This window comes from Nicotiana tabacum, chromosome 3 (genome assembly GCF_000715075.1).
Source record: "Nicotiana tabacum cultivar K326 chromosome 3, ASM71507v2, whole genome shotgun sequence".
NCBI lineage: Eukaryota > Viridiplantae > Streptophyta > Magnoliopsida > Solanales > Solanaceae > Nicotiana > Nicotiana tabacum.
In genome coordinates, this window is record NC_134082.1 from 60693501 (window position 1) to 60765589 (window position 72089).

Sequence of the window (72089 nt, forward strand, 5' to 3'; positions counted from 1 at the left end):
TAGATTTTCGAATTAATACAAAGGTTGGTATTTTCTAGTATTTGATTGTGTTCTTTTCAATTTGCTGCCAAAATCCGTTTAAGGCCAAACTTACTGAAAATTTGGCTAAGTGTTGGGAAAGGCTGAGTCAAGTGCGCAACTTGACTGCCACGCGGGTGTGACTTTGGACTGACCAAAAATGCCCCCGTGACAACTGGTATCAGAGCAGAGAAAGATTCGTGGCGGTGGCAAGACGACCAATAGCAGATTTCGTGTTACTATTTGAGAATATGGCTGGTGGCACAAATGCTGAACTGCGCCAAAGGGTGGAAAAGTTGGAAGCACTCATTCGGAAGGCTCTTGAAGTAGGTGTTGATTCTTCTGTTCTTGCGACAATGACACGTTTGGAGGGAGATTATGCAACGAGGCATGAAACTACGCTGGCATAAATGGTCTTGGTACGCAAGAAAAAGAAAGAACTGCACGAGGAGGTGATTCAACTTTTAAGGGCATTACAAACTACTACCCCTAGAAGTGATGATCACACCAAAGTGAAAATTCCGGAGCCAGAGGCTTATAGTGGTGCAAGAAGTGTCAAAGGACTAGAAAATTTCTTGTAGGATATGGAGCAGTATTTCCAGGCTTCTCGTGTGCCGGATGACGAAAAGGTGATCATCACACCTATGTATTTGACTGATAATGCGAAAGTGTGGTGGCGTACACGAGTTGTGGAAGTGGAAAGTGCTGGATTGCCCAGGATTAAAACTTGGGTGATGCTGAAGAAGGAATTAAAATCTTAGTTCCTTCCAACCAACTCTTCATTGGTTGCAAGAGATGGACTGCGTCGCTTGAAGCAAAGTGGCACGGTGAGGGAGTTTGTCAAGGAATTCTCATCCTTGATGGTGAATGTAAGTAATATGGCAGAGGAAGTCAAGATGCATTACTTCATGAGCGGTTGAAGGGCTGAGCGCTATTGGAGTTGAGAAGGCAGAATGTTTAGGGATGGTAATGGGGCGGGTGCGGGGCAGGTTTAGCAAAACCCACAAAAATTTCAACCTGTCCCGCCCCGCCCCGCATAGTTATTTTTTCAGTTTTCAACCTGCCCCGCCCTGTCCCGCCCGCTTGGACCCACCCCACCCTGCTTAATTTTTTTTTCCTCTAGCTTTTCCCCCCATAGAGATACATAATGATATTAGATTTAGACGTTATATAACAGAAATAAATAGACAATATACTAAAATTGGATAATAGACAAGCTGTTTTTCTATTATTACTGATTTACTTCACCTTAAATCCTTTAAAACTCTTTTAACAAGATCCAATATTACTCTATCCCACCATAAACAACAGAAAACTTTTTAACAAAAACATAGGATCAAAATATTTAAACATGAAGCAATGTCACCTAATTTAAGCTCCAGTAGCTCCCACCAATGCCTTCTTCTTCTTCAGCTCCTCATTAGCAGTATCTTCAGTTCCTTTCCCATTCGATTCATTAGTAGAAAAATTAAATTTTCTTGAAGATATTTCAGATCTTAAATCATTCAAAGCATTTCTTAATAATCCATTTTCAACCTGTAGTGTCTCCAGTTGCTGCTTCACATCCAAACACACCTTTGCCAAATGAGCATTCTCTAGCACATTCTTCCCTTTCTTGGAATCGTCTTTCGCCACATGTTCGATGTCAATCTTATTAAAATAGGAATTTATAATTACTATTTTAATTATAAATCAAAATAGTATTCGTGCTAGTGAAGAAGAATGTGAAATTGCAGTTGAAATGATTGCTTTGTTTCAAAAAAATATAAAATTCAAAGTTGCCCCGCATTGACCCGCAACCCACCCTGCCCCGCTTTAAAAATTTTAAAAATTGTTTTAACTTGCCCCACCCCGCCCCGTTTCGCACCCGCATAAGATTAAACCTACCCCGCCCCGCATCAAACAAAACTCGCCCCTCCCCATTGTCATCCCTAAGAATGTTCAAAGCCTCTCTACTGCTATTGCGGTGGCAGATGTGGCGACTGACTTCAATATAGGTGATGACCCTGCTGAATCTTAGCATTCAATGTCCGACGGAAGGAAAGACAGAGCAAAGGAATGGAAGAAAAGTGGGAAAGGCCAAGCTACCGAAGATGAAGGATTTGCCAAGAATGGGACACAGGCGGAGACTTTCAATGGCAAGGAAAGAAGCGGCAAGTTCAAAGGCTGTTTTACTTGTGGTGGACCGTACTTGAAGAAGGACTGTCCGGTGCATGCTAGGGTGAATGCTATGCTGGCTACGGGAAAATAGGAACAAGTGGCTGAGGCAAATGCTATTGTGGCATATATGAATGGAGCAACATAGGCGTTGTATGTCAACAACCCCTTGGGGCTGATTAGTTGAGTTGGCTCGACAAGAACGCCGATTTCAAAGGGTACGAGTGGTTTGTTAGGGGCCTGACTCTTTGAAATCGGGCGTAGCGTGGCTGTGGCAAGGGTTGGGCACGATGGCCTTGCCATTGGCCTATGTGCGGGCATAACGATCATGCGGTCAATCAACAAGATAATGTCATGTGGACTGTTGCGGGCAAGTATTGGCAGAGGTCTTAAGGTAGGCAAGACATGCTTGGAAAAGGTTTGACAAGGCAGTGTGGGTAAAGTTAGGGCGGCATGGCACGACATGCGCGCCAAAGTCAGTGGCACGGGCACTTCGGGTTGTGGCAGCGCCAAGTGTGGGCTAAGCTAAAGCACGGCAGTGCGGGATGATGGCAAAGGTTTTCAATAGCTAAGGCAAGTCTATGTGAAGGAAAATACAAGCAATGGCACGGGTGAAACAAGGGTTGACATGGGCAAGGCAGAAGCTCGGCCAAGGCATGTGCGGGGGCAGTGGCGTCGGGCGTGTGCGGCAAAATCATGGGCAACAGATTGCGGGCAAGGCATTGGTGTGGAGCAATGTCAAAATGAGCCAAGGCTGGGCACAATGCCAGCCTTGGGCATGCAGCAGCTGACCAGGTTAAAGGGCACATGCAGTGCACATGCCAAAGTGGGTGGTTACCTTTTTATAACCAATTGTACCCATATCTAATTTATACTTGTATCCACTATCATTTCGTGTAGAACATGACCTATACAGTTGGGGATGTCAACTACAATATAGAAACAGACTTAGTCTTAACCCGACAACTGACAAAAGCTGTAGACAACAAGTGTCCATATGTTGTCAAGTCCCAAAGGCTGCCTATGTGCTATAAATTGGTGCGTTTAGATTTACTCAGATTTAGGGTGGGAATTTCATGTGAAATTAAATAAGGGAAACAAGAGAGAAACGTAAGTCTTCCTAAGTGTTTCAAAAAGGGACTAAGACTAGGCATTGGGCAGGTCTTAGTGGGCAAGATCTGTTGGACTTTAAGACACTGGGCTTTAAAGTAGAAGAAGTGTGAATTGGAAATGGAGGGAAATAAAATGGAGGGAAAATGAAAATTTGAAGAAGTGAACTTTTGTCTTGCACTTTGTCCCTCATTGGTGAGGGACAATCACATTTGTGTGCTTATATATAGATTCACTTCTTAAAGCTCTTAAAAGGAGTTGAAGAGAATGAACTCTCGCGCTGTCGTCGCTCGCTCGGCTTCGGCTTCGATCGATAAGATTATTTTTATATTCACTTCTTAAAGCTCTTAAAAGGAGTTGAAGAGAATGAACCCTCGCGCCGTCGTCGTCGCTCGCTCGGCTCGGCTTCGGATTTGGATTTGGATTTGTCAAATGATCGATCGATAAGATTATTTTTTGGACAAAATTTATTTAATTATTTAATAATTAATTAAATGTCAAATCACTGCTGAAACTACGCTAGAACCCTGCTGAAAGTTCAGAGGGCCTCACTGGCCGCGGTTCTGCCGCGACCGCGGTAAAATCACGGCAGTCAGATTCAGAGAGCCTCTCTGGCCGCGTATTTTCTGAAAAGGCACCTTTCCAGACACCTCTTCTGATATTTGCCTATAAATTCTGAGGCAAGGCTGCATCTTCCATATACGAAAAACACTCTAGAACTTCTTTCTTTCTGAATATACTGCATCCTAATTCGCAGTCTCTCTCTCTCAAATTCGTAAGTGTGATTTTGCTCCGTACTTTGAGTTCGTTGGTATCCTGCAGTTTGTATTGCCACTGTTGCAGGAAGGTTTATTCCGTTTTATCCTGGGAGGATTTAATCCATTAACTTGGCAACATGTGAGGGGGTTAAAATTCCTTAAGGACGCACAAGAAAATTGTGGACTCGGAATATTTCTGATTCTTTACTATTTTATACATTTCTTTATTCTTCTAACAGTTTTCAGATTTTTGATTTAACACAGTAACGCTCACAAGCTTAAGGAGTTTTAATATTTACTAACGTTTCTGTGTTGATTATTAAACTGTTTTCTATATACTTTGTTGGAGACTAAAGCCTTGTTGCTTTCTACTCCTATAATTGTTTCTGTCCGGTTTAAAGTACATAAAAACTTTGCCGGAATAATAAACGTACGGATTTGAAGTATATAAAAATTTCACCATTATTATGTGTTCTATGTTTGGTTTGGTATTCAGTTTGAAGATATCAAAACTTCACTGATTTAACAAGTTCTGTATTGTTTTCAACTTTACAGAAATATGACGAATGAAAACCAAACTAATGGAAGTGTTGCGGGAATGGGTGCTACTGTTACGAGTGTTGCTGCCTCGTCAAGCCGTTCTACTCCTGCTCATGCTATGGCACCGGCAGAAAAATCCGGAAAGTTTTCCGGTATTGACTTCAAGCGCTGGCAAATGAAGATGCTCTTCTATCTTACTACGTTGAGTTTGCAATGTTTCATCAAGGAGGATCCTCCGGTCATGGCTGAAAATACTCAGGATGATGAACGACTTGTTGTAACTGAAGCATGGAAACATTCTGATTTCTTGTGCAAAAACTACATATTGAGTTGTTTGGAAGATGGCTTGTACAATGTCTATAGTGTCATGGAAACTTCAAAAGCGTTATGGAATGCGCTTGAGAAGAAGTACAAGACTGAGGATGCCGGACTTAAGAAGTTCGTGGCTGCAAGGTTTTTGGATTTCAAGATGATTGACACTAGGTCAGTCATAACTCAAGTCCAAGAATTACAAGTCATTGTGCATGACCTCCTTGCTGAAGGTATGACCCGAATCAATAATTTTATTAATAAGATTTATCTTATTATTAATTATGAATTTGTTATTGAAGGTATGGTCATAAATGAGGCCTTTCAAGTCGCTGCTTTCATTGAAAAGTTACCTCCATTGTGGAAGGATTTTAAGAACTATCTTAAACACAAGCGGAAGAAGATGACACTAGAAGACTTGATTGTTCGTTTGAGGATAGAAGAAGACAACAAAAATGTTGAAAAGAAGTCACGTGGAAACTCGACAATAATGGGGGCAAACGTTGTTGAGGAGGCGCCACAAAATAAGAAGAGGAAGAAGGCTTCTGGACCAAAGAATTACCCAAGCAAGAAAAGTTCAAGGGTAATTGCCACAACTGTGGAAGATCTGGGCATAAGGCCGTGGATTGTCGTGCGCCCAAGAATGATAAGAAGAAAAGAATCAAGCTAACATGGTTGAAGATGAAATGGAGGACTTATGTGTCATTTTGTCTGAATGCAATTTGGTAGGAAATCCAAAAGAATGGTGGATAGATTCTGGAGCCACCCGCCATGTTTGTGCTAACAAGGAGTTATTTTCTTCTTATGCCCCCGCAGGACCCAACGAGACAATATTCATGGGAAATTCATCTACGGCCAAAATTGAAGGAGTTGGCAAGATTGCGTTGAAGATGACGTCGGGAAAAATAGTGACGCTAAATCAAGTCCTCCATGTTCTAGAAATTCGCAAGAATCTTGTGTCTACCTCACTTCTTGTCAAGAATAGATTCAAATGTATTTTTGTTTCTAATAGTGTTGTACTTAGTAAGAACGATGTATATGTAGGAAAAGGTTACCTAAATGACGGCCTTTTTAAGCTAAATGTAATAGCAGTTCCTATCAATAAAGTGAATGTTTCTTCTTACTTACTTGAGTCAAACACTTTATGGCATTCGCGTTTAGGTCACGTAAACTTTAAAACATTGCGGAAGATGATAAATCTAGAAGTATTGCCAAAATTTGATTGCATTAATTCCAAATGTCAAATATGTGTGGAATCAAAGTATGCTAAGCATCGTTATAAGTCCGTTGAAAGGAATTCAAGTCCTTTAGACTTAATTCACACAGATATTTGCGACATGAAGTCAACACCATCTCGCGGTGGGAAAAAGTATTTTATTACTTTTATTGACGATAGCACGAGATACTGCTATATTTATTTACTTAATAGTAAAGATGAGGCAATTGATGCTTTCAAGCAATACAAGAGTGGAGTTGAAACGCAATTAAACAAAAAGATCAAAATGATAAGAAGTTATAGGGGTGGCGAATATAAATCTCCTTTTGAAGAAATTTGTTTGGAAAATGGCATTATTTACCAAACAACTGCCCCTTACTCTCCACAATCTAATGGAATTGTGGAGAGGAAGAATCGAACATTGAAGGAGATGATGAATGCATTGCTAATAAGTTCTGGCTTACCACAGAACTTGTGGGGGAAGCTATACTTACAGCTAACCGGATAATCAACCGTGTACCTCATAGTAAAACACAGTCCATTCCTTATGAAAAATGGAAAGGAAGGAAGCCTAGCTTGAAATACTTCAAAGTGTGGGGGTGTTTAGCTAAGGTACAAGTTCCTAAACCTAAAAGGGTTAAGATAGGTCCAAAAACGGTTGATTGTGTGTTTATTGGATATGTAACCAATAGCAAGGCATATTGTTTTCTGGTTCATAAATCAGAAAATCTTGAGATTCACATTAATACGATAATAGAATCAGATAATGCTGAATTCTTTGAAACTATTTATCCGTATAAAAAGGAAAGTGAAGTGACCTGCCAAAAGTCAAAACGACCTCGGGAGGAAACAACAGATGGTATGCCTAATGAGGAAAATCCGAGAAGAAGTAAATGTCAAAGGACATCTACTTCATTCGGTCCAGATTTTCTGACTTTCTTGTTAGAAAATGAGCCTCGTACCTTCAAGGAAGCAATGTCTTCCTCAGAGGCACAATATTGGAAAGAAGCTGTCAATAGTGAAATAGAATCCATATTGAGCAACCATATTTGGGAATTGGTTGATCTTCCTCCGGGTAACAAAACGTTGGGTTCTAAATGGATTTTCAAGAAGAAAATGAAAGACGATGGTACTATTGACAAATACAAGGCAAGACTTATTGTCAAAGGATTTAGACAACGAGAAGGTCTTGACTATTTTGATACATACTCGCCGGTAACAAGAATTACATCTATTCGGATGCTAATAGCGTTAGCCGCCTTGTATGGTCTTCAAATCCATCAAATGGATATAAAAACAGCCTTCTTAAATGGTGATCTTGAGGAAGAAATTTACATGAACCAACCTGAAGGTTTTGTGGTTCCGGGAAAAGAAAAGAAGGTGTGTAGACTTGTTAAGTCTCTTTATGGACTAAAACTAGCACTCAAACAATGGCATGCGAAATTTGACCAAACAATATTGTCAAATGGTTTTAAGATTAATGAATGTGATAAATGTGTTTACATTAAGAACGTTCAAAATCATGTAGTCATTGTTTGCTTATATGTTGATGATATGCTAATAATGAGCAAAGACATTGCCGACATTCAAACTACTAAGCGTATGCTTGCTAGTAAGTTTGATATGAAAGACTTAGGAGTTGCCGATATAATTCTAGGAATTAAAATCCAGAGGACTCCTCAAGGTCTAGCTTTGTCTCAATCACATTACGTGAAAATGGTACTTGAAAAATTCAAACACTTGGAATTTAGAAGTGCAAGGACTCCAATTGACTTAAACCATCATCTTATGAAGAATAAAGGCGAAAGTACGTCTCAATTGGAGTATGCTCGTGTGTTGGGAAGCTTAATGTACATCATGAACTGTACACGACCTGATATAGCTTGTGCAATAAGTAAACTTAGTCGATTCACAAGTAATCCCAACAAACATCACTGGGTGGCAATGAAACGAGTTATGGGATATTTGGAGTATACCCAAGACTACACTTTGCACTACAATAAATATCCTGCAGTTATCGAAGGATATAGTGATGCAAATTGGATAACCGGCTCAACAGAAACAAAGTCCACAAGTGGATATGTTTTTACTATTGGTGGAGGAGCAGTATCTTGGAAATCTTCCAAACAGACGTGTATCGCTCGTTCTACAATGGAATCAGAGTTTATAGCTTTAGATAAAGCCGGTGAAGAAGCTGAATGACTTCAAAATTTCTTAGAAGACATTCCGTTCTGGCCAAAGCCTTTGGCTCCTATTTGCATACATTGTGATAGTGAGGCTGCCATAGGATGGGCAGGGAGCGTTATGTACAACGGAAAGTCTCGTCATATACGACGAAGACATAACACCGTTAGACAACTACTTTCTAGTGGAATTATCACCATTGATTATGTAAGATCAAAGGATAATGTGGCGGATCCGCTTACAAAAGGCTTATCTAGAGAGGGAGTTGAGATATCATCTAAGGGAATGGGACTATGGCCGAGGACAAGTCAACATGGCGGTAACTCTACCTAGATTTTTGGATGTTCCGAGATCTAGGTTCAAGAAGCTCAAACAAAGTTGTGATTGACCGGTTCAACATTGTCAAAAATAAAATCTTTGGTCCATTCTCGTGATGAAGACAATGTTCAGTAACAAGGATAGAACTTTACACGTTCTTTAATGATTACCAAAGTTTGATGAGGTATCTATCAAATAGTGTCAATCTAAAGGATTACACATTTAGGAATCACCTACGTAAGTGTGAAGTGTAAGCCGCTTCAAGGAGAATTCTGTAAGGCCAATTCTCTACGCACTTATAAGACCAGGCGATGTTCATGGCTAAAAAGAACACAACAATGAGAACCAAAAGACGGTTAAGGGTTGGTTGTGTGACATATGGTTGTCTAGGTATACACTAAAGTTCGACGGTTCAAAGATATCAAATCTACCGATTGACCGAGTATATCCGACATATGTTCACTGCAGAAAGTTCAAAGGGAAACCTACTTATCCAGATGCAATTAATCCTTACTTGCAAAATCACATAGCTTTCATCTATGATCTTTCTTGATACAGCCATTCCCATTCATGTGGGGGATTGTTAGACTTTAAGACATTGGGCTTTAAAGTAGAAGAAGTGTGAATTGGAAATGGAGGGAAATAAAATGGAGGGAAAATGAAAATTTGAAGAAGCAAACTTTTGTCTTGCACTTTGTCCCTCATTGGTGAGGGACAATCACATTTGTGTGCTTATATATAGATTCACTTCTTAAAGCTCTTAAAAGGAGTGAAAATTTGAAGAAGTGAACTTTTATCTTGCACTTTGTCCCTCATTGGTGAGGGACAATCACATTTGTGTGCTTATATATATATTCACTTCTTAAAGCTCTTAAAAGGAGTTGAAGAGAATGAATCCTTGCGCCGTCGTCGTCACTCGCTCGGCTCGGCTTCGGCTTCAGATTCAGATTTGGATTTGGATTTGGATTTGGATTTGTCAAATGATCGATAAGATTATTTTTTGGACAAAATTTATTTAATTATTTAATAATTAATTAAATGTCAAATCACTGCTGAAACTACGCCAGAACCCTGCTGAAAGTTCAGAGGGCCTCGCTGGCCGCGGTTCTGCCGCGACCGCGGTAGAATCGCGGCAGTCAGATTCAGAGAGCCTCTCTGGCCGCGGTTCTGCCGCGATCGCGGTAAAATCGCGGCAGTCCGCGTATTTTCTGAAAAGGCACCTTTCCAGACACCTCTTCTGATATTTGCCTATAAATTCTGAGGCAAGGCTGCATCTTCCATATACGAAAAACACTCTAGAACTTCTTTCTTTATGAATATACTGCATCCTAATTCGCAGTCTCTCTCTCTCAAATTCGTAAGTGTGATTTTGCTCCGTACTTTGAGTTCGTTGGTATCCTGCAGTTTGTATTGCCACTGTTGCAGGAAGGTTTATTCCGTTTTATCCTGGGAGGATTTAATCCATTACCTTGGCAACATGTAAGGGGGTTAAAATTCCTTAAGGACGCACAAAAAAATTGTGGACTCGGAATATTTCTGATTCTTTACTATTTTATACATTTCTTTATTCTTTTAACAGTTTTCTGATTTTTGATTTAACACAGTAACGCTCACAAGATCGACTTGTGATCTTGGCTAGACGAAGTGGGTTGTAAATGACTTGTATTCATAGCAAAGTGAGGGTTTCCTTTATAGATTTTTGAATTAATACAAAGGTTGGAATTTTCCCGTATTTGATTATGTTCTTTTCAATTTGCCGCTAAAATTCGTTTAAGGTCAAACTTGCTGAAAATTTGGCTAAGTGTTGGAAAAGGCTGAGTCAAGTGCGCAACTTGACTGCCGCGCGGGTGTGACTTTGGACTGACCAAAAACGCCCCGTGACATAGGCGAGTCAACTATAAGAATGTTGACATCTCAAGAATGGTTCTCAATGTAGTCTTCAATCTGGTGTTTTGAGCTTGACTTGCCATATTTTTGGGCCAAGTCAAAGTCAGATCTGTCTCACGACTTCTCTTTATTGAATGAAGCCTAAGCTGTTGGATAATGTGACCAGTACAACTTGTTTGTGAAGACATATCTAAGTGATATACCATGGCAGTAGGTTTCTCACTAAGTTATATACCATGGCAGTAGTTATATACCATGGGGCAGGGACTTGTACACCTGGAACGAATAGCTGCTTTGAATGAACCAGAGGACCCAAATAGCAAGGATCATTACTGTGACGGATTAGTACTGATGTCAAGGTAAAGGTTTTCTTTTAATTCTTGATACGTGGTTTATGATCTCCAATTAGTTCCACCTAGAAAAGCAAGTTCTAAAAGAGCTCGTGTTTATTTCAATTCTTGAATTGATTAACCTGGTACATGATTTTACAGTGGGTTAGTCAATGTTGGTTGCAATAATGATGCAATTAAGCATCTGCAAATGGCTACTGCTTATGATAGAGTCTTACACAAGGCGGAGCCAGAATTTAAAGTTACTCGGTACAGGATTCTAGCTTTTTATGTTACTGGGTTCTAAAGTAAGAATTTATACTTATTTAATGAATTTCTTAAGGCTAGTCCATGTTGGTCGCAAGAATGATGCAATTAAGCATCTGCAAATGGCTACTGCTTATGATGAGTCTTACATGGAACTTCTGCAGCAATGCGAAAATGAAGAGGATGATATCACTGGTGATCCTATAACTAGTAGGAGAGGAGTTTTAATTCGAATCTCCTAAAAGGAGTATTTGTAGGGAAATAACATCGAAAAAATAACAATAATAATATTGCTTCAATATTATTTGTAAGAGGATATACGGATTAACTTGAGTCGTGCTGGGCACTGTCCTAAGAAACTAATTCAGCAATGTGAAATGTTTCCCCAGGATTAAACAAGTTCATCTCTAATTTATTTAGAGGATACAGGAATCAACAAAATATTAAATTACAAAGCCAGCTAGCTAGTAGGAAAAGTAAATAAGAAAGGAAACAACTAATAGTTAATATTGGACAACAAAAGAAGAAGTGGGGCGTGAAAGGAAAGGAGAGGAATGATGTTTTTGCTGATGATGATTTCCTTGTCAAGTGAGAGCCTATTTATAGTTGTAATTGAATGAAACTTGGCTTTTGCAGGGCAAAAACGTAGTTGAACATTTGCCACTTTTTAGACTTCTTTTGCCACTAATCATAACCTTCTAGAAGGGCTAAAACACTTGTCCAAAGGGCATTAAAATATTGTCACAGTCCCCCACTATTCTAAAAACCTTTTGGAATAAACTTGTTGGATTTGTATAGTCTAAATGTAATAGGTTTGGTGTCTTCTGAACTATGAACCAAACTTAGATCAATAAAATTTAACTCACAGAATTACTGGTGAGATATAATATTTCTATGAACCAATAACTCTTATTGTAAGTCAGAGATTTCATCAATCACATTTTGACCCTCGGTAATTTTGCTGTTCAACGTAGTTTTGCGTCCAATAGGCCATGCGCGTGCCTGGTTATTCATGAGAGCTCTAGAGACTAGGCCAAAATCTCATAGGAGCGGCCCACTCCACTCTCATATAGGTGAATTCATCAAGTGTATCCTGCTTTTAAATACACCATCCATAAGGACTATAAATTTCATTAAGAGTTATAACTCTGTCTCTCAATTAGTAGTAGTCAAGCACTCTCTTTTAGTGCATCAGTGCCAATATTGACTTGTTATTACCCATATGAACATATTTCATGGGATCTCCAATCACATAGGTTGGGTTATCATATATATATATATTGGCAACATGTCGGTCTTAACCCCATCTCTTTTGAGGTTTGAAGAATTAATTTTCTTCCCACGGGTCTAGTTATTCATGAGAGCTCTAGAGACTAGGCCAAAATCTCAAAGGAGCGGCCCACTCCACTCTCATATAGGTGAATTCATCAAGTGTATACTGCTTTTAAATACATCATCCATAAGGACAATAAATTTCATTAAGAGTTATAACTCAATCTCTCAATTAGTAACAGCCAAGCACTCTCTTTTAGTGCATAGGTGCCAATATTGACTTATTATTACCCATATGAACCTACTTCATGGGATCTCCAATCACATAGGTTGGGTTACCATCTCTATTGGCAACATGTCGGCCTTAACCCCATCTCTTTTGAGGTTTGAAGAATTAATTTTCTTCCCACGGGTTTAGTTAGAGGATCGACCAAATTTATCTCTGACTTCACATAGTCAATGAAAATTATTCCATCTCTCAACAGCTGTTTTATGACATCATGTCTCAGTTTCATGTGTCTACTTTTACAATTATAAGATTTATTCTTCGTTATAGCTATTGTCGCTTGGCAATCACAGTGTATAGACACAAAATGCAATACGTCCTTTGTTAAAGGGATATTAGATAAGAAGTTTCTTAGTCACTCAGCCTCAGAGCCTCTAGAGCTACAAACTCTGATTCTATAGTCGATCTAGCAATGATCGTCTGTTTAGCTGATTTTCACAATATTGCACCACCACCAAGGGTGAATACATAACCACTAATGAATTTTGTCTCATCTGAATCAGAGATCCAGTTTGCATCATTGTACCCTTCTAAACTAGAAAGAAATCCACTATATAGGATACCATAATTCATGGTTCCTCTCAAATATTTCATTAGTCTATCTAATGTAGACCAATGCTCTCTATTGGGATTATGAGTATATCTGCTCAGTCTACACACAGCATAAGCTATATCAGGCCTTGTAAAATTCATTAAATGCATCAGACTCCCAATAATCTAAGCATATTTAGACTGAGCAACTGTGTCACCATTATTCTTTTTTAATTGAGAGTTAACATCAAAGGGAGTGCTCACAGATGTGACATTAAAATATTCAAACTTCTTAAGAATTCTCTCAACATAATGTTCTTGAGACAACATTATTCCATCTTCACTCCTTATAACTTTAACTCCCAATATTATATTTATTTCACCCAGATCTTTCATATCAAAATTAGCAGATAAAAATAATTTAGTATTTTGCACAATATTTAAATTTGTACCAAATATAAGTATGTCATCAACATACAAATACAGTATCACATTATCATTGTCTACCACTTTAGTATAGACACATTTATCCACCTCAACTAATGAAAAACCGTCTCTTATTAAGACTTGTTCAAATTTCTCATACCACTGCTTAGAAGCTTATTTAAGGCCATAAAGAGATTTAATTAATTTACAAACTTTATTTTCTTGTCTAGGAATGACACAACCTTCAGGTTGAACCACATAAATTTCTTCTTTTAAATCACCATTTAGAAAAGCAGTTTTGACATCCATTTGGTGGATAAAAAGCTTATGAATTGAAGCTAAGGCAGTTAAACTCGAATAGAAGAAATTCTTGTCACTAGTGCAAATGTATCAAAATAATCTATATTTTGTTTTTCAGAAAATCCATTTGCTATTAATCGAGCTTTATATTTATCTAAAGATCCATCAGGATTAAATTTCTTTTTGAAAATTCATTTACAACCAATAGGTTTTGCACTAGGAGATAAGTCAGTTAAAATCCATGTATTATTTTTCATAATAGAATCAATTTCAACTTTTATTGCCTCTTTCTAATATTTAGTATCTGAAGAAGATATAGCTTCAAAATAATTTGATAGTTCATTATTGACAAGAAAAGTTTGAAAATCATTTTCATATGAAAAATATTCTTTCCTAGGTCTTTAGCTCCTTCTCAGTTCCTCATTAGAGGTAATTTTATTATTTGTTTCAACAGGTGTATGAGTAATTTTTGCAGACAGTGAATAAATATATTCAAAGAACTCAGCATTCTTTGTCTCAATTATAGTATTGCAATCAAGCACATCAATTTTTAAAATAAGAAATCTATATGCAGCACTATGTTCAGCATATTGAATTAGAATGCAATCAGTAGTTTTAGAACCTATTTTTCTCTTTTTAGGTTCAGGCAAAAGAACTTTAGCAAGACACCCCACACTTTTAAATATTTCAAGTTAGGTTTATAACCCTTCAGTAATTCATAAGAAGTTTTGTCAGTTCTTCTATGTGGTATTCTATTTTGTAAGTGACATGCAGATAATATAGTTTTACCCCACAAATTATCAGGAGCATTAGAACTAACTAACATAGAGTTCATTATTTCTTTTAGTGTTCTATTTTTCCTTTTAGCTACTCCATTTGACTCAAGTGAATAAGGCGGGGTTACTTCATGAATTATTTCTTCTTTTTCACAAAAATCATTCAAAGACAAATATTCTCCACCTCTATCAGATCTGATTCTCTTGATTTTTCTACTAAGTTGATTTTCAACCTCGATTTTATAAGAAATAAAAACATTAAAAGCATCATCTTTATTTCTAAGCAAATACAACTTAGTATATCTAGAAAATCATCAATAAAAGTCACATAATATCTTTTACCACCTCTAGTCATAGTCTGCTTCAAGTCGCCTAAATTAATATAAATTAAAGATAACAATTCAGTTCTCTATTTACGGAAAAATAGGTTTTTCTAGTACTTTTGGCTTCAGCACATATTTCACACTTGTCAATATTATTTGTGTCCAACTAGATATTAATCCTAGCGACTGCATTTTCTTTATATACGCTACATTAACATGTCTTAGTCTAGCATGCCACAAAGATATAGACTCAACCATATAAGCAGAAGAAGATACAATTTTATTGCTAGTATCAGAAATATTAAGCATAAATAAACCATGGTTATAATATCTATTGCCCACAAAATTATTATTTTTGGTCAATACGACCTCATCATTCTCGAAAGAAACCTTTACTCCAACTTTTCCTAATAATCTCACAGACACCAAATTGGTTTGGATATTAGAAACATACAATACACCACTCAATGCTAGAGTTTTACCAGATGTGAGTTTGAGAAGAATTTTTCCTTTCCCAAGAATGCGAGTTGTTCTTGAGTCACCAAGATAAATAGTTTCTTCTCCTTACTCAATTTGGGTGTAATTTTTTGTAACGACCCGGTCGGTCATTTTGAGAGTCTATCACTCAATTTCTCACATTGGCCACATTATTTATTTGGGAAATGACCGCAACAATTATATTATCCGCTTTAGTCAAATTTAATTTTGACTTAGCGAGATTGTCATTTATCCCAACTCTTCTCTTGCATTGAGGTGCATTTTTCTTGAAGGTTTTAATATTAGCATTGGATATGTAACCATGTTTATTCATATATCTGTGTTTTGATATTAGTGTCTGCCAAAGTTGTGGATGCAATAACATATTTGCAACACCATGGATATCTGGCAGGACAGACGGAACAGTAGCAGCGGAGATAACACCAAAATTGGTAGCACCATCAAAAATTTCTGTAGTAGTATTACTTGCCATAGTTTCTTAGATTATAAGGAAATAACACCGAAAAAATAACAATAATAATACTGCTTCAATATTATTTGTAAGAGGATACACGGATTGACTTGAGTCGTGCTGGAAACTGTCCTAAGAAACTATTTCAGCAATGTGAAATGTTTTCCCAGGATTACACAAGCCCATCTCTAATTTATTTAGAGGATACAGGAATCAACAAAATATTAAATTATAAACCGAGCTAGCTAGTAGGAAAAGTAAATAAGAAAGGAAACAACTAATATTTAATATTGGACAACAAAAGAAGAAGTGACGCGTGAAAGGAAAGGAGAGGAATGATGTTTTTGCTGATGATGATTTCCTTGTCAAATGAGAACCTATTTATAGTTGTAATTGCATGAAACTTGGCTTTTGCATGACAAAAATGTAGCTGAATATTTATCATTTTTTAGACTTCTTTTGCCACGAATCATAACCTTCTAGAAAGGCTAAAACACTTGTCCAAAGGGCATTAAAATATTGCCACAGTATTCATATATGTAAATTTCGAATGTGGGATTGGAGAAGTTGGTGAATCAGTGTTTTTAGCTTATCTCAGTAATTATTCAAGTGTTCATCGAGGACATCTTTGAACTACCTTACTCGAGTTTTTTAACTTACAGAGTTACTTTTTCTTTTAATGTTCTGTTTTAAAAAATGTTGGTTAAGTGCCATCTCATCAATAGATATGTATAATCATCGAAGTATAAAAAAATTGTGAGCACCTAAGTTTTTATTATATTTAATTTTTTATCACTTTTTAGTGTGTAAATAATTTTTAAGTTTAATCTGCATATTTTTAACTTTTATTTAACCTTTTTTTAAATTTATAGATTTTACGTAAGAAAATTGAAAATGATAAAAAGAGTCTCATTTTTAGTATAAGTTTTATTTTTTATTTACAAAGAAATATAAGTTTTTAAAAAATATTATTTTATTTAGCTTAGTGCAATTTTTATGTTAGAGGCTTTCAACAAATAAAAATTGAGTAATTAGTGCTTTTGTCTTGCTATTGCTGATTTAGGAGTAGTACTTATTTTATCTGTTTCTAAAAAGAAAACAAAAAGAAAGAAAAAGAGCAAATCAAATTCGTCACTTGCCAAATGATTTTTCTTTGTCCCTACAACCTTACATGATGGATCCGCTCTTCCACTCATTTGGGATTCTTTCTAATTCCTCCTAATTCTCACGTGAGATGCTAGGCATATAAATATTTTTCCTTTATTTTATTGTATTCATTTTCGCACAATTATAGCAAACCTTACGTTACAAATGCACATCCCACAGTAATCACTCAAAACACAAACACACAATGTAACCCTCATATGATAGCTAGCAAAGATTGACTTCCAAGAAACTTCCCTAATTCTGACCCCAACCCTCCCCCTCTCTCTATCTCACTCTATATATATGGCTCTGATGCCAAAGATGATAGCCATGATGGTAAAAACCATCTAAATTATCAAGATGCTCAAGATATACATGATGATTGAGAAATGAGTTTCGATTCAATAGCTCTACACAATCTTGACACGTAGGAGCAGACAAGCAGGACCCCAGTCAAAAATAATTAGGAAGAAAAAGACGAAGGAAGGGACATGAGAAAAGTAGTACTAGTACAATAGACACGTGAAAAAAGAAGAAAAAGACAAATAGAATGACATAAAGTAGTACTGAAAGGACTTTCTTTGAGTGGAAAAACTAATTACATAAAATGATAAACAAAAGAAGAAATTTCTGCTCAAGCCATGTGACGATGGGGTCCAGTGAAGTACCCGACAAAGCTCGAAAAAAAAAGTTTCTGGAGAGGTTTGAAATATATAGAGAGCGCTTTCATATTTATCTTTTTCTGGGTTTTTGCCTTTTTTCTCTTTTTCCACCATTTAAGATTTGCTTTCTTCAACTTAAATATCAATAAAGGAAAGCGACAACTAACTACAATTGTTTAACGTCCAAGAAGGAATGTAACGGTTTCCATAGTTAATGAAAATAATTCTGATAGTCAAATGAAAAAATAAATAGCTTTCTGAATAACAGTTAAAACTTATTATTTGTCTTATTAGATAGTCCAAAACTAATTTGATCATCAAATCAAATCAAAGGAGAAATTGAGGAATCCTTGTGGAAGACAGGAAGTCGTGAGGGAAGAGGATGCAGACTTCTATCTTTTCAACAAAGGTATTTGATCATAGTACGATTTCATAGCTAAATCAGGTGTGTGTTTAGTTGCTAATTAACTTGCTCTTCTCCTCGTTGTCTGACAATAAACTCTCACGCTTTCTTTCTATTACTGTGTGAAGAAGCGTGCATGAGCTTTTATATATATCCATTTTTCATTGAAAATGGTGTAAATATGTGAATAAACATTTAAACTTCTTTGAAATTCTGCAGATATCCATGATTATTACAGTTTACAAAGATTTGTTGGATAGTTGTCTTTAAAAAGGTTAAAAACAGGTAGAGGTGGCAAAACGGTTAAAAGAAAACAGTTATACACCCATATTATCCATCAAAAAATGGGTTGGATAATGAACCATTTAAAAATGGGTCGAATATGGATAAAGAACCATATTATCCACTTAGAAAATGGTTAACCAAATGGATAACCAATGGATAACTAACTTTTATATTTGTAAAGCCTCAAATTGGAGTTTCTCAAGTTTGGAAGACTAGGAATTTTCTCATAAGTGATCATATTTAAGAAGCCATGGATAATATGGATATTCATGTTATCCGCCAGATAAACCCATTTTTATCCGTCTCAAATACGGGCCGGGTCGGATAATTTATCCGTTTTTCTAAATTACCCGTTTGACCCTCTCATATCCGACCCAACCCACCCGTTTGTCACCCTTATAAACCGGGCATTTTCTTTTAGCTTGATATTATCACATTCAACTTTTTCTCTTCCTTGGTAGCCAGATCCAAAAGCGAAGGAAGTTCCTTTCTTATTCATCAACTTATTGTTCATTTATTTGAGATGTAATAATTTTTTGCTTTACTTTGTATTATTTAGTTTGGTACTAAATAATTGTCGTTTATCGTGCTTCTAAATATTTTTTACTTTCTTTCTCCTCAGATTGTAGCACTAATTTATTTCGCATAACGTCGATGGAGTAGTTTGGAAACTTTATTTTTGTCATATATCTTAATTGTTCCTATATAAATCCCGATTCATTTTTTTCCTAATGATTTTTAATGGTGTAACACACAAATTTTCTTAGAAGCATGTTATATACATCTTGCAGTGCCGAAAGTCTTACATAGTTTTATTAGAGATGATATACGAGGAACCATCTAATGACACATATCTATGATTCTTTCTTTAAGATGAAGCAGCCGTAGGTTAGATCACGTAGTCTTTGACTTATTTTCTCATTGAACTGAAGGTGCAAAATAAATTAGACTGATAAAAAATAATCACAATTCATTGTCATATTACCCGCTTTCAATTAATGAGTGACTATTATATAAATGTTGACCTTAGCCCATAACTGTCCATTGTAATTGGCAAGAGGAACTTAACTGCCACATGTAAATTGGAGAATTCAAATATTGATTTTGTCTCTATAATCGAATTTATTTGTCCCTATAGAAAGTTTTTCGAAAGATGTATATCAGTCCTTGTATGATTTTTATAGCGAGCAAATCATACAAGAAATGAGTGTTTAAGTATCTTGATTCAACACTGATGCTTCCTTTTTGTGTGTGGGGCGTGTTTGACATCTAATGCTACCAGGTCCTGCTGGAGTTAGGCTTGGAGATTCAAAGCTTGACCAGATTATTAGCTAAACTGTTAAGTCAACTGAGCATGAAAATCACAGGCGGTCCATCTTTTAATGCTTAATATTGAGCGAGGTTGATCCCGATAACTCAGTCACCAAAATTTAAATAAATTCACGCAAAATTAGCTTGTTCAAAACTAAGCCAAGCATAAGGCTAATCCAAAAGAGATCCTACTTATAGACTAACTCTAGGCTCCATTTTTTGTTAGATTTGCAGGGTTATTGCCAAAGGGGTTAAAAAGAAGGAAAAAGTTAAAAAGGTTATAGCTGGTGGGAATAAAACCAATGACTTTACAAAGATTTTGAACCCTCTTGCTAAGCTATGCTTTTGGGCTATGTCAAGGGGATTCAAAACATGATATATAGAGGTATAAACCAGATTTTACCTTACATATACAATATAATTTTTCGGCAAAGGGTGTTCGTCCCTAAATCCGGCCCTGACTGTTTTGAGTGCTAAAGTGTATTGCATTTTCATGCTTACACTATAACGCTAAGGGTTTCTTTAAAACAGAAAGTAATTAAACATTAAAACAGAAAGTAAGCAGCAATTTAGTAAACTTGTAACTCATCAACTCAAGGACCAATTCAAAAAATTATTACATTCTCAATAAATTAAGTAGTATTACATACCTTCCCAACTTCCCAAGTTCAAAATGCTGGTAACATGAAATGCAAGTTAGAAGAATGCAACTCTAATAACATCAAGAAAAGGAACTTTCAGGTGTAAATGTCTATAAACATTTCCAGTACGTTCCAGGAAACAAAAGGTTTACATTATTTTTGAAAAATAATTTAAAGATATACTCATAATTAATTTTTGCAAAAGCCTACTTTGGTTATTTTTAATACGTATTTAAAAACTAATGTAATTATTTTATAAATTGTATGAGATTTTTTACGACTGCGCCAAGCGTGGTGGAGTTTCACTAGACCAATACTCCTTTTGTCTCATAAAATGTGTCGTGGCTCTTTCGTGCACGCTCCTTAAGAAAGAATAATTTTTGACTACTTTACATTTATTAAATGTTTTTTTTAATTTATGTATCATCTCTATCAATGATATTGTTCAAATTTTTACTAAATGTGAATGCAATTAATTATTAAGAGTAAGAAAAGAAAAATATAATTAATTTTATCTTTAATTTCTAAAATAATAAATAATTTGAGATAATTATTTTTAATAATCAGGACACATATTATGTAGTAGTAAAAGAAAGGGAGGAAAAAAGATAGAAACCCTAGCAGACTTAAAAAAGAAAAGAGCCGCAGTAGTTGGCAAAAAAAAAAGAAGGCACAGCTATCTCCTTCTTCTCCGACCAAAAATGCATTAGCTGTTTCCACCATTGCTTCAGCCATAAAAGCTCCACCAAACCACCAAAATAAGCAAATGTAAAAGACCACATTCTTCCCCTGTTAAACCAGCCCCAACACTATCCCCCCTCCACCCAAAACACCACTGTTTTCTCCCAAAAACGACCTCAAATCACCCCCAAAACCAGCTCCCTTCCACCTTAAAAGAACCCCCAAAACTGCAGCAAAACCAGCTGCGAAATCAGACCAAAAACGAGCTGAAAAGGGAACCAAAATCCAGCCCCAAAGAGCAGCAAAACTAGCTGCGAGACTGCTGAAAAACAGCCCCAAAACTCAGCAAAATCAGTCACAAAATGCAACCAAAAACAGCCCCAAGACCCAGCTATAAATCAACCTGAAAATACCACAAGAAAGAACCACAAACGGGCATAATCTATTTCTCTGTTCTTCGCTAGCTCGATCGTTCACGATTCCTTTTGAGTTTGGCGTGTTAGCTTTCGTTTGAGGTCGTCGTCATTGGTTTTCAGGCGTGGTCCTTGTCCTTGACTCGATTATCGAGTTATAGAAGTTTAAATTTTGGATTCCACCAATGTAAAGGAAGGTTCATTTTCTAATCCTAGCATTTTAATCTTATTTTGTGCATTGCTCAAATGAATTCATGTTATTCTTCGGGAGATGATTCTGTTGAATATATTTTTGGATGTTCTTTGTTTTGAATACTACATGTTAATGAATTAATGCTTTGCTGTAAAAGTCTTAAGTCTTTTCTGTTTTCTTTGTAGAAATTTTATTTGAGGAGATTTACTCTTTTGATTGTTGCTTGAGTATAGTTTAGTTGAAATCATGTTGCAATAAGTTTACTGGTTAGACTACTTTGATATCCTGCAGTAGGCTTTATTGAGGTGAATGCTTAGGCTTTAAGAGTAATATTATAGTGTTCAAGGGATTTTGGGCCTAAGTTAGTTTAGTAATGGGAGCTGCTTGAAATAATTTTCAACGAGAAGATAAAATAAAATTTGGCCCAAAAGGATTATGCCTGGCCCTTTTCCTTAAGTAGAATAAGCACAAGCAGGCTCACTTCTTTCATATTGAATAATGCCAGTCACCTCCATATCTTGGTCCATTAGCTTAATAATAATTAAGTCACATCATTTCTCCACAACAAATTCCACAATTTATTACCTCATAACAATCTCAAATTAGTTAAGAAAAATAACTCATAACGTTAGCATGCTTTTAGGCACGTAAAATAATCAATCATCATGGTTATGGGTACGGTTCTCGTGGCGTAACTGTGATACTTAATTCCAAAATTCAAGTGTTCGTTTATGCGACTTGATCTTTCAATTTCAAATAACAATAAATGAGTCGTTAAATCATGGGTATGTACGTGCGGCATGATTTTCGACGCGTACAAACAAGTGCGCGCCAACGTGACTTGATCAAGATAAATTCCATAACAACAACAACAACAAACCAGTGTAATCCCACAAGTGGGGTCTGGGAAGGGTAGGATGTACTCAACCTTACCCCACCCTGGAAGGGCAGAGAGATTGTTTCCGACAGACCCTCGGCTAAAGAAGGTGAAAGAAGCTCTGATAGCAAGTAATAGCAAGACAATATAATTAGAAAACTAAATCGAAGATAGCAACAAAGAACATGAAAGAGGTACCGGTAGCAAGTAATAGGAAGACAATATATTTAGAGAACTAAATCCAAAGTAACAAACGAGAATATGAACGAAGTACTGCTAGCAAACTACATAAGTACCGATGCCTAGTAATAACAGAACAAGAAATGCGATAATAGCAAACTAAGGATAATAGGGTACAGTACTAACACTACTACTATCGAACTAGGGAAGCCAAAGGGAAACGCACGATTACTTACTAACCTTCTACCCTAATCTTCAACCTCCACACCTTTCTATCTAGGGTAATGTCCTCGGTTAGCTCAAGCTGTGCCATGTACCGCTCCCGCTTGATCACCTCTCCCCAAGACTTCTTTGGCCTACCCTTAACCCTCCTCTTACCCTCCTCCCCCCAAACGCTTCACACCTCCTGATTGGAGCATATGTGCTTCCCCTCTTAACATGTTCGAACCATCTCAGTCTCGCCTCACACATCTTTTCCTCCACAGGGGCCACTCCCACATTGTCCCGAATAACTTCATTCCTAATTCTATCCAACCTAATATGCCTACACATCCATCTCTAACATTCTCATTTCAGCTACTTTCATCTGTTGGACGTGTGAGTTCTTGACTGGCCAACACTCTGCCCCATACAACATAGGTGGTCTAACCACTACCTCGTAGAACTTACCCTTAAGTCTCAACGGTACATTCTTATCGCAAAAGACACCGGACGCGAGCCTCCACTTCATCCACCCTGCTCCGATACGGTGTGTGACATCCTCATCAATATATAAGGGAAATACGCTTTACTACCTACCAACCTTCTACCATAATCTTCGACCTCCACAACCTGTTATTAAGGGTCGTGTCATTAGTAAGCTGAAGATGTGTCATATCATGCCGAATCACCTCTCCCTAAGGCCTTCCTCTTCCCCTCCTTGGACTCACCATGTGCAATCTCTTGCACCTCCTTACTGGGGCATTCAGACATCTCTTCCTCACGTACCCCTACCATCGCAACCTCACTTCCCGCAGCTTATCCTCCACAAGAGTAACCCCCACCTTGTCCCGAATATCTTTATTCATGATCCTGTCTCTCCTAGTATGCCAACACATTCACCTCAACATCCCCATTTGCACTACTTTCAACTTCTAGACATGAGAGTTCTTAATTGGCCAACACTCTGTTGCATACAACATAGACAGTCTAACCATCACTCTGCAGAACTTACCTTTAAGTCTTGGTGGCACCTTTTCTATATTAGGGTGGTCCGAAAAGAATGACACCTTTTTATATCTAGAAATAACTAATTTAAAATTTCTCGTTTTACCCTTAACAAGAAGTTTTTATAGATGCCCAAGTGTTATGGTATATTTAAAACCACAAGTTACAAAAGTTTTCTTTTGTTAAATTTCGTGTCAAGCAAACTATGCCATACATTGATACAAGTGGTAACAGAGGGAGTACTAAGGGGTCGTTTGGTATGAGGTATAATAAGGTATGATGGTGGTATAAAAATTTAATACCATCTTAATACTCTGTTTGGTTAGCAAACCAGGTATAAGTTATCCCGGTGTTAATTTTAACACTGGGATAACTTATACCTTATAGAAGGTGGGGTAATTAGCACCGGTATAACTTATACCTTCTTCTTAGAAATTATGCAATTGTCATTCTTAATACAACATACCAAACAATGAATAAACAACAATCCCAGCATAACTAATCCCAATATAGCTTATACCGGTATAAATTGTATTCCAACCAAACGACCCCTAAAGGTAATACTCTTGACTTGGCTCTTCAAGGTGAACTCATTTTGGGTAGCATATTTATGTCAAACACTTCCCTTATACTATGAAAATCCTATACAATATACCATATGAAATAATTCCCATATTAAAATATAATGATTATAAATATGAAGTATATCCCATATTAAAGTATAATTATTATAAGATAAATTAAAACTATAAATGAAAAGTTATTATGTATTTGTTTTTTATGAATTTTAAAAAAGAGTATAATTATTTTTGTTGAAATCTTTATTCAAACCTTTGATTAAAAAAGAGAATAAATATCTTTGAAGTATTTATTTGGTGAGAAACTCTTAAATAGGAAATGAACACTAATTATTTAGTGAGATGACTAAAAGTTTTGCGCATTTGACACAATATTTTATTTTTCGAAACTCATAAATATAATATTGTTATCCTTATTTTTTCTAAAAATATTTACACCTCTTAAGATGCCGGAAGTAGTACAAGCAGACAACTATCTGGTTTTCCTAGTAGGTCATATCCAGTTTGCACAATCTCAACCAGTGTTTTGGAGAGCGAGAAGCGGAAAAAAGCGAGGAGGCCTCGCTTCATCGAAGTGAGAAGCGTGAAGCGAAGTGCTGCGCTTTTTTCATGTGAAGCGCAATTTAATACATAAATAAAAAATATTAAATAGGCAAAGATACATGACCAAAAACTCAATAAAAATAACATATTAAGAAAATGTTTCAATTCTTAACTTAAGAAGCAATTGATAGATACTAAAACTAGATAGTCAATAATCCTCAAAAGTCATAACATATTAAACAAATGCAAAACCAAATCACAAAAGAAGCAACATCCTATTCTTCAACCAAAAAAAAAACAGAAATGTTAAAACAGGGCAGAACAGGGAACAGCAGAAAAACAGAGCAGAAGAATAGTGAACAGCAGAAATTAAAAAAAAAAAACAGAGCCCTCGCTTTTAATAGAAAACAGGGCAGAACAAAGAACTAAAAAAATTAGAAAAGAAGAAGAGAAAGAGAAGAAAAAAGAGGAGAGGAGTCAACAGTGAGCATCAGAAATTAAAAAAAAAAGAGTCAGAGCAGAACCCTAAAATAGAAAACAAGGCAGGATAGAAAAGAAGAACTGAAAAAAAATAGAATGGAAGAAGAGAGAGAGAAGAAGAGAAAAGATGAGAGGAGTCGAACAGTAGCAGAGAAAATCAGAAGAGGAAGAGAAGAGAAGAAAGAGAAGAAGGAGAAGAAGATAAACTTACCTGAGAGAAGACAAGAACTCAAAGGCTTGCAACAATTGAGAGAAGAAGAGAGTCGTCGCAGCAGAGAAGCAGATGTGTTTGAAAGAAATGTCGTAAGCGTATTTGCAATTTTTTTTTTAAAAACCCTAGGCAGCCGCTGGATCTCGCTTAAGCGAGCTTCTCACTTTTTTCCATCGCCTCGCTCCTCACTTTTTTGCCTGAAGCGTGCGCTTATTTACAGAAGTCGCGCTTCAGGGTAGAAAAGCGTAGACCCCTCCCCTCGCTTCTGCGCTTTAAGCGAGAAGCGCTTGCTTTTAATAACACTGATCTCAGCATAGTATCGTTCTCACTAACGCCAAGATGCCTGAGAAAAATTGTTAGTGGCATTAATTAGCATTGATATTAACGAGAAAATGACATTTGGTTGTTTCTTTCAATTTGGTGGAATTTTGTTAGTTTAGTCTGCTTCTTTTATTCTTCTTTTTCAAGTTCAGAATTATTACACATAATTAATATTTGACTAAGTGTTACTTGTTTTGTCTTCACTTCAGATTTACTTTTGGAGGGGAAAAAAGGCTATAGAGCAAAATCTTTTCTTTCGCTTGGAAAGTTCCAGCCTTCCAGGTTATTTCGTGGTTGAGTGGTCAGTCATCTGATTGTACTACTTCCAGCGTCTGGCAACTCCATACCCAGAAATTGTCTAAGCACTCCAAAGAAAGGTGAGGAGGAGCAATCGGACTTGAAAATAAGCCTTTGATCTTTTCCAGACTGATGAGAGGCAAATCTGTATTCTTTAAGGGCCTTTGTTTCATTCTGGGTTTTGGACCTTAGTTTCATTCTTAATTGGATAAGAATCTTTAATCTGTTCTCCAGATGGTAGAATCTTCTACATTTATATACAGGATTTACGCGTAACTTGAGTGGATAAGAGAAAGTTAGCCTTTGCTGAAATGCTGAGGAGGGTAGAAGAAGGTTGCATTGTCTCGATATTGAATTACCATCAGAAGCGTACTCTTGTGAATGTAAAGCTAAAATGGGTTAAAGATAGTGTCTTGGACAGTGTAGTAGCTGGAGGCAGAGAACTGAAGGCGGGATCTACACTAGTTTCCATCATTGCCTCACAATCCAGTTCTGGTCTTCCTATTTACCATCTCACAACCAAGCGTGGGCAGCTTGGGCTCCCTCATGAATTGAAAGTCTCCACTTTCCTTAGGCGATACCCAAATATTTTTGAGGAATTTTCTTGTTGTGATAGTGCTGGCACTCCTGTTCCGTGGTTCAAATTAACTCCTGAAACCCTAGAGTTTCATCATGAAGAAGTTACTGTTCTCTGCGAGTGCAGCACGGATATTGTTAGTAGGCTGAGAAAGCTTTTGATGATGACCAAGGAGAGGATGCTTCCTCTTCAGACAGTTGATCAACTAAAATGGGATTTAGGCTTGCCACATGATTGTGGTAGTTCATTGGTTATAAAACACCCTGAGCTGTTTAATTTGGTGGACCTTCCCGATGGTCGTGTTGGTCTTAAGCTTTTAGCATGGGATCACAAATTAGCTGTTTCCCATTTGGAGGCAAATTCTACAAGGGGAAATGGGACCTTGATGTTTCCTATTGGATTCACCCGGGGTTTCGGGTTAAAGAGAAAATGCATGGAATGGTTGGAGGAATGGCAAAAGCTGCCTTATACTTCTCCTTATGTGGATGCCTCTCATTTGGACCCAAGGACAGATGTGTCAGAGAAGAGGATTGTTGGAGTGTTTCATGAGCTTTTGCACCTCACCTTACAAAAGAAAATAGAGAGGAGAAACGTTAGCAATCTCCGCAAGCCATTTGCATTGCCTCAGAAGTTCACAAAGGTCTTTGAGCGGCATCCTGGGATTTTTTACATTTCTATGAAGGGTGACACTCAGACTGTCGTCCTTAGAGAGGCTTATAATCGCAATCAACTGATTGAGAAGCATCCCCTTGTTCACATAAGGGAGAAATTTGCGAACATGATGAAGCAAGGTTTTCTAGATCGTAGTAGGGGGTTATATAGAGATACTAACCAAGGTGCAGAAGAGGAGTCACTGACAAGTAGTTTTGTTGGTTAAACCTGTGGAACTAGATATTACTCTGGTATAGAGACTAAGATTCTGATATGCTTTTAGAACATGAAGCAAAGTAGATTAAGGTCCTTCAAGAATTTAATGTTACAAGCTGAGATGTGATTGGCTGTACTATTTGAAGTTCTCAGAAACCTGTGGAACTGGATTGGATATGCTTTCAGAATACGAATCAGATCAGATAGAGGTCTTTAAGAAGTTCTGTAATTACAAGCTGAGAGGTGATTATGTGTAACTTTGCGATTCTCATTTTCTGATCTGAATTTGCGTAGAAGTTCTTTATAACGTTGAGGAAGTTCTCCCTAGTCTTGCTTATGATATGGTCCTCACTCCTCATCTTCGTTACAATGAACAGGTCAAAGAAGACTCAGCCGTTTTAGATCAAGATGAAAGACAATTAACTAATGCAATTGGAAGTTGAGGTGAGAGTGTGGATTACTCCCTTCATGAGCATCGTTTCGGAGAAGCACCTGTGGAGTGCCCTTGGGTGTGTCTCAAAGATATGATTGACAGTCTTTTGTTCTCTAAGAAGAATTCAGCTGGAACTCTTGCAGCGACTGACCCTGTGGTGTTATAATATAATGGTAAGGATTGTTTACCTTTAACGAGTAAGTTGATTTATCAGATTTTAGTTTCTAAAGGCTGGATGAAGGCTTTGAGATTCTGTTAGATACTATGTTCATACTGTTCTTTGAGAATGCTATGAGACAGTGTATGTGATAGATAGTTTATGTCAATGTTGTCATCAAGTTCTCTCCATGATAATCATTTATTTTTTTCTGTGTTGTCATCAAGTTGTCTCCATGATATATCATTTATCTGTTTCTCATTAATTTTAACTTTCAGGTCATGAATGAATCTGGGAACATGTGGAAAAAGAACTTTTAAGATGTCCCTGAAATGGACACAATCAAAATTAGAATGTGTGAGACAATTATTTTGGCAACCAAAATGAAATACTGTCTGTCTCAATTTATGTGATGCACTATCCATTTTAGTTTGTTACAAAAAGAATGATACATTTTTGTATTTAGAAACAATTTAACTTTAAAAAATTTCATTTTACCCAGCCACACAAATATTTGTGAATTGTTTTAGACACAAGTTTCAAAAATCTTTCCTCCTTAGACAATTGAAGCGCTTTACAAATAGTGTACCTTACACTTTAAAGTGTAATAGCAGTGTTGGAAAAACTACTTATCTGATGGTTACTGTAAACTGATTTAAGAACTCTCAATGATCTGGTTGATTTCAAAATCTTAAATAACTGCACAAGTGTTCCTCTGAAACTATGGATGCTTCTTACTTTACAATTCTGATTTTGGAGATTGTCATAATTCTGCAATCTGGTTGTATCATTTCTGATTACCTCAAGGGAGTAGAGGAGCAAGAAGAAGAGGAGCGCATTTCCTTTTGGCACTCATTTTAAAAATGAGTAACTAGAGAACATGGATTGAGTTTTGATGCTTAAGTATTGTTTCACTTGTATGTATGAGTTATTGTATCTGGCTTTTACGTGTTAGCTTTTCCAGCTGCTTAAAGACTAGATAGGTTAGATATTGTATCATCTTTGGATTACCATCTGTAATCAGAAATGAGAGGGACTAGATTACCATCACTTTATTGTTCCGTGCATTTCTAACAACCAAGACAAGAGGCTAGTTGCAGATTACAAACACTATATTCCTTATTAGTTTTGCAGGCCAGAGGATAGCAGATAGCCTTGCCCATGCCGGTGCTCCTCCCCTGGGTGACATGTCGATGGCATTCGTATCCACCCATATTTATGCCAAGGACATTTCTGGATACCATTTAAAACAGAGAGAGCTGCATTCAACGTTGAATCATGAGTTTTCATGAGTCGGAACTCACAATCTGGCTGTTCGTTCAGTTTCTGGCAGCTTTCTCAACTCACTATTCCATTTTCCTAGCACTCAACATTTCCATTGCTTTAGGTGTTTGCTTTTTCTTTTCAAGTGAGCTACATTTTCTCTGATAAGCCTCTATGCTACTGAAGTAAAATTGTCACACCAGGTTTTATCTTCTCTCAGTTGTGGGTCTATTTTCTCCAACTTCGATATTAGGCTTGAAAATGTACATTTGCAAAAGGCATCAACTTTGCAGTTTGATTTGTTTTATTTCCATGGTGGAATGAACAGTATCTCGTTAAAGTATGTGTTGATTTGTGAATAAGGCCAAGACTGACTGTTGCATGATGAGGATTTTTCATAAAGCACTATAGTTTAGAGCCTAGTAATTATAGTTTGCCTAATTAACATTCACTGTTCAATTGTTACCAGCTTGTATCACTTGTATTCAAACACGCAACGAATATAGCATGTGTTGATTATATTTGTTCTTGCAACGAATACAACCTCAATTGTATACAAATGATACAACATGTAGCGGCTATATACGGGGGTATATGTAAATGATACCACCTATATCAACTGTATTCATATTGACTGTATTCAAATGCGTAATGAATACAACCAAGGCGAATATAGAAATACAAAAAAATTAAATGACTTTGTTGAGTGTCAAACTCAAGACCTCCGTTAACTAAGCGGATGCTCTAACCAGAGGTTGTGACTCTCTTATTTCAATTCAAAACAATTAAAATATTTTTTCATGAATTTGCTATAAAATTCAAATATAGCTACGAATAATAGCAACGAATGGTAAATACAGTGTATATGTTTGATGTGTCGCGTAATTTTTCTTTCCCCGAGGATGGGTGCCAATGGACTTCATACTTCTTGTGCAAGACTGCCGGTTAAAAATCTGGTGCCTTTTTTTTTCGCAGCATTGAGTTAGAGGCCAATAAAAAAAAAAAACTTTCAGTAATCAATTAAAAGATTTATCTTCCCATTGCTTAAAAGATTTATCTTCTCTCTTTTTTTGTCTTTTTCTTTTTCCAGAAAGAGTGGTATATTATGAGAAAGGAAGATGGAGGAGAATAGTTTGGCTCAATGTAGAGTTAGACGACTTAATATGAGGCCAATTGGCTCAATGAACGAACTGTCCCTCCAACAATAAGGTTGGGAAGAGTAATTGAAGGACAATCAATGAAATTAAAAGCAAGGATATCACTGTTGGTTACTGAAACCCTTTAAAATTATTTCCGTTTGAGAATGTAAAAACATGATTTTAGCATGAACCAAAAAACAAGAAGTAAACATGGAATAAAAAATACTAGAGGAAGGGATGACCAAAGACGAGGTAAATCTAGTATAGCATAAAAGCTGCTATCATTGTAAAGTTTCTCATAGTGCCTGAGAATTGCTAGTACCTGTGCAAGCACGAAAACCTTGTCACAGGAAACAGAAACTAAGAAAATGGAGAGGACCTCAATTGCTAAATAGATGTAAGGAGAAATATAAACCAAAAACAAATTATCATCTCAGGATACTTAAGTTCACATAATACAGGTGAGCTCAATCATAAGAAAGTAACTAGAATTAAGGAAATACATGTAATATCCTTGAGCTCAGTGTTCATCTGTAATAGATTTAACTCCTTCAAGAAGAGTTCAAGATCAACAGAAGATGGATAAAGCTAAAGTACAGTGACACTATCCCTACCTTGCCCGCAAAGTGGGAGATTGTCTTTCAGGAAACAGGAGTCAGCTCGGAAAATTGTTATATTTAACACTAGCTCGATACCTTCCATCAGCTCAAAGACACAAGTGTCATGCACTTTTAAACCGTTGTCTAGTGCAAATTCTCTCCAACCTGGTGAGTGGATCCTCGCACAATTTGATTGGAAAGAGCACCTTGCACGCCAAGTTCTCCCATCAGAAGCTCGCAGAATGACAAAGGCTTCCTCCTCTTTGAAATATCTCCTGAAGAAGTTACCAGGTATATTCTGGAAAAAAAAATTGTTGTAAGAGTTACTCTTTTTAGAGATTCTGAGTTCTTTTACCCCCTTCCCCTTTAACAGACTAAAAACAAAGAACACTTGCCCCAAGGACAGCTGGACTCGACATCTATCAAAAGGCAATGAACTGACCATCTCTTGACTGACAGCTTACCAAGAGGAAATTTCTTGAGACATGAGTCGGCTGCATAGAAACAATGAAGTATGGATTCCCCAATTTGGAACATTGTGCATCTATGAGGGTATAGCCTTTTTCTTGCCAAGTATTTGTCATCTCAGAAGCTGTGAAACCGGAGAGACAGAAGAAAGACCAAAGAATGTCATGTTTAACAATATAATTCAATAAAATGGCCACCACAAAGGAAGATCCTCATGTTATCAAACAAGCAGTATCCGTGAGAGTAGCCATAAAAAGTAGAATGACATACCTTTTACTTTATAAGCTGCACTATTCAAATTACCTTCCACGTCTCCTATTTCAAGTTTCACATTGTTAATCACCTTCATTTTTGCTTTTTGAGCTGCACAAAACAAATCCTCTTCCACGTCTGGCTTTTCAAGCTTCACCCTGATAGGCTCCTTTTTTTCTGGGTGAAAACTTGGAGAGGATGCTGGAAGGCCAGAATTTTGCCTTTCACAATATGGAGAATCTGCGACTACTTTATTTTTTGGCTTTAGATTATGCATATTCTTCTCTCCTCCCCATTGTTCAAGCTTGACCTCTTTCAGTTGCTTACTTCGTAGTGGATACCTACAACGTGACACATCCAAACTGGTAGCAGTTTTCTTTCCACTATGTTGATTTGTGGTTGTCATCTCAGATGCTGAGGGATCCATTACTGGTAATTTGTTGCAGTGCTCTGCCAAAAAGATGACGTGGAAGAAGGGAAGGAAGGGAGGAAAAGAAGAATGTCATCCATCATAAAATAATTCAATGTAATGAATCTCACAAGGGAAAATTGTTTTGTTACTGAACAAAATACCTTCCACATCTCTTTTTTCAATCTTCACATCTTTCAGTTGCTTACTTCGCAGTGGATACCTACACCATGATGCATCCAAACTGGTAGCAGTTTTCTTTTCAGTATATCGATTAGTGGTTGTCATCTTAGATGCTGAGAGATCCACCACTGATACTTCATTGCAGTGCTCTGCCAAAAAGATGACGCAGCAAGGGGGAGGGAAGGGAGGAGAAAAAGAATGTCATCCGTCATAACATAATTCAATGTAATGAATCTCACAAGGGAAAATTGTTTTGTTACTGAACAAAATACCTTCCACATCTCTTTTTTCAATCTTCACATCTTTCAGTTGCTTACTTCGCAGTGGATACCTACACCATGATGCATCCAAACTGGTAGCAGTTTTCTTTTCAGTATGTCGATTAGTGGTAATCATCTTAGATGCTGAGAGATCCACCACTGATACTTCATTGCAGTGCTCTGCCAAAAAGATGACGCAGCAAGGGGGAGGGAAGGGAGGAGAAAAACATTGTCATCCGTCATAACATAATTCATCGTAATGAGACTCACAAGGAACATTGTCTTGTGACTGAACCAAATACCTTTCAAATCTCTTTTTTCAATCATCACATCTTTCAGTTGCTTACTTCGCAGTGGATATCTACAATGCGAAGCATCCAAACTGGTAGCAGTTTTCTTTTCAGTATGTTGATTAGTGGTTGTCATCTTAGGTGCTGAGGGATCCACCACTGGTACTTCATTGCAGTGCTCTGCCAAAAAGATGATGTGGGGTGTGGGGGGGGGGGAGGAACGGAGGAGAAAGGAAGAAGAATGTCATCCATCATAACACAATTCCACGTAATGAGTCTCTCAGAGGAAAAATTGTCTCGTTACTGAACTAGCAGCATTAATGAGAGTAGGCACAAATATTAAAACCAAATACCTTCAGCATCTCCTTTGTCAAGCTTCACTCTGTTAGTCTCTGTCTTTTTTGCTTTTTGTGCTGCACAAAACAAGTCCTCTTCCGTGTCTCGTTTTTCAAGCTTTACCTCTTTCAGTTGCTTACTTCGCAGTGGATACCTACAACATGACGCATCCAAATTGATAGTAGTTTTCTTTTCACTTTGTTGATTAGTGGTTGTCATCTTAGATGCTGAGGAATCCACTACTGGTACTTCATTGCAGTGCTCTGCCAAAAAAGATTTGGTGCGGTGGGGGGAACGAAGAAGAATGTCATGCCTCGCAACATAATATTGAACATAATGAGACTCACAAAGGAAAATTTTCTTGTTACTGACCAGCAGCATCAATGAGAGTAGCCTCAAATATTAAAGCCAAATACCTTTAAATTTATATGCTTCAGCATACACATTCTGTTGCACAACTTGCTTTTCAAGTTTCTCCATGTTAGTCTCCCCCCTTCTTGCTTTTGGTGCTGCACAATGGAAATCCTCTTCCAAGTTCACTTTTTCAGGCTTTGTCTTAGGCTCTATTGTTTCTGGACAGGATATTGGAGCGGCAGTTTTTTGTCTTCCAGAATGTGAAGAATCTGCAACTACTGTGTTCTTTGGTTTTACACAGTGCATAGTCCCTTCTGTTTTTGATTGGTCAAGCTTCACCACTTCCACCGGTTTACTTTTACTTCGTAGAGGATGCCTACAATGTGGTGCTTCCAAACTCGTAGAATATTTCCTTTTATTGCATCTGCTAGTATTTGTCATCTTAGAGGCTGGGGGATCTAGTACTTCTTTGCAGTGCTCTGCTAAAAAAAGCGACCGGGGAAGGGGGAGCAGGAGGACACAAAAAGAGAGAAAGGAGAATGTTATTGGCACCAGCATAATTCAACCAGAATGTGTACCACAAGGGAAGATTCTCATGTTATTGAACAAGAAGAATCCATGAAAATAGGTACAAACATTTAATCAATATACCTTTTCCTTTATCTGCTGCATGGTACAAATTCTTCTCCATGTTTTGTTTTTCAAGTTTCTCCTTCTTAATCTCCTTCCTTTTTTCTTTATCTGTTGCACAATACAAATCCTCCTCCACGTCTGGTTTCTCAAGGTTTACCCTGATAGGATCCTGCCATTCTGGAACACCAGACCTTTGTCTTCTTGGATATGAATGATCTGCTACTTTTGTAACTTTTGCAGTCTTCTTTCTAAGAAGATCGTCCACGATGTCATCACATGCATTATTGTTTGTCTCAGGCCCAACTTCCTTCTTTATATGACTAGCATCACCCACTATCTTTACAAAATTCTCTGGTGTCATATCTTCACTTGGGCCAGAAGGATATTCAATCTCGGAAGCACTTAAATCAAATATGGAGACAGAGAAATGAGAGTTTCCATTATATTGAAAGAGTAAAAAGTAACCACAACCAATTGAATAGTACTCCTTGAACTGGTCCCAACCCTCCTTCAGCCATGCCATGCCATTAGAGTTTTGCAATTTTACTTTCCATAGCGCACCACTTGGGACCTCAAGGGACACAAGATCTCGCATGTTGGCCCCATACTTCATTACAAATTCATCTGGAATGTGCTGTATGATACCAAAATCGGAAAGAAATGGACAAAAAAAAGAGAGAAGAAACCAAAAGGAAAGAGAAGAGAACTTTAAGACCAATATCTGGGTTCAGGTAGCTGAAGAGACTGTAGTCAAGTTTTCAATCACATATTGCCACTGGAAAAAGGAGAAAGAAAAAGCGATAGCAAGATGCTAAGTAGGAAAATCATGTACAGACAAACAACAAATACTGAAGTGATTAGTTAAGCTCAGGTCTTAGATCTGTCAATCAAGCTCCACAAGACAGAAGATTTCACTCATTTGTTTCTTTTAAGATTAAGACATCTAAATCGGAATAAATATCTGAATATTAACATGTATTAAGATTAAAACGCTTGAATCTTGATACACATATGAATATTAAGATGTTGTATTAAGATCTGAATATTGAATAATTAAGACTGTTTGTTTTCTCTACCGCTGAATGTATAAAACTTATATTTATTTAAAAATTAATAAGTATAAATTCAAATCAAATAGTACTAATTAATCTAATACTATATTAATAAAATGCTATTAAAAATTACATTGTTGTTGGTGGTGGTGATGGCTAATAGTAACGGTTGTGGGTGCCGACCGGGTAATGTCTGATAGTGATATTGGTTGATGGTGGTGATTATGGGCAGTAGACGGTGGATGACAGTAGTAGTACACTGTGGTGGTTGATGGTGGTGGTGACTGATAATGGTGATGAGTGATATATAGTGGTGGTTGATAGTGGTGATTACCGATTATTGTAGTAATTGTGGTTATTGGTGATGGTTGTAAATGATGGCTAATGGTAGTAACGACTAACATTCGTGCTTGATAACAATGGTAGTTATGGCCGAGGATGGTGGTAATGAATAGTGGGTAGTGGGTGGTCGTCTACGATGTGGAGGACACCAATAGCAATGGAGGTGGTGGTTAATGGTGAAAGTGTAGGAATAATAGTGAAATGTTTGTAAATAAATTCTTGAATGTATTATTAAGACACTGTTATAGTATAGACTTATTAAGTGGTTGTAAAATTAAAAAAACAAATAGACTTAATGGTTAAGATCTGAATGATAAAGATTAAGATCTAAACAATAAACGCACTTAACGACTGAGATCTGAATGATCAAGAAGCAGACCAACTTGTTTGGATGGTTGTTACATATCGTTTTATAATGTATCGTATTGTATTGTATTATAGTGTATTGTATTATAGTGTATTGTATCGTTTGATGAATACAATATTTGGATAAATTGTATCGTTTGCTATTGTTTCATGATGTCACGTATCAGCAATATGAAGGACAAACTTGCGGTATTACAAATAAAATTTATGGTACAAAGTAGAATTATTATATAAAAAGGTAGAATAAAGGATTATTTAATAATAATAAAGGGCAAGATAAGAGGAAAAGACAAGGTAACGTCGCGACTACACCAAACCGGTTGTTACATAAAGTGACATTTTTCGTCGTTACGTAACGACGGAATTTACGGTATGATACAGTAAAATTTAAGTAAAAAGCAAAACAAACATTATATTTAAAGTAACAATACGATACAATACATTACTTAGTTGAGACTGGTTTATATTTACATTAAGGTTTGCCAAAAAACTTGTGATCCTCAAGCTTCCCATTCCCTCAAGAACACTCTTGTATCTAACCCCATTTAATTGGACACAGAGAATCATAACTCTTTTATGGATTATGCTAAAAAAATTGCCACGCCGTACATCCACTGGCGCACATTTAAAGACCTAGTTGAAAGACCAAAGATACATTACATGACTTCCTTCTAAATGTTGCAGCATCAAAGTGACTGATTAGATTGGCCTTTCAGATGGGGTACAGATTAAGGTTGAATTTGGATTTTTGTCATCAAGACTATTATTTACACTTCCTCAGTTCAATCTCATTTGTATCTTGAAAATCCTGGAAACAAGCTCTCTCAAAACTTATTATACTATTAGTAAATATTACAATAATTTTCGCACTGTTACATTACTTAAAAGCAAAGACTGAGTAATATGAAAAGATATACTGTAGTAAATTATTTGCTGCAAAGTGTCAGATTAACTCTACAAGTAGAAATATTTCAATCTTGTGTTTTTGAAAGTTGATCATTTAAGTCTATCAAAACTTTGCTTCTGATGGGATGTCTAAAATGTAGAGACACTCCAAAATCAGCTAAATTTAAAAAACTATACTAGTTTGAGAGGAATTGTTCTAATATCAAAAGTTGGCTAATTATTTAGCTTTACCATTCGAAACAAGAAATGTGCTTGGCTTAACCTCCCTAGTTTGTGTGACACCCTAGACGAATCTCACATCGACAAAACACGGGAGAGATGTTGGGTATATAAGTAAACAAGCCTTAGACCCTAGTGATATGTTTTAAAGCCGTGCGGGCCTAGGCCCAAAGCGGACAATATCACTAGTTGGTTGGACCATTACAATTTGACATAACAAACTCATAATATAATCAAAGAGAGCTCCCTACTACATCTCCCTCTTATGCCATTTGAAATTACAATTTTTTACTCCCTTAGTTTGGTGTCATTTATAGAGACATTCAAGTAATACAACAATGTGTTGGTCCAAATTTAGTATTGGAACTTAAATGGAAATGGAATCCTCAAAAATAGCATCATCCATCCACATACAAGATGTTGACTAGGACTAAGTGCAAATCATCAACATTGATATCAACGTCATACTCAAACTGGATGCTCCTATTTGTGGCAAGAAACGATTTTTACAAACCAAAATGGGAAATTTAAAAACTAAAAAAAAATCTTCACAAAGTTATAAAGAGAAAGCATAACTAAATCAAAAAGTGAAGGGAAGAGAAACCAAACAAATAGAAACAGAAAAAGGAAATCATAAACTCAATTGCAGAAAGAACATACTAATTTAGAGGCATGAGGAAAGAGAATAATCTTGAAGAACTGAGGGGTTATCTCCGCCACATTCACCGCTTGTCGCCGTCTCTTTACCATCTCCGCCACCAACTCTTCCTCTTGTTGGGTAAAGCAACGCCAAGCTTTAAAAAATAATTGGAACTGAAAATCCCCTCTTCTGCCCACCGCAGTATTAATTTAACATTAATAATCAGTTCCGTCACTATTCAGCTCCTAAAGCGGTCTTTTATTATTCCTAGAAAAACTAAAACAATGAATATGCAATCCACCTGAAGGTATTTTTTTTTTTTTAATTAGGTCTATTTTTATTCCTTTATTGCTTTCTTCTTCTTGTTCCCGTCAGATTCTGCTAGTTCTATAGTCCGTGTCATTCATACATATAAAACTTCAAGGGTGGTTTGTTAGGATGTATAACAATAATGCGGAATAAGGTGTATTAGTATTGTATGTGTTAGTAATGCAAGTATTTATTAGTTGTGCATATATTTTTTCTTATTTACTGTTTGGTGTGGTGTATTAAAATTATAATGCATTGCATAATTTTTAAGAAAAATAGTTGTTTACAAAAATGCTCTCCATATTCTCTAACTTTAAAGGACTTTAAGGACAAGTTTATCTTTAAACATATTAATGCATGCATTAACAACCATGGTATTACTAATGTCATGGTTTTCTATGCATTACTAATGCATAGGATAATACCAAATATGATGTATAACTAATACAAGTATTAGTTATACACATGTCGAAAAAATGTATCAAACAAGGTATTAGTAATGCATAGAGCTAATGCTTGCATTATTTTTTCTAATACCTCCTGCCAAACGACCCCTAAAAATTATAAAAATATTATTAAATTATACATATTTGATATGCAATTGTTAATTATTATGTTAAAAGTATTTTTAGAATTTGATATTGAGCTAAATATTATAACAATTATGAATATTAAAATAATTTATGCATAATCATGGTGTTAATTAAAATGTGTAAATTTTGGTACATAAATTTAATGAAATGAGTGTTTGACTAAAGGGCAATGGACATATTATTATACATACCTAGAGGATTAAAACATATTTTTTTCACAAAAAGCCTTTCTCAATTTTATAATCGATTATAAATCAATAATTAAAAATAAAGAAGATCGAAGAAGTGTTGGTCAACATTATCGACTTTAGTTATAATTTCATACATATTCTTTTTCTGTTTTTATTTTTTATTTTTATTAAGATACTTAAATTATATAGTATTAAGATATTAGCTCAATGAAAATTTAGAAAATCAATTGTAATATCTAACATATAAAATATTGTTGGCAATTATCACTATATCTAACATGGAATGTATATTTATGCTGATGTTTTATTTCTCATAATTCTATAAATATTTACCACTAATAAATTTATTTTAATCTAATTTAAATTACTAATTATATTTAAGAAAAAATAAAAGAAATAGACAAACCTAACGTGTACATATGGAGAAAACTTGAAAAGAGTTTTAATAAGGGAAATTTTCGTTCATATACCATATAGGAAACTATATTACCAAATATGTTTATAGTTTGCATATTACCCGCTATGCTAATAGTATTTTTATAAAATATAGACAATTCATTAAATAAGGAATCATTGTAGTTGTAAGCTTCCTTATTTAGGCGCGCTAATATTGAAGAATTAAATATTCCCACTCTCCCAAGTTTCTCTCTCAAAATCCCACCACCTCACTCACGTATCAAACCACACCCCACGATTTCCTCTTCATTCACCCACGATTTTCTCTTCTAAAACCAGCGAAAATCTGTAACCCCTCCACCATTGACAACCATTAAAAAGCTTTGAAGCTTTGAATTTGAATTTGGGTTTTCAAAAGACATTGTTTGTTTGGATTGGATGTTGTTGCAAAGAATTGAGAATTCTCTCTACGTCTCTCTCTATCTCTCAATCCCAAATTTCAGTAATATAAGAGGAAAGGAAAAGAGAGCAGAAATTCCACCATTGACAGCCATTAAAAAGCTTTGAAGTTTTGAATTCGAATTTGAATTTTCAAAAATCATTATTTGTTTGGATTGGGTGTTGTTGCAAATAATTGAGATTATGGTTTGGAGTTTATATTTTGAGGGGTTTTGGTGAAGATTAGACTTGATTTTGGCTGAATTTCATATTGAAACTCGAAGAAGAAGACATGACAAACATTATATTGCAGAAACTGCAGAAAAATTGTATTCTGTTGTTTATTTATTTTTATTTTATTCATTTAACTATTGTATGAAAGTTGAACAACATTGTAATTTTTTTTATTTAAGTGGTATTATATTATAGTTGTATATATCCGAAAAAATTATAGAAATCAAATACATTGTCAACGAGCATTGTCCTCCAATGGGAATTAGGAATGATATGGGTGTTCATGTATACATGGAGACGAAAAAGGAAAACAAAAACTTAGGTTCATATCTGCTGTGTATAACTGTTCGCGATTTCAATATGGAATTGAGTATCACCAATGAGAACACAATTGCATGTTTGTGCTGTTACATTTTATATCAAATTTTGGTTGTATATAAATGTCCTACATTTTATCTACAAATAAACTACATGTTAGAGTAAATATATATATCAGTATGGATTTTCACAATATCTACAAAATTTCTACATTTAGAATATAATAAAACTACATATCATTTGAAAAATTAATATGAAAATACAGAAATTCAATGTTTCTACAAATTAGCTACAAAATTTCTACAAACTGTTTATAACAGAATTTATCTTTATTTTCATACATGTTCGTCTGGAACACTAAAGTTACTTGATATGCCAAGATCTCCCGTTATAGAGGAATATAACTTATCTACAATTTTCACACATTATTCTACCCAGTTAAATACAATTACAATAACATACAACTTAAAATACAAATTTTATACAATATGTCTTTTGTATATTTTGTATCTGATTTATACATAGTAAAAATAAATTTCATACAACTAATTATATATTATACAACTTATCTACAAATTATCTATAATTTTCGTACATTATTTCTACTAAGTTATATACAACTACAATATAATACCACTTAAATACAATTTTTTTACAATGTTGTTCAACTTTCATACAATAGTTAAATGAATAAAAGAAAAATAAATAAACAACAGAATACAATTTTTTTACAATTTCTGCAATATAATGCATGTCATGTCTTCTTCTTCTTCTTCTTCTTCGAGTTTCAACTGAAGTTCAGCTAAAACCAAGTCTAATCTTCACCAAAACCCCTCAAAATTGAGATATAAACTCCAAACCATATTCCCAATTATTTGCAACAACACCCAATCCAAACAAATAATAATTTTTGAAAACCCAAATTCGAATTCAAAGCTTCAAAGCTTTTTAATGGCTGTCAATGGTAGAATTGTTGTTCTCTTTTCCTTTCCTCTTATATTACTGAAATTTGGGATTGAGAGATAGAGAGAGACGCATAGAGAATTCTCAATTTTTTGCAACAACATCCAATCCAAACAAACAATGTCTTTTGAAAGCCCAAATTTGAATTTAAAGCTTCAAAACTTTTTAATGGTTGTCAATGGTGGAGGGTTATAGAATTGTTGTTCTCTTTTCCTTTCCTCTTATATTACTGAAATTTGGGATTGAGAGATAGAGAGAGACGCATAGAGAATTCTCAATTTTTTGCAACAACATCCAATCCAAACAAACAATGTCTTTTGAAAGCCCAAATTTGAATTTAAAGCTTCAAAACTTTTTAATGGTTGTCAATGGTGGAGGGTTATAGATTTTTTCTAGTTTTAGAAGAGGAAATCGTGGGTGATTGAAGAGGAAATCGTGGGGTGTGGTTTGATACGTGAGTGAGGTGGTGAGATTTGGAGAGAGAAACTTGGGGGAGTGAGAATATACGGTTGAGTAAAATTAGGAGACTAATTAATACCATTAAAATCCTAAAATGGTACATAAATGGTAATTAGGTATATAGAAGGTAATTATATTAAAAATTAAGCATGGAGGATAATACAGTTTACTATATGGCATAGGAATATAAAAATTCCTTTTAATAACTATTCCTAACGTGTACCATAAATTGATATAGTAACATTATTCTTTTATAAATTGAAAAGGTCATAAAAATTTAGGAAATTTTTAGGAATTCTTATTTAATTCAAATCGCGAAGCATGTCGTAAATAAAATTTGACTTAAATTTAAAATCCTAAATATTAGGAATATAACGACCCGACCGGTCGTTTTGAGCTCTAACATGTTGTTCAGCGATTTGAGGCCCTGAGTAGCTTCACTTCATGTATTATGACTTGTACGTGTGGTCGAAATTGAATTCTAGGAAGTTCAGAGTTGATTCATAAGGAAATTCTCAATTCGGAAGCTTTTAAGTTGGAAGAATTGACTAGGGTTTGACTTTTGAATAAACGATATCGGAATCGAGATTTGAAGGTTCCAATAGGCTCGTACGATGATTTCGGACTTGGACATATGTTCGTGTTGAGTATCGGTGGTCCGGGAGCATTTCGGCGCTTATTTCGGAAAGTTGTCATTTTGAAAGTTTTAGAAATTCCTATGTTTGACTTGAAGTGGACTTTGATGTTATCGATGTCTGTTTGGGATTTCAAGCCTTGGAATAGGTTTGTATTGTGTTTTATGACTTGTGCGTAAAGTCTGGCGTCATTCTGGGATGTTTAAGTATGAATCCGACACGTTCGTCAAAGTTTGAAAGTTTAAAGAAAAGTTTTAATTGTCGATTCATAGTTTTGATATTGTTAGATGTGATTTGAGGCAATGACTAAGTCCGTATCGTATTTTAGGACTTATTGGTATGGATGGATGGGGTCCCGAGAATCTCGGGTGTGAATCAGATCGAGTTTTGTACTTAAGGAATTGTTGATGCCTAAGGCTTCTGGTGTGATCGCACCTGTGAGGTTATGGCCGCATGTGCGAGACCACAGAAGCGGCCCAAGGGTCGTAGAAGCAATTGGGATTGAGACTGGTTGGATTCGCAGGTGCGAGGAATTTACCGCACATGCGGGCTCGCAAATGCAGGCGGAGGAGCGCAGAAGCGAAATTAGTCTGGGGCTGGAAGATCGAAGGTGCAGAGGTTGTAGTGCACCTACGGAGCCGCAGGTGCTGTCATAGGCACGTAGGTACGGAGTTCTGCTCGAGCTGGGAGTCTGCAAAAGTGGGTGATTTTCGCAGAAGTAGATGTGCATCTGCGGTTGAATGTCCGTAGAAACAGAAAGTTGGCCCCTGAGAGGAAGTCACATCTGCGAGGTAGCTTCCGCAGAAGCGCAAGGAGTTCTGCAGGTGCGGAAAAATTGACTGGGCAAAATATATGCTAGCCAAAATGGGGTTTGCTCATTTCAATCTCATTTCTCTCTCTTGGAGCCGCTTTAGGTGATTTTTGAGAGCTATTTCATCCACGTCTTGGGGGTAAGTGTTTCTAAATCACTTTTGATTACATTTGATGATCACATGTGGAATTTTAACACGAAAGTTGGTGGAAATTTTGGCATTTGCTATTTTTGCATTTTGACAACGAAATTTGACTTGGAATTAGTAATAAATTATATATTTGAGTTCGTGGTATTGAGGATAATGTGTATCTTTGAATTTTTTTGAAATCCGAGCACGTGGGATTGAGGGTTGACTTTTCAAGCGAAGTTGAGAATTATCATAAATTGATTAATTATGAGTATTAGAGTATATTTTTATTGGTTTGCATATTATTTGACTAGTTTCAGATCGATGAACATCGGTTTGAGGTGTTAGAGAGGCGTTGGAGCCGGTTATGGAACTTTGAAGCGAGGTAAGTCTCTTATCTAACTTTCTGAGGGGTAATTTAACCCATATGTGATATACTTATCATATGCTATATGTTATGGGAGCTACGCACGTATGAGGTGACGTGTTCGTGCGTAGGATAGAGTTCCTGATTATGTTTGGGTAGATTTAAATTCAGGCCATGCTTTAATTGTACTAATTGAGTTATTCTTGCCGGTTTAATTACTTTATTTCGCATTACGACCTGAGACTAGACTTGTGTAGAGTAATGGACTTGCTATTTTATAAATTTGATGAGCTACTTGATTAGCCGTAGAAGTTGTGCTTCCCTTAAGAATTTCTTTTGCGTTGAGTGTATTCATCGAAAAGTTTTCTTAAATTTCATAACTCACATGTATATTCGTGAGTGGGTTCAAGTACCCGTTACAGCTTTTTATTCTTACGGGATCGGGTCGTTCGCCTCGGTAGGATTATGTATCACACTCTTATGGGATCTGGCCGTTCGCTTTGACAGTATCATGTAGTGGGGTCAAGGACCCGTTAAGATTATCGGGAACCGTACTCAACATCTAATAAGATTCATGATTTTAAAAATACTAAAATGAATAATTAACTGATAGTTCACAGTTGGCTTGCCTAACGGCGACGTTGGGCGCCATCACAACCTATTGTGGATTTTGGGTTGTGACAGCTTGGTATTAGAGCACTAGGTTCACTTAGGTCTCACGAGTCATGAGCAAGTCTAGTAGAGTCTTATGGATCGGTATGGAGATGTCTCTACTTATCTTCGAGAGGCTATAGGGCTGTTAGGAGCACTTCCCTTCTTGATTCCCCATCGTGTAATTTTATTCCATTGAAGCTTATGCCTTCATTTCCTCCCTACTCATTCTTATACGGTGTTGAGCGCTTGTTATCAATTGGTCATCAAGGAGTTGTAATGGTACTGCAGATATGGTGCAAGATGTTTCTCCCTGCGTATTTGAGTGGGCTATTACCGTCGCCTTATGGAGAAGTGTTCTGTCATTTCAACCTAGTGTTGGTGTTGCCTACGGTCGAGATTTGATTTTTTTAATTTGGTGGAATTCTTGTTAATATTGAGGTATCGCCGTCCTTGATTGAATACATTGAGGCTCATCGGCATGTTGGTCTTCATTTTTTTGCCTCTAGGCATGGTGTTGTGAGATGGAACCTAAGAGGAAGTTATCATGGATGGTTGTGTTTTACGACTTCAGGATCAAATTGGCATTTCCAGTGTCGATGGTTGGAGATGATCTCTAAGGTGGTTTCTATGCTTATGAATTTTGAATGTGACGAGAAGGGCTTGATTGGAATGTAGGAAAAAGTGAAGTATTCGATCATTGTCTTGGATACAATACGACTTTGAGTTTCAAACACGTTGTTAGACCTTCAGGTGATGTTAATGAATGAAGGGATTCTTATGGCTGGCGAATCAGTGTGGACCCAGGGAGGTTAGTTGATTTCATAATGGATATAACTATATCAATGGCGTTGGAGGAGGTCGATATGAGGTTACACGGGTGGGCTATCTCCTATGAGAAAGTTAGCGGTTGCGTGGTTTTGATGGGGTTCCTACGAAGAGTTCTACTTTCTGCCTAACATGGGATGCATGTACTGCGGATGTGAGCTTGGATCGCTTGATGAAGATGGTACGACTGTTAGGAGTTCGAGTGTGCAATTGTGGCTAATAATTCAGGATGTGTTATGATTAATCCAACAAGAACTTTTGAGAAATTTGGCTGAGCAACAGTGTGGGATCATGGTAACTGGGAAGAAGATGTCGTTGTGGGGTCTGGATCTATATGGTTGTAGCGTAAAGCTAAGTGGGGGAGCCCACCGTCTATGATTGAGTCACATGGTTGTGTTCTTGTATAGTTTCTGGTTATCTGTGCATTGGTGGATTAGTAATGACCAAGAGGACAAGGTATTTTGGACAAGGAATTTGACGTATATATGTTACATTTCCCCGTATCGATTCACATACATGTGCTGGGAATGACTCAGAATTTATGCTTCTTGTGGATGTGATGTGCAAGGAAAAGAATTCATCTGGTTGATTCTTTGGAAATGATCATGTGCTAGCAGAGCACTAGAGTTTGGTTATATGTTCGGGACCAGGTCAGAGTGGGCGACTCTCAATAATGGTTCTAGTGGGTTGAAGAATTATAGTGCGGCATTTAAAGATTTTGGGATTCGTTATGTGGCTGAGAACTGGGTTTTGCAACAGAGTATGAAGAATACTTAGGGAATTTCTATGTTATCATCGGGTATATGGTGCAGTGTTAGAGAAATGGGAGAAAAAACTTCGGATTCGGAGGAGGTCTTTCAGAATGGGTGTATCGGTTGGAGATACTATTGAGTGCATATGGAGGGTATGAGATGGCTGATGGATATTGAGAGGATGTGGTCTCGTGATTTGGGTCACTCGGGATGAGTATTATTTGAGGTCCATTATGTGTTTGAATAGAACTATTATTTCAAAGGCAAGTCAAGAGTAAGTTGGAGAAGTTGAGTCAATTCGTAATGGTTTGAATCAACACAGTTGTGGAAATGATCAGTACTTTCGTTGCGTTAGGGCTATACATGTGATTCACGATTGTGCGTACAGTCATGACAACCCCCGTAATTTGATTGATTTGGAGGTATTTGATTAAGATGGCTTGTTATCTGTAAATGGATCCCGGAAGAGTTATGGTGGTTTAGACCATAACTTGAGGTTTGATTTTCTACGGTTATGGGAATTTGGTTGCGTGTTGCAATTGTTCTTCTGAAATAAGTGGAGTGAAAGGGGTTCAAGCCGATGGAGTATTTATTCTACTAGTGGTTCAGTGGTTATGATGAAATTCTTGGACTCTTGCATTGCAGCATGATAGGTGAAGTGAGCGATATGGAAATTGGGAGTTGAGGATCAAAGTTGCGGTTCAATTTTGGTAAGAATATCACGATCTCGGAGGAGTGGTGGAAGATTTCAGATGTTCAGAGTATGCTAGCACTGTTTTCGGGCAGCCTGAGGATGGTTTGTTTTATGGAAGAAGTGTTGGATATTGAAATGCGGATGCTTGACTAGCACTATAGAAATAGCATGGTCGGTGGCCATTAATGCTCAGATTTTACTACCTGGTGCGGATGGTTGTGGGAGTATATCCCATGGGAAGATCGTACAGGTGTGACGTGTTAGTCATTCGATTGTTAAATATTGAAATCAGGTATGGAGATTTTGGTACTATCGCCAATGGGAGAGGTGATGACTGAGAAGAGCTCTATTCCTTTGGTTGTGGACGGTGGGAGTTTGTTCCGGATTTGACGATTGCTCATATGTGTCATGAATATGGTCATTGTGGACCCTTGAAAGGTTATTGGCCCACTACAGGATGATCGAAATCGGCTTGAGGTCCGCTAGTAGATCTAATGTAAATGTATGCTCTACATCAGGTCGGATGTGTTCATTCAGCATATCATTGCTTATTGAGAAGTCTTCGGGTGTTGGATATTATTCATGTGGTCATCTATTCTCTGTAATACTCTATTATGCCATGTAGGTTGTGAGAAGATGACTTGATTATTTGCACATGTGTTGTGATCCCGTGTAGATTGTGGTGTTATATGAGCAAGATGGCTCTCTCGATACAGGTCATTTATTGCACCTTAGTCGTGCTTGAGTTTTTGAAGCGCCTGGCGCTATCCGTCTCCCTAGGTCGTATTTATGCACTTGGCATGCTTGTGGTCGATATTCGAGCATGTCGTAGGTATAAGCATTGTGACTCGATGGGTATTTCCATGTGTGGATCAGGTTGCACGCCGCAGCAGTGAGATGTTGAGTACATTTCCCTGTACTTATTTTTGTATGTTTTGTTTCTCATCTCTGAGAAAGGTTCATAGCATCTGTTGGTCGTTTTATTCATTATGCGGGTTGGGTAGTTCTTTGCCAAAGTTCATTCTTCATTATGTGTCATATTCAAGTTGTAGCTTGTTAACGCATTGATGGCGACATATGAGATCTAAATCAATATTTGCGGTGACTTATTGCCTGAGCAACTTGTACTAGGTGAGATGAGGTTATTGGACCTGAAATCAGTGGGATCAGATTTATGCACGGTATATTAAAGAGAAAATGTCACTATTCAGTTCAGAATGAGGTAACGGTTCATATCAAGCAGAGAAACTCCATGAGTTATTGATTTGACGGGTGGTTATGGGCTCCTGCACATCTCTTTCATCGCTGCAGTATTGTGAGGGTTGAGATCGGGCTTATATAAGTCATGAGGTATACAACGGGCATCTGGTTTGTGAATTTGCAGCTATTATAGTCGGAGGATGTTATTATGGACATATGAACTGTGTGCGGCATTATGTGATCTCAGCATGGGTGCATGATCATATTTGGTACAGTGGGCTGAGATTGTTACGGTGTTCGTACATTGGAATCAGGTCTTATAGAGAATTTCAGATGTTAGAATAAAAGGGAGGATCTTCAGTCTGGCTCGAGCTAATGTGCTCACGTGGGTTGTGGTGGCACGAGTAGGTGCGCGAGGTCTTAAACAGTGATTTGGTCAACTCCAGAATGGTTCTAGGCACATTTGAAGACGAACGTATGTTTAAGTAGAGGAGAATGTAACGACCCAACTAGTTATTTTGAGCTCTATCACGCCGTTCGCCGGTTTGAGGCCTTGAGTAGCTTCACTTCATATATTATGACTTGTACGTGTGGTCGGAATTGAATTCTAGGAAGTTCAGAGTTGATTCGGAAGGAAATTATCAATTCGAAAGCTTTAAGTTGGAAGAGTTGATTAGGGTTTGACTTTTGAATAAACGACTTCGGAATCAGGATTTGAAGGTTCCAATAGGTTCATATGATGATTTCGGACTTGGGTGTATGTTCGATTTGAGTATCGGGTGGTCCGGGAGCATTTCAGCGCTTATTTTGGAAAGTTGGCATTTTGAAAGTTTCAGAAATTCCTAAATTTGACTTGAAGTGGACTTTGGTGTTATCGGTGTCCATTTGGGATTCCAAGACTTGGAATATTATCATATAGTGATTTATGACTTGTGCGTAAAGTTTGGCATCATTCCAGGATGTTTAAGTATGAATCAGACACGTTCGTCGAAGTTTGAAAGTTTAAAGAAAGGTTTTGACTGTTGATTCGTAGTTTTGATGTTGTTTGACGTGATTTGAGGCTTCGACTAAGTCCGTATCATATTTTAGGACTTATTGGTATGGCTGGATAGGGTCTCGGGGGCCTCAGGTGCAAATCAAATTGGAATCTGATCGAGTTTTGTACTTAAGGAATTGCTGATGCCTAAGGCTTCTGGTGTGATCGCACCTGTGAGGTTATGGCCGCAGGTGCGAGACCACAGAAGCGGCCTAAGGGTCGTAGAATCAATTGGGATTGAGGCTAGTTGGATTCGCAGGTGTGAGGAATTTACCGCACATGCAGGCTTGCAAATGCAGGCAGAGGAGCGCAGAAGCGGAATTGGTCTGGGGCTGGAAGATCGAAGGTGCAGGGGTTGTAGTGCACCTACGGAGCCGCAAGTGCTATCATGGGCGCGTAGGTGCGGAATTCTGCTCGAGCTAGGAGTCCGCAGAAGTGGGTGATTTCTACAGAAGCAGATGTGCATCTGCGGTGAATGTCCACAGAAATGGAAAGCTGGCCCCTGAGAGGAAGTCACATCTGCGAGGTAGCTTCCGCAGAAGTGCAAGGAGTTCCGCAGGTGCGAAAAAATCGACTAGGTAGTATATATGCTATCCTAAATGAGGTTTGCTCAATTCATCTCATTTTTATCTCTTGGAACCGACTTTGAGGCGATGTTAGAGAGTTATTTCATCCACCTCTTGGGGTAAGTATTTCTAAACCACTTTTGATTACATTTCAAGAACACATATGGAATTTTAACATGAAAATTGGTGGAAATTTTGAGATTTGGAAGAAAAACCTATAATTGGTATTTTTGAATTTTGACCATGAAATTGCATATGGAATTTGTAATAAATTATATATTTGAGCTCGTGATATTATGAGTAATGTTTATCTTCGAAATTTTTTGGAATCCGATCACGTTGACCTGAGGGTTGACTTTGTTGACTTTTCGAGCAAAGTTGGGAATTATTATAAATTGATTAATTACGAGTATTAGAGTATATTTTTATTGGTTTGCACATTGTTTGACTAGTTTCGCATCAGTGGGCATCGGTTTGAGGTGTTAGAGCCGGTTATGGAACTTCAGAGCGAGGTAAGTCTCTTGTCTAACCTTGTGAGGGGGAATTTACCCGTAGGTGCTATACTTATTATATGCTACATGTCATGGGAGCTACACATGTATGAGGTGACAAGTTTCCGTGTGTATACTAGAGTTCCTGATTATGTCCGGGTCGACTTAGATTCATGCCATGCTTTAATTGTACTAATTGAGTTATTCTTGCCAGCTTAATTACTTTATTTCTCGTTACGACCTGAGACTAGACTTGCGTAGAGTAATGGACTCGTTATTTTAGAAATTTGACGGGCTACTTGATTAGCCGTAGAAGTTGTGCTTCCCTTACGAATTTCTTTCACGTAGTGCTTATTCATCGAAACATTTCCTTAAATTTCATAACTCACACGTATATTTATGAGTAGGGTCAAGGACCCGTTAAAGCTTCTTATTCTAATGGGATCGGAATATTCGCCTCGGCAGGATTATATATCACACTCTTATAGGATCCGTCCATTCGCCTCGGTAGGATATTGTAACACACTCTTATGGGATCGGGTTGTTCGCCTCGGTAGTATCAAGTAGTGGGGTCACAGACACATTAAAGCTTCTTATTCTAATGGAATTGGGTCGTTCGCCTCGCAGGATTATGTATCACACTCTTATGTGATCGGGTCGTTTGCCTCGATAGGATATTGTAGCACATTTTTATGGGATCGGGCCGCTCGCCTCAGCAGAATCGTGCAAAATACTTGATAAGGAATCCACATACTCATGAATTTTCCTGACTTGAGATGTGACCATTGATTTGGTATTGACCGTTACTTATTCCATTTGAGGACATATCCGATAATTGAGGAATTTGTGTTCAATGTTTAGCTGTAGAGCATAATATTTTCCTAAATTTGTACTCATTGCTTACTTATCATGTTTCATACTTGCTTACTTTATTATATTTGATTTGCTGGACCTCTTGTAAGTGTCAATGTCAACCCCTCATCACTACCTCTTCGGGGCTGGGCTAGATACTTATCGGGTATGTGTTAATTTACGTACTCATACTGTACTTATGCACTAAATATGCAGGATTTAACAGATTTATTTGGTGGTCATTTGGTCACGTAGACACAACTGCTGAGGGGACTCTATGGTGAGCTGTATTCCATGCTACGATTTGCAGCACACATAGTTTCCATCATAATTATTTACTTTATCATGTATACCTTGTATTCCAGACAGATGATGTATTGTTATTGTACTTCCTAGTAGATGATCATGTACTTGTGATATCGGATTTTGGGGTGTTCTAAAATTTGTGTATAGTTGCTTTACATTGACACATTTTTATTTTATATTTCATTTAAATTATACATACCTACAAGTATTTTTTAATGCATTGATCTTCCTATCTAATAAGTATAACAAACCGACTGGTTATTTTGCTTTCTAAATCCCCGTTCTCCTAATTAAGACTTTCCGTATATGCTTTTGCTATTTTATGATTTGCGGGGATGGTTAGTCCGGGTTTGGAAGGGTTCGGGTTGAAATCGGAACACTTAGTTCCTTAATAATAGCTTAAAATGGTTAAGACTTGAGTCAATATTTTGAGTAAACGATCTCAGAACCGGGATTTGACGGTCCCAATAAGTTCGTACGATAATTTTGGACTTGGAGGTATGCTTAGGTTTCGGATGACTGTTGATACCCAATTTTTTCCTATATATTTTTTAATATGCAAGATACTTTCAAAACAACATGTGTATGCATGTATAAAAGTGTCCAAATGTTTTATTATTTTTACTTATTTTTTTAAAGGGTTTTTATCCAATTTATTTCCCTATTTTTATTCATAAAAAAACAATAATAATTCCCAAAATTATCATTTTTGGTGATTCATTTATTGGATTCTCATATTTGTACTAAAATATAGCTAATATATTTTTGCATATTTTTACAAATTTATTTAGCATTTTTTAAAGCTAAATTGCATATAATTGCAATATTAGCCCCTTTTAAGATTTAATTACGTTTACATTTATAAAAATTAAGTCCAGTATTTTTAAATTGATAATTATGTGTTATAAATCATTTTAGTACCTTTAATTTATTTCCAAAAATCAATTTGCTATTTTTTATAATTTTAAAAGGGGAAATTGGCTATTTAAATAATAGCCCAAATTCATTTCAATCATAGCCTAAATCCTACCCCAATTTTAACCCAATTCTCAACCCAATTGAACCCATTGGACAAGGCCCAAACCCAGTTTCATAAACTGCCCCACTTACTCGTTTTAATCCAGGCCGTTGATCACTCAGATCAACGGCCAATAGTCGCCCTTGCCTTAATTAATTCCAAACGACCCCAAAACCCTATCATTTCTCACTTACTTCTGCCTTAGAATCCCCTTCCTCTCAAACACTCTCTGCAACACCACTCAAACCCTAACCGCCGCCACCCTAATCCGCCCTAATCCATGGCCTTCCGAGGTTCTCGGAGACCTGTACCGGCCTTCACTGGCTCCTATGTGTTTGTCCTTATGGTTTCAAGGCCAGACTATGAAGAGCTCTGGTCCAGTATTCATTCGATTTTAGTTCATGTCCCTTCTCCGGTCATCTTTGACCTTTCTCCGGCCGACCATGTTCATTCGAGTTAGACCCTTGACTCTCCTGGTTAGATTAGTAACTTTCGAAGCCTTTCTCATCTTTTTTGGGTTTTATGAAACCCTAATCTCTAAGGTCTTTCGATTTCTTTTAGATCCACTTTAGATCTATGCTTGCTCTGAACTTTTAAGCATCTTCTCGAAGTTTCTTCAATTTTGTTTTCAAAAACGACTCTTTGTCTTTTTCTGATTAGGGTTTTTCCTGTTAAGTTATTTCAAAATCTCCTCTCTGACTTTTAATATGTTTAATATGTGCGTTTGTTTGTTTAAAATCTTGCTTGACCCGTCTGTTTACCATCTTTCGAACTCGTTGTTGTTGAAAACCCTAAATTCTTGTGGGTCTCAGTCGGGTTCTAAAAGTTGTTTGTTAGATGGGTGTTTGTTTGGTTAAGTTTTGTTTGATCTATTTTTAGGGCTCAACTATTGTTGAAAACCCTGTGGCTTTCGGTCTGAAACTATTCGTTTAAATGCCTAACTCGATTTGAAGTTCCTTGTTTCAGAATCCCTTTTCCTTTATGTGATTCCTCTGACTCTGGGTTTCTACTATCTTTAAAACTTGACTATGCCTGAAACCCTAACTTTTCAAAAGTTTCTCATTTGTTATTGTGAGACCTTTGCATGCTTCTGATACTCTATTTTTTTCTTCACTATTGATTCAATGGGACTTGGCCTACTTGATTGATATGCTTCGAATGTTTGCTTTACTACTAGCTTATTTCTGCCACTGTTGCATGTTTGTGATTATCTCTTTTGTTTGGCCTCGCATGTCTAATGACCCTCTTCACTTTATTTATATGCTAAAATTTCTTCCTTGATTAATCTTCACCTTGTGTCTGATTTCTAAAGTTTCCCTTTTATGAACCCTGATTTCACTCGCCCGTTCAAAATTGATTGATTCTTTTCCCTTTATTGTAATATTTATCTTGCTGAATCTATTTCCAAAATAAGTATATTCTGTACTTAGACTTGATTACTTACTGAATGCTTGTACTACTTCTTTTATGGCAATAATCAGTCTGTATCTAAATTGACCTCTTTCCTTATTTGAATCTATTAAACAATGATTCCTTAATTAAAGGGAATCACCCGTGTAATTAACTCTGACCTATGATTGTTTCCATGTTTGTATCTTATTACTTTTCCTTCACTCGTTTTCCAAAAAAAAAAACTATAAATACCCTGCACCCCTTTCTTTCAAAGACACGAACCAATTGAGTTCAAAAACACACACTTCACTCAAACTCTCTCTCTTTTCTCTGTTACTACTTGTGTTGCTACCTTGTCTAGCCGGCTAAAAGCCAAGGCTAGGCTGTGGGAAACTTGCCTACTTTTTCTTTCTGCATTTTCTTTCTTTACTGGTATGTCCTAATTACTCTTCCAGCATCAACAACAACATATTTCTTTACTAATTCCTTTACTCTTACCTGTTTTTTGCTTATGTTTAATCGAATTTCATTATCAAACATGCTATGATCTGCCTTTCTTTTTTCTGAAATAATGTTTTCTCATGTATGAACCCCAATACCCATATCCCCTATGTGTTTGTATATTGGTTTGAGGGCATGTCAGCATCATACAGTGTTGTGCATGACCTAAACCTGACCCTCTCTGGGTCATATGTTCCACATCCCCTATGTGTTTGGTATCTTTGGTTGGTTTGGGGCATGACAATATTGAACATTGTTGTGCATGACCCAAACATGATTCCCTGGGATCATAACCTCCATATCCCCTCTATATGTTTTGTGTTCTGGTTGGTTTATAGGCATGACAACACCATCTATTACTGTGTGTGCCCAAACCCGGTCCCTGCCTAAGGACATATGCTTCTTGCAATGTATTTCCCAAACCCCTGACCCCTTTGTGCAATTGTTGATTCTGTAATTTTACCTTTACTGCTACTGTTTTCAACTCACCCCTCTCCCCTCTCCCCTCTCCATTATCCACTCAGTTCTAAATCTCGATTCCTGCACTTCCACCATATTCTTAGACTTAAGTTCTGCCCCTCTTGTGTGAGCCTTGCCTCCCTCTAAACTTGGACACATAAGGGCTGGCCTTTCTACACTGCACTCATCTCTATTTGGTTATGCAACTTGGGTGTGAGCACTGCCCGGGGTCCTCTTGAGACCCTTAGGGAACTTTAACACACTCAAGTTTGAGAAAGGTTCTGAAACAATGACATTTGAGGTGGTTTATTCCATAACTCAGAGAGGAAGTCAAGAATCACGTTTCCTCTGGTTGTAACTTTTCTTTTGTGCCTCCTTGATGTAATGCATTATCTAGTCTATAATAATTTTGTAATAAACATTTGGGAGCTTGGCTAGTGAAAGGGGATGGGTAATTATACATGCTCAAGGGTAGATATCACGTCTATAAGATCTAAAATTCCGCATGTTCAATTCTGTAATTTAGATATCATCTGTTGTTCTGCATGTTTAATTGTGCATCTAGATACCATGACTATAAGATCCAATTTCATTAAATTCCCGAATGTTCTACATTTAGAGAATATGCCTATAGGACCTAAATTCTACAAATTGAATTCCGTATTTAGAGAACCTGTCTATAGGACTTGTCTTAATTTCTGCATTACCACACTTGAACACCATGCTTAGGAACTAACGGGCTAAAAATCAGATATCATTTTCAGTACCCCATTTCGTAGAAATCATGCCTATAGGGATACTGCATGCTTCAATTCACGCTCGACTAGATATCATGTCTATAGGAATTAAAATGAGCAACACTAGATATCCTGCCTATAGGATCTGAAACCAATTTAAGATCAGTTTGACTCTGAATAAGTTTTTAACAACCTTACTCTTTACTTTAACGCGATTTAGAAAGCATGCCTATAAGATCCAAATCGTTCGTCTTCAATTGTTACTGTTTCTCTTCACTCTGAATAGATACCATGTCTATAGGACCTCTCCTAAACGCTTAGGCAAACCTTAGGTGATAACAACCAAAGAATTGAATCCATCTTTGTTAATTGCTACAACCAGTAGGCAGGCCTGATTCAGACTTCTTATCTGAGTTATTTAATAAATTGGTCTTCCTCAACAATTGAAATTTCCCTTACTTTAGTATGTTAAGTCAGACCTTAGATGTATGTTTAAGTCATGCTATTTATGTGCTTTGTTTGAGGAGGTATAAATGAGCCTCTTATTTGTTATATTTTCCCCTAACGTGCAGCCCCTATATGTTTTGTATGTCACCTTAGCTTTTTCACCTTTAAAACCTAAAATCAGCCTAATATCCCTCCCCTTTAGGAATAATAGTCCTAAACTCCTCCGGGACTGATAGGAAGGGACGGGTAGTAGCATGCAATAGACATCGAGATCAATCTGCGCTTTAATACCTTAACGGGGTGGGAAGGGTAGATATGGATATGATGACAGGTGCGCTAATGCCACGTGTATCCCCTCTTCTGAGGAGTGTCATACCGAGTATCGCATTGATGTGATCCATATTATAAATAAACCTAGGACCCTCCCTTTTCCTCTTTTATATCTTCAAGTATTTGTAGAAATTATAACCCTTTCTTCTCAAAATTTGTCTTTAATTGTTTTCAAACTCTTATGTGTTTAAACTTAAATCCGCTACTATTTGAGCCTATATTTGTCTATTTGCTAAATTGTACAAATTCATAATAAACTATCTGGTCGGGAACCACCCTAGTGGATCCTGAGGGGTGCCTAACACCTTCCCCTTAGGATAATTTCAAGCCCTTACCTGATCTCTAGTTATCAAACAATCTTAGGAGTAGATCTTATAGGTGTCCTAATGCACCTTAAATCATTAGGTGTCAACTCTTCAAAAATGCAAAACCCAGTTCCCAAAAGGAATGAGTTGTCCCAGACCAAATGTCATAAACCCGATCTCCTGATTGCATAAAGAAGGAAAAAAGGGGGTGCGACAACATGGCGACTTTGCCGGGGATATTTAGGCTTTTACCATTTCAGGCTGTTATTGTGAATTTATTCCTCTTTATGTGCAATTACTTGTTTAATTGCTTTAAGCATTCAATTTCCTTTTCAACTGCAAAACCGACTTGTCTTCTTTGTGTCTTTCCTTTACTATTGCTTTAAATTATGAAACTGTTGTATTTACTGCTTTCTTAATGTGCAAATACATGTCAACATGCTTTTAATTATTGCATAACCATGCTCAACATCACACTCCACTCGTGCCAAACAAAATACCATAGCCACGCTTATAATGAGTGGTTGCGCTCTTCTTATATTATTACCCCTAAATCTGGAAAAGGCATATTTGCGGTAAAACCAGTCGATCAACAGTGTAGTCGACGGTTCCGTGCCTTTCCCCCTTTGAGTTGTCCACTCAAGGGTACCAGTCTAAAACCCCATAGAAACCTTACTATATTCAAGTTATGCATGCATCATGGTCAAACCTAGCCGGGTCAGTTATATTGTCCACATAATGATCCCTTTAGGATAGCCTTGACCAAAGTCCACTGGGTTTCCTAAACCCAAACGGACATCACCACGTTCTGTGCATTTATTTGGAGAACTAAATGCTTCATGCTAATTGTTGATATTAAATAGTCGAGTCCGGTAGGGGTATGGTCTTAACCCTTTTGTTTTGTAGAAAATGAACGAGGTCCCCAGCATCGGTATGGTTAGCACACCCTCACTCTTGATAAAATGGTGGAAGAGTCTTCCATCGAATGACAAAATCAATGAGTGGAAGGAGAGGGCCGCCAAAGCTAGCGAAAAGTTGGAATATCTGGAATACAGTCTGCTGAGTTGGAAGGAAAAGTGAGGAAGAGAGTTATCGACTGCCAAAACACTAAGGGAAACAAAGGAGAACACCTGGCAAAGGCATTTTTACTGGTGAACCTACGGGATCTGGAGGATTTGATTAACGAGAGCATTCAACCTGAGGAAGGTCCTTATGGGACGAAATAGATAGGAGTTTATCTTTTCGCTTTATAAATTGTACTAAGGCCAATGACCATTAGTGATTTTTATTTCCTGTTTATTTAGTGTCAATTTGGGATTCGTCTACTTTTTACCAATGAAATGAGACATTTAGCATCCTAAATTCTCCAAATCAATTTGTCGCTAGGCTTACCTCGGGCACAAAGAGATTCCCAAATTAGGACACGTCTTACATTCCGCACTATGTGTTTAAATATTGCAACCTTTATTATGATCCTCATTAACTTGTTACCTTTTTGTTTTTACTCTTTGTTTTATTATTCCCCTCCCCAAAGGTTAGTTCGTGCCCTCTGGCAACATTATCCTATTCCACGAGATCCAAGGGCCCTCCACCCACTCCTTCTCTTAGTCCTGTCACAAATAAGAACAAAGGGAAGATGGAAGATTTGAACAACGTCAGAAGGGAGAATGCAACTGAATGGGTAGAGGCCACCAATGGTCATGGTACTCAGGTTCCTAAGGAAAATGCATCCCAACTTGAACAAAAACTGTTGAAATTCCAAGAAGAACTTGATCAGGTTCGGAATCTGGCAAGTCTGTGATTTTCCCTTACCACTCCAGATATCAATTTTCCAAATGCTCAGAACCCTATACCTCCACAGAATATCCCAAAGCAACAGAACCATCCTACTCCTCACCATCACTACAACACCTGCCATACCTCAAACAATACCCCGTTACTCATACCAGAACTCCAAAACTCCACAAATGACCACTTTCACACCCACAATAACACCCCTATCTACGTGGAGACCATGCGACACTCCACCTAACCCATCTCAAGCACACCCGAGTCTGATGATAAGGACTTGCTCATCAGGAACCTGGTCGAAGAACTTAAGAAATTGACTAGCTAGATTCAAGGCGTCGAAGGAAGTAAGAGAATTAAAGGGCTAAACTATGAAGATCTTTGCATACAGCCCGGCGTCGAACTTCCCGAGGGGTACAAACCTTCGAAGTTCGAAATGTTTGATGGTACATGGGATCCAAGGGTCCATTTGAGAATGTACTGTGACAAGCTGGTTGGAGTAGGGAAAGACGAGCGAATCTGCATGAAGCTTTTCATGAGGAGTTTAAAGGGAGATGCTTTATCTTGGTACATTAGCCAAGATCCAAAGAAGTGGTCAAACTGGGTAGGCATGGCATCCGACTTTATGAACAGGTTCAAGTTTAATACAGAGAATGCTCTTGACGTGTTCTATATTCAAAATCTAAAGAAGAAGCCCACAGAAACATTTCGCGAGTATGCTACTCGCTGGAGGTCCGAAGCTTCTAAGGTCAGACCTGCCTTAGAAGAGGAATAGATGAACAAATTCTTTGTCCGGGCTCAGGACCCGCAATATTATGAAAGATTAATGATGATTGAGAGCCACAAATTTTCCGACATTATCAAACTGGGAGAAATGATCGAAGAGGGCTTAAAAAGCGGTATGGTTACAAACTTCGAGGCCTTGCAAGCTACAAATAAGTCTTACAGTTCGATGGTGTGTCCAAGAAAAGGGACGTAGGGGCCGTAATGGTTGCATAGAGAACCAAATCTCCTATCAAATACCAAACTTACCCAATACCTCCACTCACATATCAACCAACTCCAAACTACCAAGCACCATCACCCGCATACCAAGATCCACCACCCACTTATCAATCACCTCTGCCTCCCACATACCAGCCCACTTTTGGCCCAGATATTCCCAGCCCGCACATGTCAACCAAACCTACAATACTTAACCATCCCACTATCAATCACCTCTTGCACGCCAAAATTTCCCTAAACATCGACCAAATTTTGATCGCAGACCCCCAAAACAATATAGAGCCATTGCTGAACCTATTGACCAGTTATACGAGAGACTTAAAATTGCTGGTTATGTTACCCCCATCCTTGTTGCAACCCCTAAGAACCCTTCCCAGTGGGTTAACCCAAACAAATCATATGCCTACCACTCCGGCATGAAGGGGCACACCATCAATAAATGTCGTTCTCTAAAAGATAAGTTCCAGCCTTTGATCTATAACAAGATTATTGTGGCAAAAGAACCCATTCCAAATGTCCGCAATAACCCCCTACCAGACCATAAGGGTGGAGGTATTCACATGATTGAAATAGAGGATTATTGGGATCCCGAGGGATCAATCAGGTTGATCGCTGAAGAAGATGACCCAAAGAAGCCAATAGTTACTCTTAATCCGATCATAATCCAGATTCAGCCATCTGGGGACGCTAAGGTAAATATGTCTGTGTTGCTTGAATTTGAAGCAACGTCATCCACAAAGACACTAATGCCAATTGAGGTTGAATTCGTATATCTGGCAAATGCACCTACACCGTTTGAAGTTGCAGTCTTGCCGCCCAAGGCATATGCTCCGTTCAGAGTAAGGATAGCCACGCTGATCCCAGTGGCGATGTCAACCACGATACCATTCCATACAAAGGTTGTACCCTGGTACTATATAGTTGAGGCAAGGAGGAAAGGCAAGGTCAGGTTCGAAGAGATTATTGTCGCATAGGGTATGATGAGAACTGGTGGGGTTTATACCTCGGAACACCTAGCCGAGTCAAGCAAGCAGGCCTCCAATTGGCCATCCATTATTGAGACAGGTTCAGACGATCTTTGGAGAAAGATACAAGCCAAAGAATACTCTGTCATTGACCAATTGAACAAAACGCGGACGCAAATCTCTATTCTTGCTTTACTATAAAACTCCGAGGCACACACAAATGCTCTGCTAAATGTACTAAGTGAGGCATACGTACCAAGAAACATCACTGGCGGAGAAATGGCTAACATGGTAAGACAAGTGTTGGAGAGCCATAAGATCACTTTTCACGAGGATGAGCTACCACCTGAAGGGTCGGGACACAACAAAGCACTGCACATCACTATGCAATGCGAGGACTACTTCATCACCAGGATCCTGATCGACGGGGGTTCCAGTCTTAACATTTGTCCACTGGTAACACTCAATAAGTTGGGTAAGGGACTGCACGAGATAAAGGACGGAGCCATCAATGTGAAAGCTTTCGATAGTTCTCAAAGGTCCACCATTGGGGAGATTAGTCTATGCTTGCAAATGGGGCCAACATGGTTCGACGTTGATTTCCAGGTGATAGATGTGCCATCATCTTACAATTTGCTGTTGGGTCGGCTATGGATCCATGGCACTAGGGACGTAGCATCGACACTGCATCAGGTAGTAAAATTCTAATGGAATCATCAAGAGGTGATCATTCACGGCGACAAGAGTAACCCAACAGTTGCCAGACCATTCCGACAATCGAAGGGAGAATGAAGCTAGACGGAGAGACTTACCATCACATTGAACGGGTAAATGCTGTTGACAAAGACATGTGGTGGGATAACAAGATCGAGAGTATACTGAATTGGAGTGGGTACGAACCTGGAAAGGGGCTCGGCAAGAACCTCCAAGGAATTGCTAAGCCCATAAAACTCAAGAAGTATGGCACTACTTTCGGTCTAGCATATGATTACACCTGGGAAGAATTCAACAACTGGTCGCCACCATGGCGCGGTCCTTACTATCCACTAGAGCAGCCAATACCGCATTTGGAGCAGACCTTCCAACAGGCTGACATCATTTATGGATCAGACGAAGAAGAAGCACTGGCAACGGTGAAGAACTTTTTCCTAGAAGACAATAACAAGGACTGTTGTGTTGTTCTCGAGGAGGAGGAGGAGGAAGGCCCTTCCATACAGACTATGAGCAGAGGGGCACGCCTTAATAACTGGACCATCAGGACAACTAGAGCCCAGTGAGCCTCGGGGTAGCAAGGCTAAACAAGCATCATGCACTATTTTATTTACTAAATGATTTTCTTTTAGCATTCTCTCAATTTCCGCAATAAGATCTCCAAATGTTCAAAACAGTTATGCAATTTATCAAAGCATTTTGACTTTTCTTATAAATTAACACTCATTATCATTTTCTCTCATTACTTTACTTATACAGTATTACTATTACTTATCTTGATGAACCAATGACTATGACATGCAATGAGACAGCGCAACAAACAGACATGGATTTAGAGGAAAATGATAGAGAAGCACAAACATTGGCACGAGAAGTTATCATTTGCAGTATTGGGGTATCGCACCACAGTCCGCACATCAACCGGGGCAACCCCCTATATGTTGGTTTATGGTACAGAGGCAGTGGTAGAAATCCCTTCCCTAAGGATCATACAAGAAGCCGAGCTCGACGACACAGAATGGGTAAAAAGTCATAATGAACAACTAGCCCTTATAGACGGAAAAAGAATAAATGCAGTTTGCCATGGTCAACTTTATCAGAATAGAATGTCCAGAGCCTTCAACAAAAGAGTCAAGCCGAGACGGTTCGCACCGGGGCAACTGGTGTTAAAGAAAATTTTCCCGCATCAAGATGAAGCCAAAGGGAAGTTCTCTCCCAACTGGCAGGGTCCATACATGGTTCACTGGGTTCTGACAGGAGAAGCCCTCATACTCGCAGAAATAGACGGAGAAGTTTGGCCAAAATCGATCAATTCAGATGCAGTCAAGCATTACTATGTGTAATTTTCATGTTTTCCTCATCGATGTAATTGAGCTAATGCTTGACCTGATTCCCGTTTAAGAGGGGATACGTAGGCAACCCTATTGGTTCGGTCACAATTCAATAAAAAGTTCATTCCCCCCCCCCCCCCCGCAACTCAAAATTCCGAAGTAATTTCAGTCAATCGCCACAAGCAACCGTCAGAAGCGTCAACTCATCAAACTGGGGCAGAATTTTGAGGAGGACCCTCAAAATTCCGTAGCAGGAGAGGTTGCAATGTCCTGAACTACGTCGCAGTCGTCGGTTCATCTAAAAATTATTTTAATTATAAACTTATGTCATACTTTCACAAAATCATGCCTATTTATTATTGAAATTGATTTGTTTAGCAACGCTACCCCAACGATACATGCAGTATCACCGGATCAAAGCCAAACAGGTCAAGCAAAGCCAACGGGGATACGAACTAACTCCATCCTTTTGCAAAACTCACAATTTTTCTTTGAATGCAGGCACTTGGAATGCAAAACCATCAAACATACTATACACTCACGAGATAAACGTTGTTCAGGAATACAACTCTTAGAACCGTTTCATTTATTCACATTTGCTATCCACACACAATAGTGTCCCCAGCAGGAACAATGTCCCCAGCAGTCACAATATTGCAATTTGCTATCAGCTAAGAAAGCTTATTACCATTTGCCATTTTATTTCTTGCATAAGGCTACTATTCCGCCTTCCAAGATTAAACGATGTCTCCATCTGCATTTTCGCATTGCATAAGGCTACTATTCTGCCTTCCGAGACTAAATGCTGTCTCCATCTGCATTTCCGCATTGCATGAGGCTACTATTCTGCCTTCCGAGACTAAACGCTGTCTCCATATGCATTTTCGCATTGCATAAGGCTACTATTCTACCTTCCGAGACTAAACGCTGTCTCCATCTGCATTTTCGCATTACATAAGGCTACTATTATACCTTCCGAGGTTAAGCTCTAACTCAATCTGCATCTACATGGCTGAAAGATCGCCACCAACTGCATTGCATGGTTGAAAGATTGCTATATCTACATCTCATGGGCTGAAAGATCGCTACCTACCGTATTGCATGGCTAAAAGATCGCCGCATGGCTGAAAGATCGCCACTTATTGCATCTCATGAGATGAAAGATCGCCACACACTACACTTCATAGGCTGAAAGATCACCAAATTATCCAAATGCGTCATCGTTCGGAGGTACCATTTTCATAGCCCGAGAACACCATGTCATGGCCTGAGGATCCCTTTTAGTTTTTTGCATATCATTATTCAAAGGCATCATGGTTCGGAGGCACCATCCTCACAGCCCGAGAGCATCATTTCATGGTATGTGAATCCTTTATTGCACACTTCATGGCCCGGGACATCATGGTCTAAGGACATCATTCTCATCATCCGAAGACAACATTCATGGTCTGACGGGAATGTGCATCATGTTTAAATTTACGCACAATATATGCTTGTATTGCCTATTTGCAGGTAAACCAGCTAGCAACGGCCAACTCGGCAGGACTGATCCCGCTCCAGTTCCCGCAACCCTATCAGACCTTAACCATTCACCACGTCCTGGATATTGAGTCCGTTCTTAAAAAGTCTCCATCGGCATACTCCGCCAACGGATCCTGAACTACATCTGGCCTGATTCCTGTAAAACCAAGGATATGTAGGAAACTCAGAAGCTAGGGCATGACCTAAACCTCTCCGAACCGTTCCGCTCGGTCAAAATTGGCCATCATATCTTTACCCGACAACTCTTTCATCCTTCCCGGGTAAAGAGGGGCAGTTGTTGAAACCCAATTTTTCCCTATATATTTTTTAATATGCAAGATACTTTCATAGCAGCATGTGTATGCATGTATAAGTGTGTCCAAATGTTTTATTATTTTTTCTTATTTTTTAAAGGGTTTTAACCAATTTATTCCCCTATTTTTATTCATAAAAACCCCAATAATAATTCCCAAAATTATTATTTTTTGGTTATTCATTTACTGGATTCTCATATTTGTACTAAAATATATCTAATATATTTTTGAATATTTTTACAAATTTATTTAGCATTTTTAAAGCTAAATTGCATATAGTTGCAATATTAGCCCCTTTTAAAATTTAATTGCATTTACATTTATAAAAAGTAAGCCAGTAATTTTAAATTGATAATTATGTGTTATAAATCATTTTATTACTTTTAATTTATTTTCAAAAATCAATTTATTATTTTTTATAATTTTAAAAGTGGAAATTGACTATTTAAATAATAGCCCAAATTCATTTCAATCATAGCCTAAATCCTACCCCAATTTTAACCCAATTCTCGACCCAATTGAACCCATCGGACAAGGACCAAACCCATTTTCATAACCGCCCCACTTACCCGTTTTAATCCAGGCAATTGATCACTCAGATCAACGGCCAATAGTCGCCCTTGCCTTAATTAATTCCAAACGAACCCAAAATCCTATCATTTCTCACTTACCTTCCTCTCAAACACTCTCTGCAACACCAGTCAAATCTTAGCCGCCGTCACCCTAATCCGCCTTAATCCATGGCCTACCGAGGTCATCGGAGACCTGTACCAACCTTCCCTGGCTCCTATGTGTTTGTCCTTATGGTTTCAAGGCTAGACTATGAAGAGCTCCGGTCCACTCTTCGTTCGATTTTAGTTTATGGCCCTTCTCCGGTCATTTTTGACCTTTCTCCGGCCGACCATGGTCATTCGAGTCAGACCCTTGACTCTTCTGGTTAGATCGGTAACTTTCAAAGCCTTTCTCATCTTTTCTGGGTTTTCTGAAACCCTAATCTCTAAGATCTTTTGATTTTTTTCAGATCCACTTTAGATCTATGCTTGCTCTGAACTTTTAAGCATCTTCTCGAAGTTTCTTCAATTTTGCTTTCAAAAACGACTCTTTGTCTTTTCCCGATTAGGGTTTTTCCTGTTAAGTTATTTCAAAATCTGTTCTCTGACTTTTAATATGTTTAGATGTGCGTTTGTTTGTTTGAAATCTTGCTTGACTCATATGTTTACCATCTTTTGAACTCGTTGTTGAAAACCCTAAATTCTTGTGGGTCTCAATCGGGTTCTAAAAGCTCTTTGTTAAATGAGTGTTTGTTTGGTTAAGTTTTGTTTGATCTATTTTTAGGGCTCGACTATTGTTGAAAACCCTGTGGCTTTAGGTCTGAAACTGTTCGTTTAAATGCCTAACTTGATTTGAAGTTCCTTGTTTCAGAATCCCTTTTCCTTTATGTGATTCCTTTGACTCTGGGTTTCCACTATCTTTAAAACTTGACTATGCGTGAAACCCTAACTTTTCAAAAGGTTTCTCATCTGTTACTGTGAGACCTTTGCATGCTTCTGATACTCTATTTTTTTCTTCACTATCGATTCAATGTGACTTGACCTACTTGATTGATATGCTTCGAATGTTTGCTTTACTACTAGCTTATTTCTGCCACTATTGCATGTTTGTGGTTATCTCTTTTGTTTGGCCTCGCATGTCTGATGACCCTCTTCACTTTATTTATATGCTGAAATTTTTTCCTTGATTAATCTTCACCTTGTGTCTGATTTCTAAATTTTCCCTTTTATGAACCCTGATTTCACTCGCCCGTTCAAAATTGATTGATTCTTTTCCCTTTATTGTAATATTTAACTTGCTGAATATATTTCCAAAATAAGTATATTCTATACTTAGACTTGATTACTTAATGAATGCTTGTACTACTTCTTTTATGGCAATAATCAGTTTGTATCTAAACTGATCTCTTTCCTTATTTGAATTTGTTAAACAGTGATTCCTTAATTAAAGGGAATCACCCATGTAATTGATTGTGACCTATGATTGTTTCCATGTTTGTATCTTATTACTTTTCCTTCACTCGTTTTCAAAAAAAATTATAAATACCCTGCACCCCCTTCTTTTAAAGACATGAACCAACTGAGTTCAAAAATACACACTTCACTCAATCTCTCTCTCTTTTCTCTGTTACTACTTGTGTTGCTACCTTGTCTAGCCGACTGAAATCCAATGCTAGGCTGTGGGAAACTTGCCTACTTTTTCTTTCTGCATTTGCTTTATTTACTAGTATGTCCTAATTACTCTTCCAGCATCAACAACAACATGTTTCTTTACTAATTCCTTCACTATTACATGTTTCCTACTTATGTTTAATTGAGTTTCATTATCAAGCATGCTATGATCTGCCTTTCTTTTTTCTGAAATAATGTTTTCTCATGTATGAACCCCAATTCCCCATATCCCCTATGTGTTTGTATATTGGTTTGAGGGCATGTCAGCATCATACAGTATTGTGCATGACCTAAACCTGACCCTTCCTGGGTCATATGTTCCACACCCCCTATGTGTTTGGTATCTTTGGTTGGTTTGGGGCATGACAACATTGAACATTGCTATGCATGACCCAAACCTGATTCCCTAGGATCATAACCTCCATATCCCCTCTATATGTTGTGTGTTATGGTTGGTTTATAGGCATGAAAACACCATCTATTGTTGTCCGTGCCCAAACCCAGTCCTTGCCTAAGGATATATGCTCCTTGCAATGTATTTCCCAAATCTCTAACCCCTTTGTGCAATTGCTGATTCTGTGATTTTACCTTTATTACTACTGTTTTCAACTCACCCCTTTCCTCTCTCCATTCTCCACTCAATTCTAAATATCTATGCCTGCACTTCCACCATATTCTTAGACTTAAGTTCTGCCCCTCTTGTGTGAGCCTTGCCTCCCTCTAAACTTGGACACATAATGGCTGGCCCTTCCACACTGCACTCATCTCTATTTGGTTATGCATCTTGGGGTGAGCACTGTCCGGGGTCCTCTTGAGACCCTTAGGGAACTTTGACACACTCAAGTCTGAGAAAGGCTTTGAAACAATGGCATTTGAGGTGGTTTATTCCATAACTTAGAGAGGAAGTCAAGAATCAGGCTTCCTCTGGTTGTAACTTTTCTTTTGTGCTTCCTTAATATAATGTATTATCTAGTCTGTAATAATTTTTTAATAAATATTTGGGGGCTTGGCTAGTGAAAGGGGCTGGGTAATTATGCATGCTCAAGGGTAGATATCACGTCTATAGGATCTAAAATTCCGCATGTTCAATTCTTCAGTTTAGATTCATCTGTTGTTCTGCATGTTTAATTTTACATCTAGATACCATGCCTATAAGATCCAATTTCATTAAATTCCTGAATGTTCTACATTTAGAGAATATGCCTATAGGACCTAAATTCTGCATATTGAATTCCGCATTTAGAGAACCTGTCTATAGGACTTGTCTTAATTTCTGTATTACCAAACTGAAACACCATGCTTAGGAACTAACGGGCTAAAAATTAGATATCATTTTCAGTACCCCCTTTCGTATAAATCATGCCTATAGGGATACTGCATGCTTCAATTCACGCTCGACTAGATATCATGTCTATAGGAATTAAAATGAGCAACACTAGATATCCTGCCTATAGGATCTGAAGCCAATTTAAGATCAGTTTGACTCTGAATTAGTTTTAAACAACCTTACTCTTTACTTTAACGCGGTTTAGAAAGCATGGCTATAGGATCCAAATCGTTCGTCTTCAATTGTTACTGTTTCGGTTCACTCTGAATAGATACCATGTCTATAGGACCTCTCCTAAATGCTTAGGCAAGCCTTAGGTGATAACAACCAATGAATTGAATCTGCCTTTGTTAATTGCTACAACTAGCATGCAGACCTGATTCGGACTTCTTATCTGAGTTATGTAATAAACTGGTCTGCCTCAACAATTGAAATTTCCCTTACTTTAGTATGTTAAAGTCAGACCTTAGATGTATGTTTAAGTCATGCTATTTATGTGCTTTGTTTGATGAGGTATACATGATCCTCTTATTTGTTATATGTTTCCCCTAATGTGCAGCCCTTATATGTTTTGTATGTCGCATTAGCTTTTTCACCTTTAAAACCTAAAATCAGCCTAATATCCCTCCCCTTTAGGAGTAGTAGTCCTAAAAATCCTTCGGGACTGATAGGAAGGGACGGGTAGTATCATGCAATAGACATCGAGACCAATCCGGGCTTTAATACCTTAACGGGGCGGGAATGGTAGATATGGATATGATGACCGGTACGCTAATGCCATGTGTATCCCCTCTTCTGAGGAGTGTCATACCGGGTATCGCATTGATGTGATCCATATTATAAATAAACCTAGGACCCCACCTTTTCCTCTTTTATATCTTCAAGTATTTGTAGAAATTATAACCCTTTCTTCTCAAAATTCACCTTTAATTGTTTTCAAACTCTTATGTGTTTAAACTTAAATCCCCTACTATTTGAGCCTATATTTGTCTATTTGCTAAATTGTACAAATTTACGATAAACTATCTGGATGAGAACCACACTAGTGGATCCTGAGGGGTGCCTCTTTCCCCTTAAGATAATTTCAAGCCCTTACCCGATCTTTGGTTATCAAACAAGCTTAGGAGTAGATCTTATAGGTGTCTAAATGCACCTTAAATCATTTGTTGGCGACTCTTCAAAAATGCAAAACCCAGTTCCCAAAAGGAATGAGTTGTCCCATACCAAATATCACAAACCCGATCTCCCGATTGCATAAAGTGGGAAAAAGGGGGTGCAACAATGACCCGGGAACGTTTCGACGTTTAATATTGGAAGTTAGTGCATTGAAGGTTTTCAAGTTCTTTAAGTTTAGTGTGGAGTACCCTTTGGTGTTATTGAGATCCGCTTGGGATTCTCAGCCTGTTAATAGTTCTGTATGGTTATTTAAGACTTGCACGCAAATTTTGGCATCATCTCGAGTTGATTTGATAGGAATCGGACGCGCGGAATTGTTTTAGAAGTTTTTGAGTTTCATGATTTGATTTATGCATTTTGGCGCCCGATTCATGATTCTAGATGTTATTTCGGTGTTTTGATTGCACGAGCGGGTCCGTATTATGCTGTCGGATGTGTGAGTGAAATTGGATGGGGTCCTGGGTGACCCGGGTGCAAGATGGATTGGAATAGGATTCAGAATTTGACTTGGGGGACTGCTGGTGCTTTTGATATGGTGCGTTCTGCATGGTTTTGGGCCGCAGGTCTGAGCTTGCAGAAGCGAGCGTGTGATCGCAGAAGCGGCCTGGGAGTGGGTGGCCAGTGGTCCGCATAAGCGAAGAAGTTCCACAGAAGGGAACTCGCTTCTGCGAGGAATGGGCCGCAGATGCGAAGGAAGGCCAACTAGGCTTAGGTCGCAAGTGTGATAACCTTTTCGTAGAAGCAGGTCCGTAGAAGCGAGATCCTGTCCGTAGAAGCAAAGAGAGACGGCTTGGGCAAGGACCGCACCTGCAATGATATTTTCGCAGAAGCAGAGCCGCAAGTGTGACTATTTTGGTCGCAGGTGCGAAAATCGCTGGGGCTGTAAGGTGCATTTATATCAGACTTAGGTGGGTTTTTATCTAATTTTCACTTGGAGTGGTCGATTGAGGAGCTCTCTTCGACGGGGTTTTTGACTTTCATCGTGAGGTACTGTGACAGGTTCCACCAGTGGTCACGCGAGCACATAGTCGATCTTTTATGGAGACTTAGGGGTGAGCTGCTTGCCTTGCTACGATCCCCAACACCGGAGTCTCCTTCCATCTTATTTACTATTTCTGTCTATTATATTCAGACAATAGTCTTAGTAGTTTTGTATATTCCCTAGATTGCTCATGTACTTGTAACGTCGGGTTTTAGGGATTTGTAGCATTTTTGTACTGTTGTACTTGCCATTTCTATCACAACAGACTATGTACTTATTATGTTGATATTTGCTTTAAAAAAGACTTATCACCGTTGCATGAAATTTAGTGTAATTAAAAATATGTTAAAAAAGGATAGATAAAGGGTAGTTTCACTTGTGGGCTTGCCTAACGATAGCGTTAGGTGCAGTCTCGACCTAGTACAGAATTAGGTCGTGACAATAAGATTCATAATTTCAAAACACAATAAAATAAATAATTAAGCTGATAGTTCAAGTTGGCTTGCCTAATGGTGACGTTGAGCGCCATCACGACCTATTGTGGATTTTGGGTCGTGATAAGGAAAATAATTTAAGTTATAATTTTATACAATGTAAAATCAATTTTAAAAGGATAAAAAAGATAAAAGACATTTTGCTAAGATGCGTCGTGCTTTTAACACACACACACACACACGTGTATATATAAAATAAATAATTAAGTTGATAGTTCACCGTTGGCTTGCCTAACGGTGACGTTGGGCGCCATCACGACCTATTGTGGATTTTGGGTCGTGGTAAGGAAAATAATTTAAGTTATAATTTTATGCCATGTAAAATCAATTTTAAAAGGATAAAAAAGATGAAAGACATTTCGATAGAGGCTCTTTTCTTTTAACACACACACACACACACACACACACACACACACACACACACACACACATATATATATATATATATATATATATATATATATATATATATATATATATATATATATATATATATAAGGGTTCGAGCCATGAAAATAACCTCTTGTATAAATGCAGGGTAAGGTTGCGTACAATAGACAATTATGGTCCGGCTCTTCCCTGGACCCCGCATATTGCGGAAGCTTAGTATACCGAATGTCCTATATATATATATATATATATATATATATATATATATATATATATATATATATATTAACTCTTTCTTCTTCTTCAAGGGTTCGAGCTGTGAAAATAACCTCTTGTATAAATGCAGGGTAAGGTTGCGTACAATAGACAATTATGGTCCGGCTCTTCCCTGGACCCCGCATATTGCGGAAGCTTAGTATACCGAGATGACCTTTTGCGCTCTTCTTATTGAATATCTAATTCGCTCTTTTCGCAGGTAATTGTGTGGTCTGTATCATTAACTATTTTATCTAAACATACATTTATTAGGTTTTATTTATGAATTTTGTTTTCTTTAGTAACCTGACTCTACGATAGTTAAAAGTTAATGGCTACAAAAGACGTAGGAATATTTATGTAATGATTCACCGACTGTTTTGATTATTTGAACCCCGTTCTCCTATTTGATACTTTCTGTATATGTATTTGATGTTTTAAGATTTGTAGGGATAGGTGGTTTGGTTTTTTATAGGATTCGAAAATGAATGGAAACACTTAGGTTCATTTTGAAAGCCTTAAGTTGGAAGAGTTAACCAAGGTTTGGCTTTTATGTAAACAATATTAGATTGGTGATTTGATGGTTCCAATAGGTTCGTATGGTGATTTTGGGCTTATGCACATATTCTAATTTAGTTTTGGATGTTCCTAGAGGATTTTGAGCCTATTTGCTGAAAGTTGTCAGTTTGAAGAATTAAGGAGTTTTTAAGTTTGGTTGATAGTTGGCTTTAATGATACCGGGCTCTGAATGCTGGTCCAACACTTGGAATATTTTTTCTTTATGTTATGGAAGTTGTGTTCAAAGTTTGGTTATGATCCGAAATACTTAGGCATGAACCAGAAACTTGGTTGACTGTTTAGAAGTTCAACTTGTAGTTTGATCCTTGATTCGTAGACATGATGATATCGTATGTATTTGGAAGCTTTAGATAGGTCTGAATAGTATTTATGGAATTCTTGATATGATTGTACGGTGTCCCGTATGGCTCGGGTGAGTTTCAGGTCACCCTGACATGTTTGAAGTGGGCAAATTTTGTTAATGTCTAGTGTGCTTCATGATCGCTGAGTAG

The 72089-nt window shown here is 37.5% G+C and overlaps 2 protein-coding genes across 6 annotated transcripts; one reads left to right on the forward strand and one right to left on the reverse strand.

Moving 5' to 3' along the window:
- Nucleotides 1-21005: 21005 nt before the first annotated feature.
- On the forward strand, nucleotides 21006-30024 carry LOC107814575 (protein WHAT'S THIS FACTOR 9, mitochondrial). Of its 3 annotated transcripts, none has more exons than XM_075249476.1 (4): nucleotides 21006-21695; nucleotides 26297-28071; nucleotides 28206-28434; nucleotides 29545-30024. In XM_075249476.1, the coding sequence occupies exon 2, from the start codon at nucleotides 26696-26698 to the stop codon at nucleotides 27836-27838; it is 1143 nt and encodes a 380-aa protein (XP_075105577.1). In that variant the 5' UTR covers nucleotides 21006-21695; nucleotides 26297-26695; the 3' UTR covers nucleotides 27839-28071; nucleotides 28206-28434; nucleotides 29545-30024. The 3 variants fall into 3 exon arrangements, with proteins under 3 accessions (XP_075105577.1, XP_075105578.1, XP_075105579.1); XM_075249477.1 differs by having other exon boundaries at nucleotides 29553-30024; XM_075249478.1 differs by lacking the exon at nucleotides 29545-30024 and adding an exon at nucleotides 28697-28822.
- A 1180-nt stretch (nucleotides 30025-31204) lies between these two features.
- On the reverse strand, nucleotides 31205-38502 carry LOC107814576 (uncharacterized). 3 transcript variants are annotated; one of them, XM_075249482.1, is made up of 10 exons: nucleotides 38150-38502; nucleotides 34623-35238; nucleotides 34034-34450; nucleotides 33635-33880; nucleotides 33294-33461; nucleotides 33004-33171; nucleotides 32713-32880; nucleotides 32158-32589; nucleotides 31884-32011; nucleotides 31205-31717 (listed from the first exon to the last, which is right to left on the reverse strand). In XM_075249482.1, exons 1-10 carry the CDS (start codon nucleotides 38237-38239, stop codon nucleotides 31409-31411), a joined length of 2742 nt encoding a protein of 913 aa, XP_075105583.1. In that variant the 5' UTR covers nucleotides 38240-38502; the 3' UTR covers nucleotides 31205-31408. The 3 variants fall into 3 exon arrangements, with proteins under 3 accessions (XP_075105583.1, XP_075105580.1, XP_075105584.1); XM_075249479.1 differs by having other exon boundaries at nucleotides 34034-34453; nucleotides 38150-38499; XM_075249483.1 differs by having other exon boundaries at nucleotides 34623-35379; nucleotides 38150-38359.
- Nucleotides 38503-72089: the final 33587 nt, after the last annotated feature.

Bases quoted from the DNA above. Each gene is read 5' to 3' on its own strand.
- LOC107814575 (XM_075249476.1), top strand. From the start codon at position 26,696: ATGCTGAGGAGGGTAGAAGAAGGTTGCATTGTCTCGATATTGAATTAC.
- LOC107814576 (XM_075249479.1), bottom strand. From the start codon at position 38,239: ATGGTAAAGAGACGGCGACAAGCGGTGAATGTGGCGGAGATAACCCCT. The intron at 35,239-38,149 runs GTATGTTCTTTC...GGTATCATACAG, and splicing joins TTCCTCATGCCTCTAAATTA to CACATTCCAGATGAATTTGT. The intron at 31,718-31,883 runs GTAAGCTGTCAG...TTTTTTTTCCAG, and splicing joins TCTCAAGAAATTTCCTCTTG to AATATACCTGGTAACTTCTT.